At 38.1% G+C, this 72089-nt stretch overlaps 1 protein-coding gene across 1 annotated transcript; it reads left to right on the forward strand.

Annotated features, from left to right (window-relative positions):
- Positions 1-34261: 34261 nt before the first annotated feature.
- LOC148195851 (uncharacterized) lies at positions 34262-57146 on the forward strand. The gene is made up of 3 exons (XM_088095304.1): positions 34262-35316; positions 56817-56847; positions 57066-57146. Exons 1-3 carry the CDS (start codon positions 34262-34264, stop codon positions 57144-57146), a joined length of 1167 nt encoding a protein of 388 aa, XP_087951430.1.
- Positions 57147-72089: the final 14943 nt, after the last annotated feature.

Genomic DNA, 72089 nt, shown 5'->3' on the forward strand with positions numbered 1-72089 from the left:
TGTTCCATAGCTGAAGCTTCAGCTGCTCCAGCTCCACTAGCCTGTGCCTGATCCTCTTGACATCCCACCACAATATTGAATTCATCCATTGTCCACTTCCGGCTAGGGGGTGGATCATGCAACCCTATAATCATCTGTGCAGTGGCCACCTGTCCTCTATGCAATGCCTGCATCCTAGACTCCATTAGGGACATATACATATCCCTCATCTGAAAAGGTTGTGCATCATGAGGTTGTTCTTATGCTGGTGGTGGTACCCTCTTATGAACTCTAGGAGGATGTGGTGGTGGCACCTACTAGGCCGCCTCATCCACCAGGTAGTACTGGCAAATGTATCAAGTAATAATAAATGGTAAGACCAAGTATTGTTTCTCAAGAGACTCAAGGCTTAAACAGTTATGTGATTTCTTGATTAAATTATACATGTAAACGAAATCATCGTATTTAGATTGCGGAAAATAAACATGAATGCAAGTGTTGATCAATTCACTAGTGCAGCGAGGGGCTTTTACCGCGGTTGATTTTCACTATACGTCGCGGTTCTTGAACCGCGGCATATTCAGCCGCGGTAGTAAGTCAGACACTTTATGCCGCGGTTCGAACCGCGGTATATAGGCTGCGGAATATGCCGCGGTTGTCTAGGGAACCGCTGCCTAAATTCATTTTTTTTTAAAAAAAAAATTAAAAAAAAAAATTAAAAAATGCACTATATGCCGCGGTTGAACCGCGGCATATAGGCCGACGAGTATGCCGCGGTTAGTGTCAAAACCGCGGCCATATGTCTCGGTTTTAAAAAAAAACGAAGCACTATATGCCGCGGTTGTGGTTAGAACCGCGACATATTCCCCTGCAGTTTTTTAAAATTGCAGGTCTGTTTTTGTGATATCCACTACCACAAAAACAGACCTGCATATAAAAACATTTACAGAAATTCAATTTCAACATAACAAACACATGTTCAAATGTATTTCAACATCAAATAAAGTAGAGAGTCTAAGAAAATTCTATCTAATCAAATGCATTGTTTAAATCTAAATCTAAGAGCTATTGTATAATCTAACTATATACTTCGCAGCAGCGTTCCTAATGAATAGTAGTGACTTCTCAGGAACTGGTGTAGTAGTCTTGAATCTCTGCAAAAGACAATTCATTTTAATTAGTGTATATGAATTCAACATTTGTTAAAAAATCAAAATTTGTTAAAGTTAAATATTACCGTTTCCCAGCTTCTTGTGATGTGAGAACGAACAATATGGGTCATCCAATACATTACATAGTATCCACACTCATATGACCCATTTTGTCTGTTACACTACAATATATCATCACAGTTGATAATAGTTAGTGAATAACATTTGTTATAAAACAATTATAACAAAGTATGACTTTAGCATATGTCAAACCTGGAGAGAAATCCAAGCAATCTTTCTACTCTTAACAATTGATCTCCCGTCCATCATCATACTTGCTGGAATAGAACTGTATATAAAAAAATGTTTTAGCATTCAGTTATATAACAAAGAAAGTCCAAACATTGAGGTTCTTACCAATCAATTGCTTGTCTGAGTTGTGTGGGAGGAGGCCTGTGCAATGAGCAGAACCACAAAGCATAGTTGTCTTGCACAGACATAACAAGAAGTTGCCAATGGCGCCTGAAATTCATAATAACGTAACTATTAAATATTAAAATCACATATGGAACATTATTATGTTAACAAAGTTCACTTACCCGGATATATAAGGCAAAAAGTATATTTTCTTGCCCCTTCGAAAACTGCTTATCATTCTCATGTTGATATGATCAAAATCATTTGATTCATGAATGTCTTGGGGATCAATGAATCCATAATCATCAGAACGCCCCAACTTATTAGTGACCCCAGACATATACCTGAAATCAAAAATTAACTTTGATATAAGGATACTTGATATATAAATCAATTTTATATATAAATAATTGGTCATAGACTTACATCGTCCATAGTTGAATAATTGAAATATTCAACTCTTGTGTTCCCGACGCAAGCTCACGGACATCTTGGCTATTAAGGTATATTGGGACCTCAGAGCCATGCCCAAATACATTAGCATCATACTGAACCTCCAAAGGCTTATCATCAAGGATGTCAGCAAGTAGATGCAATGAAGAAAGAGGGTCATCCTCAGATAGAGGAATCTTCTGTTGTTCCTGCGTCTGTTGTTACATGAAAAGATAAGATAAGTTTTGACATCAAAAACCTTTAAAATTGAGAAGTGTAAAGAAGAATTTCATACCGAGGGGTCAGAAACTGGTTTAACCAAAAATTTAGGCCAAGTGATAAACGACTTATATGCTTGTTCCACAGTGAAAATCTCTTCCGTGGACAGTGGAACCGAGGCATCTGGCATGATCATTTCATCCACTGAGACCTTCACCCCATCCTCTAATAGTTGCATACCATGACATACAGTCGCTGACCTAAACTCTGTTCCACGAGCTACCAGCACCATCTCATCTTCTTCTAAAATGTATAGCAGACATGGACTACCATCGTCCATGTCATCCTCTGGGATGGCTGATGCGGAACAACTTCCTTTGGCGCTTCTCCCTGTCAGAGTAAATGTTAGATTATACAAGAGATAGAAATAATTGCACATAAATGTTTATTAAGTTTACCTGTGGGAGGGGGAGGGACCACATGTTCCTCTATAGGAGACTGCATCGGGCGCATGCTCTGAAACTGCTCCTGGTAGAGCATCTGGAATTCAGCCCTCACCTCGGCCCTGATCTCCTGCATAAGGTCTTGTCGGACCTTTTTTGTGATCTCTTCTGTCATCCTTTGTGTATCGCTGTACGAATATGAAGGCTGACGAGAAGAGCTCCCAAAATAATCCGTAATGCCTACTCCAGGACCTGCAGCACGTACACGTCCAGGGTGCTCAGGTCGTCCAATTGCAGCAGCAAGAATATCCTGGCGACCCTCTGGAGTGAATTGGCCTTGGGAGCTCTGCTCAACCAAGGCGTCCTGTAACATTACAAAACACCATTATTCTTTAAATAGTTTAATGTAGTATGTATAATGACAATATTTATTATTTTAGGAACAGTGATAACTTACAATTTTTTCAGAAATCTCTCGTGCAGTGTCGGAAGAGTAGGTGCCCGATGGTCGCATACGGGCCAACTTCCATTTCTCATGTCTAGACGGTGGAGAAGGAGGCTGAGGAGGGCTACCACTCTGAGATGGTGGTATAGCATCTGCCTTTTGCTTGAGGATTTTCTCCTCAAGCTTCCTATACCCACCACGAGATAATAGGTGGGGGTTTTTGTTCTTAGCACTTGTTCCTTGTGCTTTGCTTCTAATTGCCTGTCACATACACATTAATTAATGAGTTCATATGATATATATTTGTTAATGAGGAATTGAATAATATGAACTACACTAACCTGCCATTCCTCTGACATCCGACTCTCTTTAAAAACCCGCCAAGTCTCCTCATCAATGGACTTATATGCATTACATGGAGTTTTATGTTTAAGGTGTCCAAAGATGTACCTTGATGTCAACTTGCTTTTAAAGTTTCTGAAATTTTCTGCAACAGTTGACAAACACTTATTTCTAAGTGTTGGGACATTTGGAATGTCAAATGTCATCTGAAAAAAACATAATAAAGTTGTATTAGTACAAAATTATCAATATAAACAAATTATAATTCAAATGCTATTAACTAACTTACCAATATATCTTGCCAAATAATGTTCCGATCACCCTCGGACACATGATCAAAAGATGGAATGAGAATGCTAATCTTATCACGTGCCACTACTCCAAGGTATGATCGGAAGTCATCTGCATGGGGGCCAGTTGCCACACCCGTGGTGACATTCACATTCACCGGAGTTCTTTCACCACTATTTTTCCTGATTAATAGTTGTTTCATCCTAGTGGGTCCTCTAGTGGATCTGGGTGGGGGAGCCTCATCCCCTGAAGAATGTGGATGATCAGCCATATATCTGTCAAAATAAATAACAACATTAAATTTTCTTTCAAGACTTATGTAATATCATATAAATTAACAAAACATGTAATAGTATCCAAATTGAAAATTCATACATAAAGATATGGATTCATCATATGTATATTCCCTCATCATGATCTGACCGAATTGCATGTACATCATCGTCAACTACAGATTGGTCATCCAACTTTGTTGTAGTTTGAAATGAATGGTTGTCAGCAATATCAATATTAATTAGATTGTCTTCGTTAACTTCAATTTGTTTTTTGCCTTGAAGAGCAACATACCAATGGTCAAACGAAGGATCTTTGACATAAAAAACTTGAGATGGTTGATGTACCATGATAAACGGTTCGTCTCGATAACCCACCTTGCGAAAATCAACCAGTGTCATACCCGAGTCATCTATTTTCACACCACTCTTATTGTCAAACCACTTACACTTGAACAATGGAACGGAAAACTTGGTGTAATCAACCTCCCATATCTCTTCTATTATACCATAATATCTCATTGATCCAAGTACAGGAGATTGATCTTTTGATGTGGAAAATTGAAGTGACTCAGCTTCTAAACTGACTCCACTATTTTGTACTGTGCTTTTATCATCCAAAGTCTTCGTATAGAATGTGCAATTATTGACTTCATAACCTGTACAACACACGACATCAAACTTCAAACCATTTGCAAGCCACAATAAAGTTTTAGAAGAATGTGGCTCTTTGTCAATTTCAGATTTGAACCAAGACATAAATGTTTTGTTATGCTCCATCAATTGCCATTTCTCTGATTGTCTTGGATTTTTATTCTTAACAATGGCTTTGTGTGCTTCCAAAAAAGGGATCACCTCATCTGTGTTGTTCAATATATAAAGATGCGCTTGCAACAATTCTTCGCGATCTTTTGTCACCACATTGACACCTCGGATGCTTTTACTTGTAGAAAATTTATTCAACCATGCTGTGCGAGGAACTCCTATTGGATTCGTTGATGTCATGTAATCTGAACAAAACTCGATACTTTCTTCAGCAATATACCTTTCAATCATCGAACCTTCAGGATGATATGGATTTTTAACGTACCCTTTCAAAATCTTCATATAACGCTCAATAGGATACATCCATCTTAAGTATACCGGTCCGCACAACTTGATTTCTCTAACCAAATGAACAAGTAAATGTACCATGATGTCAAAAAAAGATGGAGGGAAAAACATCTCTAGTTGACACAAGATGATAACAATCTCGCCTTGAAGTTCATCTAACTTTGTAGGATCGATGGCTTTACTACATATTGACGAGAAAAATGAACACAACCTGTTTATGGTGTGCCTAACATTTTTGGGCAAAATTCCACGAATAGCCACCGGTAACAACTGTTGCATTAAGACGTGACAATCGTGAGACTTCATGCCAACAAGCTTTAAGTCCTGCATTGACACTAAACTCTTCATATTTGAAGAGTATCCTTGTGGTACTTTGATACTCTTTAAACATACACAAAAACTTATCTTCTCTTGTCTAGACATTGTGTAACATGCAGGGGGCAAATAAGTACGTTTACCAATCTCCTTCGGTGCCAACTCTTCTCGGATATTCATGTCAACCAAATCCAAACGAGCATTCACTCCATCTTTTGTCTTTCCCTGAATGTTGAGTAATGTACCAATCAAGCTATCACACACATTCTTTTCTACATGCATCACATCTATGCAATGTCGAACATCTAACTTTGACCAATATGGAAGATCAAAGAATATTGATTTCTTCTTCCAAGGGGTCGTTACAGATGACTTCTTCGATGTTTTCCCAAATACATGATGTATTTTATTAACTTTTTGAAGAACTTCAAGGCCAGTAAGTGGATTTGGTGCTTCGTCACTCTCTTGATCTCCATTGAATTCTTTTTTTAACCTTCGATATGGATGATTACGTTTTAGAAATCTCCGATGACGCAGATACACCGTCTTTCTTCCATGTTTCAATTGATGAGCTGCAGTGTTTTCTTCACATATAGGACACGCTTTATGACCCTTGACACTGTATCCTGACAAATTACCATAAGCAGGAAAGTCATTAATGGTGCAAAATAACATTGCACGCATCATAAAAGTCTCTGAAGCGAATGCATCAAATATTTCAACCCCGTCAACCCACAAAACCTTCAAGTCTTCAACTAGTGGGCTTAGATAAACATCTATGTCATTTCCAGGCTGCTTTGGACCAGATATCATCATAGATAACATCATGTACTTCCTCTTCATGCACAATGCAGGAGATAAGTTGTAAATTATCAATATAACTGGCCAACAACTGTGATTGGTACTCAGATTACCAAATGGGTTCATTCCATCAGTGGCTAAACCAAGCCTAAGATTTCTACACTCTTTACCAAATTCGGGGAATTGTCGATCAATATTTTTCCATTGCTTTGAATCAGCTGGATGACGAAGCAGCCCGTCAATTTTTCTCTCATCTGCATGCCATCTAAGATTTTTAGCATCTTTGGGATTCGCAAACAAACGCTTAAGTCTGGGCACTATTGGAAGGTACCAAACTACTTTCAAAGCAGATCCATTTTTTTCTATCTGACCATTATCTTCACTATTGTTTTTTGACTTGTATCGTGATAAGCCACATTTTGGACACTTTGTCAAAAATTCAAACTCTTTCCTATACAAAATGCAGTCATTGGGACAAGCATGTATTCTTTTATACTCCATACCCATTGGACAAAGAATTTTCTTCGCATCATAATTACGAGTGGGCAGTGTATTTCCATCTGGCAACATTTCATTCAACAACGTCAATAGTTCTGTAAAACTCTTATCAGTCCATCCATTGCTCGCCTTCAAATTCATGAGCCTTAACACCGCTGGTAAACGTGTGAACTTAGTTGAACCGACATACAAAGGTGTTTCTGCATCAGTCGACATCGTCTCATACACATGAGCTTTGGCAAAATTTTCTGCTCCAACATCGCGGATCATGTCCTCCAATTTGTCTTCATCCGGTCGATCTTCTTCCATGGTGGAATCAGTAACATTTACACTTTGAGAGTCAGTGGGAAAATCCATTTCTTCGCCGTGCCAGATCCATGTTGTATAGCATCTTAGAAAACCATCACATATAAGATGTTCTCTAATTTGAGTTGCGTTCAACTTTCTCCCATTCAAACAGTTCACACAAGGACATCTAAACTTCACTTCATCATCAGTTCTCCCCTCATTACGTTGCGCAAATTGTATAAATTCCTCTACACCTCTCTCGTACTCAGCACTAATACGTGGTAAATTAATCCAATTTCGATCCATATTCCTAAATATTACATAAAAAGATAAGCTACTAAAAATCAAACTTCCAATTACATACAAGAACTACAACACACATTACCAAAACTATAGCAAAAACCATACCATACATTACCAAAACTATAACAATTTCATGCATTATCAAAATTAAAGCAAAAATTATACCATACATTACCAAAACTATAGAAACTTCATACATTACCAAAACTATAGCATTATGCAAAAACTAATGAAGAAATCACGTTAAAGATGCAAAAGGGCATAAATACCTGGAAGAGGAACGGCGAAAACGCTTGGTGCAACAAAAACCAAAACGCAGCAGAGATGGAATGTCTCGTTTTCAAACGATTTTGATCGGCTGAAATGTTTCAAACGCGTCACAAATGAGAAAGGAAACAATAATTTTGAGATTAAACGGTGCAGAAACGCGTACCTGAGATGACTCGGAGGAAGAAGAAAACGCGTTCCAGAGAGCTTGCGCGAAGACGACGACACTGTTCCAAGTTTTGTTTTTTAACTCTGAACGGGGGAATCTACCGCGGTTCCCTACTTAACCGCGGTATAATAGGGGTATATGCCGCGGTTTAACCCCCAACCGCGGCATATACTGATTAAAAAAAATTATCCTAAATGGCATTTTTGAAATTATTTTCAAACTATATGTCGCGGTTCAGCGGGCAACCGCGGTATATACCTCGAAATATTTCAAATTAATATTAAATTAATTTCAGATGGGAGAATATGCCGCGGTTGCTCGTAGAACCGCGGCATATACCCCTGTAACGTGCTCAACACAACTGTCTCCCCAACTGCCTTCTGGGGAATTTCAGAAGTTACAGGGGGTATATGTCGCGGTTCTCTGTGCAACCGCGGCATATACGCCCTGTAACTTCTGAAATTCTCTGACTGGCAGAGAAGTTGAGACGTTACAGGGGGTATATGCCGCGGTTGCCCAGAGAACCGCGGCATATACCCCCTGTAACTTTTCAAATTCTCTGACCCAGTCAGCACCTGCAATAAATTGGCAGGGTATATGCCGCGGTTGTTCAGAGAACCGCGGCATATACTCTGTTATTTAATTTTTTATTCATACGTGGCGTCAAAGGCAATGGTTCACTGGAGTATATGCCGCGGTTTGGAGCAGAACCGCGGCATATATGTTCGATTTATTTACAAAACTGCCACTGCGCACCATTATGCTGCGGTTTTCGTTGAACCGTGGCATAATGTGCGCTGTAAAAACCCAATTTTTTACTAGTGATTGGATTGAAAGAGCAAAAGTGATTGATATAAAATATAGAATGATGATGTTGTTGGGTGATGAGTCAATATTTTCTTGACTTCACTTAGTTTATTGTACCGGATTTAATTCGGGAAGTGTGCTTAATTGTCCAGTATTTTCCCATTTTTGCTAATTGTGCTTAATTTGACCAAAAATTCTTATTTTAATTAATTTGAATTATCTGAGACTAATTATTTACATTATTAATTGTAGGGAAATTTTGGATAACCTTTTGGGACTTCAAGAGAAATGCCACATCAATTATTTTTTAAGCTAAAATGAGAGGAGGTGTGAATTTCATTTTTGGGGTGCTTCAAATGGAAAAGGAGGTATGCACAAAGAAAAAGGTAGCAACACACCCGACCCAGGGAAATTAATTGGAGTGATGCTGGAATCAGGAGGGCAAATTCATTTTAGAAGAAAGTAGATGCACATGCGCTGAAGTGGTGTCACGGCTGGACGCATATGAGGAAGTGCTGATTTCATTTGTTTTTAATCATGATGGTCCAGCAGAGGCAGCAGCAACACAACCCACCCTTGGAAGGACGTCCAGGAGATGACACGGCCCATGGCAATTAGGACAGCAGCGGGTGGTGTCCAAAGAAGAAGCCTTCAAGCAGAAGCAGTAGCACAAGGTGGGCTCCTTCACATCCAGCTTGGGAGGTGTCACGGCCTGCCATCAGCACGTAGGAGAGGAGTCACCTTGCTTCAAAAAGAAAATCCAGTAAGCAAACGCCGAGAAGGAGGCTACAGAAGGAGGAGGCCTTCAGAGGGTGTCCTACAAAGGTGGGACTCCTCGGTCCAACAAGCTACAGGCAGCAGCAACACGTCAGGCCCATGAGGAGCATCTACCAAACGCAGCAATAGCGGGTGGTGTCAAAGAGAAGCAGCTGGTCTAGTAGGGGCGTTCCAGCAGAAGCTTGAGGAGCTCACGGACAGCCCAGCTTCAGGACGGTCCAGCTGCCAGCAAAGAAAGGGGTAGAGACCCGTGGAGCTGGGAGGTTGTCACGGTAGAGTAGTGAGCAACCGCCACCCATGGGAGATTTATTTTGGCTTAAGGGGATGTAGCGCACGGAGGGGGGCGGTGCTGGACGGGAGAAGAGGAGCCGCTACCCTCACGGTTCTTTGGCATTTTTTTTATTCTAGTTTTCATTCTATCAATTAAATAGCAGCATTGTCCCATCACGGTGATTGCTTAAGTATGGAAAGTGCATTCCATTTTGTAAGCAGTTGACACGTTCCACGGAGAGGGGATTTAATTTCATCTTTTGGCTTGCTTTTAAAGAAAAAAAGGAGAGACATTGATTTATTTGTGTGGAGAATGTAGCCGTCACTTTAGAAAGCGAAAGTGCACGGAAATGAGAAGAAGGGTGTGCACGGTGACATGTTGGAACGCTGCACGCTGATTCATAGTGTGTGTGCACATGGCTGATTTCATTTAGCAAAGGAGAATTCACATCCAAGCATATAAGAAAGGGTTGTTATGTCTAGGAAGCGGAGAGATCATTTAGGATGGAGAAAACGTGTGCACGCTGTGGACGGTGCTTTATTATTGGTGGCGCATATTTGTTTTTGTTGGGAAGAACACGCTGCCACGGCTTGTGAGAGGGCACACGTGAAGTAATTCTGGAACGCTGCTAAGGGGAGATAGTGATTGATTTTATTCGAGCACACGGGTGAAATTTTTATTCAATTGGAATAGGCATTCGGTTATGTCCAAGGAGGGAAAGAAAGTTCCAAAGGTTTTCTCTTTACATTGTGTTGATGCTTGAACCAGTGGTGATTTTGTTTTATAATTTCCATGCTTTATTCCAATGTGCATTTAAGGTGTTAGCTCAATATTGCAATTTAATTTAAGAGCATTGAATGAGTTTTCTTATTTATTTATTGCATTGCACTTAGTTCACGGACTTTGCCATTGAATATTTTATTTTAGTATTTTCATTTAATTCAGTTGTAATGTTAACTTTAGTGACCAACCGTTTTAATTCTATATTTACATTTGTGTTTATATTCGTGTTTTAATTTAGTTCATTTGTATTCACAAACTCTTCACCATCCCTCCACAAAGTGTTCGACCTATTACCTGAACCACATTTGGTCCTTGAGAGACGACCTAGGAGTCACTTCCTAGCACTATACTGCATTCTTTAATGCACATCAAATTTGATGGGCCGCGACAGCGGCGTCAAATTTTGGCGCCGTTGCTGGGGACCAACGGTTCGGTCTTAGGTCTTTTGTTGTGTTAGTGTGTGTTGTGTTTTGTCTTGTGTTGTGAGTGTGATGTTCTGTTTTGTGTGTGCGTTATTGTGTGTGTGTCGCATGTTTAATTGTGTTGTTTTTGTTTGTTTCGTAATTTTTAGCATTTCCTTTTGATAACAGTTGAAAAACTGTTATTTTCATGATTAAAATTGACACTAAAAGCAACCTTTACACTTAGAAACTAGCTTGAAATCATGTTTTTCTTCATGTTTTTAGAAATAAGAGAGCTGGACAGGTTTATGCTTGATTTCAGTGTTTTTGTGTAGGTTTTAAGGTGAATTTGGTGAAAGAAGTGAAGAAGGAGAGAGATAAAATCAGAAAAGACAATAAAAAGTGCAAAAGGAGAAGCCGAAGTCACCGCTCAGCGGTAGTTTACCGCTGAGCGGCACTCAGGAGCTTGCGGGAGGTCCGCTGAGGGGCAAAATGGCCGCTGAGGGGAGAAAACAAGTCACGCACTCACCGTTGAGCGGTAGTTTACCGCTGAGCGGCACTCTGGAAGTCACGTGAGGTCCGCTGAGGGGCAAAATGGCCGCTGAGGGGAGAAAACAAGTCACGTACTCACCGCTGAGCGGTATTTTACCGCTGAGCGACACTTTAATGGGCTTGGACTTGACTTTTTGTAATTTACGAATGATATATAAGCTTTAGGGTTTCCTAGGGTTAGGCATCTCTGGCTGGAACGAAGCAAACACTCTCTCTTCCACCCCTTTGAAGGAGGATCTTGGATGCTGAGGCTTCCTCTTCACCTTTTTAGGGTTTATTCTTTCATTCTTTCATTGTAATTCATCTAGGTTCACCATGAATATGGTGAACTAAACTTTGTATGTTTGTTGGGGAATCAATGTAATCTTGTGAAACTCTCATATATGGAATCTGTTTTTACATCTTTTAATTAAGACTTATGCTTTCTTTCATCATTAGTTAGGGTTTTTCCTCTTTGCTTAATGCTTGCATTGTTTAACTCATTCGATGCATGATTATTGGTTTTGTCGATACGGGCACGTACGGGGAAGTCTAGATCCGGGGAATTTCTCCCAATTTTATATTGGTTGTCGTTAAGCTCCTGCACTTATGAACTGATCATTAGGAATGCTAGGAATTGTATGAACTCGTGATTAGGGAGAAGCCTTCTGGAAAGGTACATTAGAGAGTGGCATTAACAATGATGATTTGACTGTTGAATTCCTAAAAATATATGAGAGTGGATAAGATGAAATTGACCCCCAACAACATATTCATACATAAATTTCATTGAAAGTGTTTATCTTTTGCTTTTTGCCATTGATCAAAAACTTCATGCATACATGTTTATTTTCTGTCTTGCATATTAAACTCCAAATATTTCGTCTTTTAAGTCTTAACTAATCAGTAACCCACACAACTAAACTAGGCCGTGAGTCCTTTGGGAAGAACGATACATGGTCTTACCAAGTTTATTACTTGAACGATTCGGTCACACTTGCCGATTGAAAAACAAGTTTGTGACATCATAATTTGGTGTTCATAAATTTGTCCATCAAGTTTTTGGCGCCGTTGCCGGGGACTCGTGGTTTAACTGGTTAATTTGTGTGATTATTGATTATCTTTGACTTATTTTTTTATTTTATTTTTAAATTTCGAATTTTTATTTTATTTTTCTGTTTTTTATTTTCTGAATATTATATCTTCTTTTATATCTTTTTGTGCTAACCAAATCTTTTCTAGGGTTTTGTGTTCTTGTGTATGCAGGAGGCAATTCGAACTAGGAGCAAGAAAACAACAGAACCTCTGCTTGAAGGATTAGAAGACAGTAGACGGAGGAGAAGAATCAGAACATCTAGAGAACTTTTCCCTCCTCCGGAAACTCTGTTGCAACCATCACCACAAGGTTCTGACAATAGCATAGAAAATATGGAGAATAATAATATCAGAAGAACTCTTGCTGATTACACCAATGTAGCTGGACCTCAACACTTTAACAGCATAGCTAGACCTAGAGTCAATGCAGCCAATATGGAGGTCAAACCAGCACTGATCCAACTGGTGAAGAGTAATCAATTTAATGGGTTATCTCATGAAAGCCCATATGAGCACCTGACTACATTTAATGAAATTTGCAACACAGTGAAAATCAATGGGGTGCCAAACGAAGCAATCAAACTTAGTTTGTTTCCTTTCTCATTGGGAGGCAATGCTAAGCTTTGGTTGAACTCTTTTCCAGAAGGAAGTTTCACAGAGTGGGAAGCAGTGGTAACAAAGTTTTTGAACAAGTACTTTCCACAATCAAAGGTGACAAAAGGCAAGCAAGAGATATCTTCATTTAAGCAGGGCATGGAAGAATCACTGGGGCATGCATGGGATAGATACAAAAGTCTGCTAAGAAAAACACCCACGCATGGCTTCAAAGAAGAAGAAGTAGTCCTAACTTTTCTTGGAGGTCTTGGTTCACAAGCTAAGATGATGCTTCATGCCTCAGCAGGAGGAAACATTAAATGGAAAACTCCAGAGGAAGCAACTGAAATTATTGAAAATATGGCTACTAATGACAATGAACTCAACATTGAAAAAGGAGATTTTAGTCAGAAGGAGTTGTTACAATTAAATGAGGCTTTGCTTATTCAAAATAGAATTATCTCTCAACAGCTTGAAGAAGTAACTATGAAACTTTCTCAAATACCACAGGAAATACAACAGGTCTCAATGGTTCAAGTGCAACAACCAAAATGGCAGATGCAATTTACTCCAGTTGAGAAAACAACAAAGCTTGAAGAGACTTTCCAAAGATTCTTGAAGACGAATGCGTCTTATTGTCATAATGTGGATGTTGCATTTAAAAAAATGGAGGTTTATGTTGAGAGAATAGTTGACGAGATGAAACATGATAATCTTGGAAAGGAGTGTAAAACTGTTGTGACTAGAAGTGGTAGAGTGTTAGAGGAGAGACAAAAAGAAAGAGAAGAGAAAGAAAATGAGAGTGAGAGTGAAAAAGAAACATGTGAGTGGAAAGAAAGAGTTGAGAGAGAGAAAAAGGAAAAAGAAGAAGAGGAGAGGAGAGAAAAAGAAGAGAGAGAAGAGAGAGAGGAGAGACAGAAAGAAAAAGAGTATGAAAAGCCACTTCCTTATCCAAAGAGTTATTCAAGGAAGGAGAAAGAAAAGCAGTTGGAAAGATTCATGGAATTGTTTAAGAAGTTGGAGATCACTATACCATTCTCTGAAGCATTGCAACAGATGCCAGCATATGCGAAATTTTTGAAGGAACTCCTCACAAAGAAACACAAGTATATTGAGAAGGAAACTATCAATATACAGGGCAACTGCAGTGCAGTCATACAGAAACTACCTCCTAAACTTAAAGATCCAGGAAGCTTCACTATTCCATGCACCATAGGAGATGTGAAAGTTGGAAGAGCATTGATTGATTTGGGAGCTAGCATTAATCTAATGCCGCTATCCATGTGCAGAACAATTCAGGGGCTGGAAATTAAACCAACCAGAATGGCTCTTCAATTGGCGGACAGGTCTCTTAAGTATCCATATGGAGTGGTTGAAGATGTTCTAGTGAAGGTTGACAAATTTGTATTCCCAGTGGATTTTATTGTGATGGAGATGGAAGGAACTAGTGATGTTCCTCTTATTCTTGGGAGACCTTTTATGAAGACTGCTAGAGTTTTGATTGATGTAGAGAATGGTAAGCTTAAATTGAGAGTTGACGATGCAGAAGTCACTTTTGACGTATCCAAGGCCATGACATATCCAAATGATGACAAAGCATGTTTTCAATTTGATGAACTTGACGAAGTTTGTATGGTGCAAGAAAGGATGGTGCGAAATATTTCTCCATTGGAAAAAACTCTCATTGATGCATGTGAAGATTTAGATGAAGAAGAAGAGAAATTGATTGATGAATGTCTGATGGACTTGGAAACATTGAAAAAGAGTCCAGAGGAAGATCCAATATTTGAAATAATTGATAAGGAAGAAACAGTCAAAACACAGACACCAGAATTAAAAAGATTGCCATCACATCTGAAATATGTGTTTCTAGAAGAAGATGGAACAAAGCCAGTCATCATCAATAACTCTTTATCTCTACAAGAAGAAGAGCAATTGATAGAAATTCTGAAAGCCAACAAAGAAGCAATTGGGTGGTCAATATCAGATCTCAAAGGTATTAGCCCAACTTACTGCATGCACAAAATTTTTATGGAAGAAGATTATAAACCAAGTGCTCAACCACAGAGAAGGTTAAATCCTGTTATGAAGGAGGTTGTCAGAAAAGAAGTGTTGAAACTGTTAGAAGCTGGTATCATCTATCCAATCTCTGACAGTGAATGGGTGAGTCCAGTACAGGTGGTTCCAAAGAAAGGTGGGATGACAGTAATTTATAATGATAAGAATGAACTTATTCCTACTCGGACAGTTACTGGTTGGCGTATGTGCATTGATTATAGGAAGCTGAATAAAGCTACTAGGAAAGATCATTTTCCTCTTCCTTTCATGGATCAGATGCTAGAAAGGTTATCAGGGCAGGCTTTCTATTGTTTTCTAGATGGATATTCTGGATATAATCAAATTGTGGTGGATCCAAAAGACCAGGAGAAGACGGCTTTTACTTGTCCTTTTGGTATCTTTGCGTATAGAAAGATGCCTTTTGGATTATGTAATGCTCCAGCTACGTTTCAGAGGTGCATGCAGGCAATTTTTGCGGATCTTTTAGAAAAATGCATTGAAGTATTCATGGATGATTTCTCAGTTTTTGGAAATTCTTTCCAAAGATGTTTGGCTAATTTGAACACTGTCCTCAAAAGATGTGTTCAGACAAATCTTGTTTTGAATTGGGAAAAATGTCATTTCATGGTAACTGAAGGAATTGTATTGGGGCATAAAATCTCTGCTAAAGGAATTGAGGTAGACAAAGCTAAAGTAGAAGTCATTTAGAAACTACCTCCACCAACAAATGTAAAGGGGATTAGAAGTTTTCTTGGTCATGCTGGGTTTTATAGAAGATTCATCAAGGATTTCTCAAAAATTGCTAAACCATTGAGTAATCTTTTGATGAAGGATGCACCTTTTGTGATGAATGAAGATTGTTTGAAAGCTTTTGACACATTGAAGAAGAAGTTAGTGTCAGCTCCAGTAATTGTAGCACCAGATTGGAATCAAAACTTTGAATTAATGTGTGATGCAAGTGATTATGCAATAGGAGTTGTCCTTGGCCAACGGAAAGAACAAAAGTTTCATCCAATTTATTATGCTAGCAAGGTTCTGAATGATGCTCAATTGAATTATGCTACAACCGAGAAAGAATTTCTTGCTATTGTGTATGCTCTAGAGAAATTTAGACCTTATCTTATTGGGTCCAAGGTAACTGTCTATACAGATCATGCAGCTACCAAATATTTGTTGACAAAACCAGATTCTAAGCCACGTCTGATTAGATGGGTTTTACTATTGCAAGAATTTGATGTAGACATCCGTGATAAGAAAGGAAGTGAAAACTTAATTGCTGATCATTTGTCACGGTTAGTCAATAATGAAGTCACTAGCAAGGAGTCTGAAATCTGGGAATCTTTTTCAGATGAATCACTCATGTATATTCAGCAGAGACCCTGGTTTGCTGATATGGCTAATTTCAAAGCTGCAAGGGTCATGCCGGAAGACTTAACTTGGCAACAAAGAAAGAAATTTTTGCATGATGCCAAGCAGTTTGTTTGGGATGATCCTTATTTGTTCAAAATTGGAGCAGATAATCTTCTGAGGATATGTGTTACAAATGAAGAAGCAGAAGGAATTCTCTGGCATTGTCATGATTCACCTTATGGAGGACATTTTAATGGAGAAAGAACAGCAGCAAAAGTCCTTCAATCAGGATTTTATTGGCCAACTTTGTTTAAAGATGCTCATAATCATGCTAAAAATTGTGACAAATGTCAAAGAGCAGGGACAATCACTAAACGTCATGAGATGCCTTTACAAGGTATTTTAGAGGTTGAGGTTTTTGATTGTTGGGGTATTGACTTTGTTGGACCCTTCCCTCCATCTTTCAACAATGAATATATTCTGGTAGTAGTGGATTATGTGAGTAAATGGGTGGAAGCATTAGCTTGTCCTAAAAATGATGCTAGCACGGTAATTAAATTCCTGAAGAGGCAGATATTCTCACGTTTTGGCACTCCAAGAGTGTTGATCAGTGATGGAGGATCTCATTTTTGCAATTATCAGCTAGAGAAAGTACTCAAACACTATGGAGTAAAACATAAAGTAGCTGCACCTTATCATCCACAAACCAATGGACAAGCTGAGGTATCTAACAGGGAGATAAAACGGATCCTGGAAAAAACAGTGACTTCATCAAGAAAGGATTGGTCTCTCAAATTGGATGATGCTCTTTGGGCTTATAGGACAGCAATGAAGACGTCTATGGGATTATCACCATTTCAATTAGTCTATGGGAAAGCATGCCATTTGCCTGTAGAATTGGAGCATAAAGCATTATGGGCTTTGAAATTCTTGAATTTCGATCCTTATGAAACTAAATGCACACGCAGACGGCAGATTTTGGAGCTTGAAGAAATGCGATTACATGCATATGATTCATCCAAGGCTTACAAAGAAAAAATTAAATTTTATCATGACAGAAAGTTGGTGAACAGAGTTTTCAATCCAGGACAACAGGTATTATTGTTCAATTCAAGATTGAAGATATTTCCTGGGAAGCTAAAGTCAAAATGGTCAGGACCATATGTGATAAAAGAAGTGCATCCGCATGGAGCAATTGAAATATTTAATCCAGTTGCTGCTGATCCACAAAGAAGTTGGGTGGTGAATGGTCAACGTCTCAAACCTTATCTAGGGGGAGAGGTGCAACAATTTTCCACAATGATGTTGTTGGTTGATCCTTGAAAGTTTGGGTTAGGCTCGTGACGTTAAACAAGCGCTCACTGGGAGGCAACCCAGTGTTTTGTAAGTATTTTCTGTTTTTAGATTAGGGTTTGATGTACTTTATTTGAAACCTGGTTTGTTATGATGGTTTGCTATTAACTGTGATTTTGTGATAAGTAATTCTGAATGATGCTTATGATTGATTGATGTTGAGATGATGTGTACATTAAAATGCTTATACAGGTGATTCACAAGCTTTGTGAACAAATGCATGATATCATGATTGTGATTGTGAAATTAAGCAGGATGTGTATGTCAAATGTGAATGAGCTTATATGTGAGGTTTTGAGCTCCAGAGTTGTTATTGTTGAATGTTATTACTTTGAAAGCATGAATGGTTTTGCCCAGGTTTTCTATGATTGAATCAATTGCTTGTTTTGCATCATGTGATCAAGGCCATTTGTTGAAAACCTTTTTATTGGCCAAATTCATAAAATTAGCCCACTAAAAGAGAACACTGTGTGTTCTATCCTTTGAACCCTTAGCCTTGAATATACACTGAAAACCTTTAGTTGAAAATCTTTACCTTGAGTTAAGAAGAAGATCTTGTGTGGTATTGTTAAATGTTCAAGTTTGGGGTTGTTGGGAAAACATGAAAAGCATTGAGCTAAGAGCTAAAAAGTAAGAATATGCAAAGAAAAAGAAAAGAAAAGAAAAAGAAGCAAAGCTCAATGCAAAGGCAAAAGAAAGTTGGGAAAGAATAAGATGATTGTGTTGTATGATTCTCTTAACTCAAGGGTTTTGTGATCTAGAAAAACCAATTTTCTTGTTAGCCCAGCCACGTTATAAGCCATAGAAAAGTCCTTGTGATGATGCATGCTTGTGAATGTTTTTGATTGTGGTAAAATGAAAGGCAAAGTTGATTCATGTGACATTGTGATAGCAGCAACACGGCCCAAAGCACACAGCAGCAGCCTTGTGTCCAGCCGAGAAGCGTTCCAGTAGCTTGGGAGTCAGCACGTTGGGCTTCATTTTCCAGCAGCCTCCATGGCCCAGCAGCAAGAATGGGAGGTGCACAACACAGCAATAAACGGACACACTCTTTTGGGCTGGAGCTGCAGGACCACGGAGGATGCTTTTTGCTGTGAATGAGGTGACCTAGTAACTAAAAACGGAGGGTGGAGCACTGTTACATGAGATGATCTTTCACTGAAAAGAAAAAAAAACACACGGACATTGGGAGATGGAAGGTTACGGCTGAATAGAGAGCTCCAAGCAGGAGATGGCACATTGAAGGCGCTAGTTTCGTTTTCAATTGAGAAGCACACGATGTTAGGGAAAAGCTCCACGTTAATTTAATTTTGCTGATTTACTCATTGCCCTTTTAAATTAGTTCATGCATTTTTTTTACTTTGAAGTTTTCAGTCTATCAATGAATGTGCAGCGTTGGTGTGCAAGGTGATTCATAAATGAAGTTTTGATTTTTATTCCAGCAACGAGAAATGAGTGCTTCTTTCTTTAGACAATAGCATCACGGTGATTGATTAAGTTTGAAAACTGCTTTCCATTTTGTCCAGCAGCTGCACATCCACGATAACTACATGGTGATGATTCATGGAGAAAGGGGTCTCTCGGGTTTTTTTTTTTTTTTCCAGCAGTAAGCACACAGTGATTTTAATTTGAGAAGTTCACACACTTTTTCTTGAAGTTTTATTCTAGTTGCATGGAGTTTCTTGTGCCTTTCACTTATTAGCATGTTGCATTTCTTTTTATTCCCGCTGCCATGATAATGTTTTCTAATTTATTTTCTTTGTACTTTTTCGTAGCACTTCATTTATTAGGTCTCATTTTCTTATTCCAATTCCTGCTGCTTGTGAAGTTGCTCTATGCATTAAATTGGTTAACGGAATCTTGCATTTAATTTCATTCCAAGCTGCAACGTGTTCTTCACTTTCTAGTTTAATCGTTGTAGTTAAATACAATACCATGTATTTCTTTATTATCTGCTGAATTTTAATTAGTTCGCACATCTCGTTGTACGACCGTTCGGTCTTCATGCTTTGCCGATTTATTTTAATGTTTTCAATTATGTTCGATCGTGTTTAATTCCTAGTTTTAATTTAGTTCTTTTGTAATCACAAAAACACTTTCAAACCCCCCACTACGTGTTTGATCTGAGACTGAACCAAAATTGGTCCTTGAGAGACGACCTAGGAGTCACTTCCTAGTACTATACTTATGCACAACTTTTGTTGGGAGGTGCGACCCTCTCATCAAAATGGCGCCGTTGCCGGGGACCAACGGTTCGGTCTTAGGTTTTTGTTGTGTTTGTGTGTGTTGTGTTTTGTCTTGTATTGTGATGTGATGTGATGTTCTGTTTTGTGTGTGCGTGTTGCATGTATAAATGTGTTGTGTTTTATTTGTTTCGTGATTTTTAGTATTCTTCTTTTTCCATGTCTACCTATTTTGATTTCGTGAATACTGCTTGTTTTGCTAGTGCCTCTGATTATGATTCTCCTTCTGCATGTTACTCTGTTTGTAATTCATATTCTGCTGATTTCTATGTTGAGAACAATATGACTCATCCTCTAATTTCTGAGAGTGCTCTTTGTGAGCCGGTTTCACTTAAGGAGGATGATCTTCATTGCGATCTCACCCCTGGACTGATACATTTGCTGCCTAAGTTTCATGGTTTTGCAGGAGAATGCCCACACAGACATTTGGAGGAGCTCCACATCATGTGCTCTTCAATGAAGCCTCCAGATGTCCCTCTTGATTACATTTTCTTGAGCGCATTTCCGCATTCATTACAAGGAGCAGCTAAGGATTGGAAAGACTCTCTTCCTCTGAGATCCGTTACCGATTGGGGATATCTTGAGCATCAGTTTCTGAGCAAATTTTCCCCTGTGCAATATGCTTACAGCAACGGTCTTGGATGGAATGACCCTACCTTGGGATGGTATGATGCTCCACAGCATCAATATCAAGAACCACCATTCCAGAGTACTTTTATGCCTCCACCAGTCCAGCAATACGAGAGTCAGCAGTATAGTGCTCCTGCCGAAATAGCTCCTCAGCCTTCTACTTCTGAGCCTACATTGAAGGAGTTGTTGGAGCAGATGACCATGCAGAACCTTCAGTTTCGGCAAGAGAACATGCAGTTCCAGCAAGAAATAGGAGCTGCCATTCAGAGTATGACTGATCAGATAGGGCAGATGGCCACTCAACTCACTGAGGAACAGTCTCAAGATTCAGAGTTACCATTTCAGACTGTTCAGATTCCAGATGATGATGATAGTGGCATCAACATAGAAGATGGGGAGAAGAGTCATGAACTTACTATTGTGCCATCTACTTTCCCATCATACTATGTCCCTACTCTTGCACCTGAGGAGAGTGATGAGTATTTTAAGGAGCAGGCAGAAATAAGCAGTAACCCTGAACCAGGTAGACCACCTTCATCTTCCCACACTTTTTCAATCTTCAAGGAAGAGGAGGTAAGCATACCTCAATTTGATTATGTTGATGATTATGTGGTTGAGAGGTATACTGATGATTATATTGTTGTTGAGTCTGATTTTAATTTCCCCTCTATGCATGATGAGAACCAATTTTTGCTGTCGCATCCGAATGTTTATTCTCCATGCATTGAACATGAATCTGAGTCTGCAGTTGATATTGCTTGTGATTTTGAAATTGATTCATGTTCTGAGGATGTATCTGAGGTTCAGTCTGATAAATTGGGATTGGGTGTTATACCTCTGCATGTCATTTCTTTGGAGCCACATTGCACTAACCATGTTGCAGGAGGTACACAGGAATTTGACCAACATGCACCCACAGTGGAAAATAAAGGTGCTAACACTGACAAAAGCTTCAAGATCAATAGGCACCAGCTGAACCTGCTCATCGACAATCTTTGCTTCTTAGATCCAGCTGTGGATGATATCTCCCTGCTAGATCAAATCTGGAGGATGAAGCAATTCTTCCTCAAAACTTCCTGGCTGGATCCAATGGCGGAAGACATCCCCCTGCAAGTCCAAAATTGGCAACTGCCACCATGATCAGGGGAGTTTTCTTTCTCTCTTCTCCCCTTTTCCTCACTTTTATTGCACTTTGTCGATATCTGATGATTGTTCTGATTGTTTGATCTGCTGATTGTGACACATTGAGGACACTGGGTAGTTTAAGTGTGGTCTATTGGGGGAGATTTTTATTTGTCTTTGTTAGTTTTTGTTTTCTTGGTTAAATTTTTTCTTTTCTAGGTTATTTTTGTCGTGTCTTGTGTACAGTTTTACATGTTTCTCTTGATTTCTGGACTTTGTTTAGGTTGTAGATGTGTCTTTCACTTCATTGATACTCTGATTTGTTTGAAATCCTTGCTTTTCTTTGCTTGGGAAGATGGTTATGATTTTTGAGAGTTGAATTGATTGTGACAGAATTACCCTGTGTGAGATTTGAGCCACTTTATGTTCTTTCTTGTGTGTGATATGTCTCTTGATTGCTTGCGCATATGCCTTGGCTTGACTCTTTTTGATGATTCTTGATTGATATGCATGTTTGGAAGTGATAAAGGCAATTTTGTTCTTGAGCCTCTCTAGCCAAATAAGCTTACCTTGTTTTGATCCTTTGATAACCCCTTTTGAGCCTATACTTTCCCCTATTTCTTTGTTTTGAAGCTCATACACTAGCCCTAAGTGAAAAACCATGATTACCTTAACCTTAGGGAATTTTGGAGCTTTGGAAGTGTTTTGGGAACAAGTGTGGTCTCTTAGGGGTTTCTGATGAGTTGGCTAGTTGGTTCCTCTTCTTGTTTTGTTTTGGTAAATATGTGTATCTTGTCTTTTACAGTTTTGTTTTGAAAAGAGAAGAAAAGAAAAGAGACAGGATGAAAAAAAAGAGAGCAGAAAAACAGTAAAGAAATGAAAAAAAATTGTGAATAATTGTGAATAATGGAGTCAAGAAGAGGACGGAAGTAGAGGTTGTGGGTGTGATTTGATTGTGTTTACACTTGTTCCCTATTGCTCCTCTATTTCTTTTGGTTTATAGCTTCTCATCCATATTATATCCTCCCTTGTCCTTGGCCCCATTACAACCATGAAAAGACCTTTTGATTTGAACATGCATATGTTTTGAGTGTTGATATTAGAGGCTTGCCAAGTCTGTTGTTGTTTGCTTTCTTGAGTGCATTGAGTTGAAATTCTTCACCTTATACACTTGAGAGAAACACTGATAGTGCATCTGTGAGGTTTTGTTACTTTTGATTCACCTCTTGAACTGATTGATCATTTTGCCATGTTTTGAATTGCTTGGATGATTTCATGAGTATCTGCTTTCTTTGATTTTGTGTTGGATATTATCTACTTCCTTTCTTGGTCCAGATTCCTTGAGAACTGTGTAATTCTGTTTCTGTCATTGTTAATCTTTGTTTTGTGTTTGCTGAATTGTGTCACTTCCCTGGATGTCCTCTGAACTATTCCTTGATTTGCGTCTTGATTTTGCCCAGGAGTGCAAAAGACTAAGTGTGGTCTATTTTGATGAACCAATATTTTCCTCACTTCACTTAGTTTAATGTGCTAGAATTAGTCGGGGAATTATGCTTAAACGTCCGGTATTTTCCTGTTTTTCCTAATTGTGCTTAATTTGATCGGAAATTCTTATTTTAACTAATTTGAATTATCTGAGCTTATTATTTTGCATTATTAATTATGGGAAAATTTTGGATAACTTTTTGGGACATTAGAAAGCTAAATGAGAAATGGAAATTGAGCCAATGCATCTTAGCCATTTTTATTTTCGCTGGCTGCCGCGTGAATGTTGTGTCAACTTGTGTGTCTTCGTTTGAGTTCAATTCGTATCCGGTTTCCATGCAATTTTTTTTCATAGTTTCGTCTGGATGTCTATTTTAACGTATAGTTTTTACTTTGTTCAAATTCGTTCTGTGCTGTTCCCAGTATTTATTTTACTCTCATATGTCAGTCTAGTAATTACTGTTTGAGTGATTTCTAATCTGTTGCATTGTTTGCTTGCTGTTTAGTAATTGTGGTGGCTGGAATTGATCATTGGACAGTGCTAAAACCTCCCAACACTCTTAAACAAGGAATCCAACAGCTTGGGAGGCACTCACGGCCTCCACATCTCATAATTGTGCTTTAAGAGGAAAAAGTGCAAGCTGCCACATTGGAGAATTTTTCTTTGGAAAATTAAATGTGTGAGTCCGTGAAGCTGGAAGGAATGAGGGGGCCACCACTCACATTATTTTACATTGGCTTAGTAAAGCTCACGGGAAGGAGGTAGCAGGCAGGAGAGGAAATTCATTCTTTTGGCTTAGGAAAAAGTGTAGCTGATTTAATTTGGAGAAGCTTAAAGGGGTGTGACGGCTGGAAGAAGTGAAGACGCTGATCCACTTTTCTTTTTGGAAGCACACGTTTATTCCAGCAGCACTTTTGGAGCATCCAGCACGTGAATGAAAGGGGCTTCATTTAGTGAAAAGAAAGAAACCACATGGGCCCATAGAAGACAACACGGAGAGGTGCACACACAGATTAAGAGGTGCACGGCCGGGACACGCTGGCAGCAGGCTGAAGTAAGCTTCATCACGGCCCAAAGGAGTCCAGCAAGCCTTCAATTCCAGATCCAGCAGCGAGAAGTGGAGTGGCTTTCATTCGGAGATGTTCTTCTAGCAGCAGCAACACGGCCCAAAGCACACAGCAGCAGCCTTGTGTCCAGCCGAGAAGCGTTCCAGTAGCTTGGGAGTCAGCACGTTGGGCTTCATTTTCCAGCAGCCTCCATGGCCCAGCAGCAAGAATGGGAGGTGCACAACACAGCAATAAACGAACACACTCTTTTGGGCTGGAGCTGCAGGACCACGGAGGATGCTTTTTGCTGTGAATGAGGTGACCTAGTAACTAAAAACGGAGGGGGGAGCACTGTTACATGAGATGATCTTTCACTGAAAAGAAAAAAAAACACACGGACATTGGGAGATGGAAGGTTACGGCTGAATAGAGAGCTCCAAGCAGGAGATGGCACATTGAAGGCGCTAGTTTCGTTTTCAATTGAGAAGCACACGATGTTAGGGAAAAGCTCCACGTTAATTTAATTTTGCTGATTTACTCATTGCCCTTTTAAATTAGTTCATGCATTTTTTTTACTTTGAAGTTTTCAGTCTATCAATGAATGTGCAGCGTTGGTGTGCAAGGTGATTCATAAATGAAGTTTTGATTTTTATTCCAGCAACGAGAAATGAGTGCTTCTTTCTTTAGACAATAGCATCACGGTGATTGATTAAGTTTGAAAACTGCTTTCCATTTCGTCCAGCAGCTGCACATCCACGATAACTACATGGTGATGATTCATGGAGAAAGGGGTCTCTCGGGTTTTTTTATTCCAGCAGTAAGCACACAGTGATTTTAATTTGAGAAGTTCACACACTTTTTCTTGAAGTTTTATTCTAGTTGCATGGAGTTTCTTGTGCCTTTCACTTATTAGCATGTTGCATTTCTTTTTATTCCCGCTGCCATGATAATGTTTTCTAATTTATTTTCTTTGTACTTTTTCGTAGCACTTCATTTATTAGGTCTCATTTTCTTATTCCAATTCCTGCTGCTTGTGAAGTTGCTCTATGCATTAAATTGGTTAACGGAATCTTGCATTTAATTTCATTCCAAGCTGCAACGTGTTCTTCACTTTCTAGTTTAATCGTTGTAGTTAAATACAATACCATGTATTTCTTTATTATCTGCTGAATTTTAATTAGTTCGCACATCTCGTTGTACGACCGTTCGGTCTTCATGCTTTGCCGATTTATTTTAATGTTTTCAATTATGTTCGATCGTGTTTAATTCCTAGTTTTAATTTAGTTCTTTTGTAATCACAAAAACACTTTCAAACCCCCCCACTACGTGTTTGATCTGAGACTGAACCAAAATTGGTCGTTGAGAGACGACCTAGGAGTCACTTCCTAGTACTATACTTATGCACAACTTTTGTTGGGAGGTGCGACCCTCTCATCAAAATGGCGCCGTTGCCGGGGACCAACGGTTCGGTCTTAGGTTTTTGTTGTGTTTGTGTGTGTTGTGTTTTGTCTTGTATTGTGATGTGATGTGATGTTCTGTTTTGTGTGTGCGTGTTGCATGTATAAATGTGTTGTGTTTTATTTGTTTCGTGATTTTTAGTATTCTTCTTTTTCCATGTCTACCTATTTTGATTTCGTGAATACTGCTTGTTTTGCTAGTGCCTCTGATTATGATTCTCCTTCTGCATGTTACTCTGTTTGTAATTCATATTCTGCTGATTTCTATGTTGAGAACAATATGACTCATCCTCTAATTTCTGAGAGTGCTCTTTGTGAGCCGGTTTCACTTAAGGAGGATGATCTTCATTGCGATCTCACCCCTGGACTGATACATTTGCTGCCTAAGTTTCATGGTTTTGCAGGAGAATGCCCACACAGACATTTGGAGGAGCTCCACATCATGTGCTCTTCAATGAAGCCTCCAGATGTCCCTCTTGATTACATTTTCTTGAGCGCATTTCCGCATTCATTACAAGGAGCAGCTAAGGATTGGAAAGACTCTCTTCCTCTGAGATCCGTTACCGATTGGGGATATCTTGAGCATCAGTTTCTGAGCAAATTTTCCCCTGTGCAATATGCTTACAGCAATGGTCTTAGATGGAATGACCCTACCTTGGGATGGTATGATGCTCCACAGCATCAATATCAAGAACCACCATTCCAGAGTACTTTTATGCCTCCACCAGTCCAGCAATACGAGAGTCAGCAGTATAGTGCTCCTGCCGAAATAGCTCCTCAGCCTTCTACTTCTGAGCCTACATTGAAGGAGTTGTTGGAGCAGATGACCATGCAGAACCTTCAGTTTCGGCAAGAGAACATGCAGTTCCAGCAAGAAATAGGAGCTGCCATTCAGAGTATGACTGATCAGATAGGGCAGATGGCCACTCAACTCACTGAGGAACAGTCTCAAGATTCAGAGTTACCATTTCAGACTGTTCAGATTCCAGATGATGATGATAGTGGCATCAACATAGAAGATGGGGAGAAGAGTCATGAACTTACTATTGTGCCATCTACTTTCCCATCATACTATGTCCCTACTCTTGCACCTGAGGAGAGTGATGAGTATTTTAAGGAGCAGGCAGAAATAAGCAGTAACCCTGAACCAGGTAGACCACCTTCATCTTCCCACACTTTTGCAATCTTCAAGGAAGAGGAGGTAAGCATACCTCAATTTGATTATGTTGATGATTATGTGGTTGAGAGGTATACTGATGATTATATTGTTGTTGAGTCTGATTTTAATTTCCCCTCTATGCATGATGAGAACCAATTTTTGCTGTCGCATCCGAATGTTTATTCTCCATGCATTGAACATGAATCTGAGTCTGCAGTTGATATTGCTTGTGATTTTGAAATTGATTCATGTTCTGAGGATGTATCTGAGGTTCAGTCTGATAAATTGGGATTGGGTGTTATACCTCTGCATGTCATTTCTTTGGAGCCACATTGCACTAACCATGTTGCAGGAGGTACACAGGAATTTGACCAACATGCACCCACAGTGGAAAATAAAGGTGCTAACACTGACAAAAGCTTCAAGATCAATAGGCACCAGCTGAACCTGCTCATCGACAATCTTTGCTTCTTAGATCCAGCTGTGGATGATATCTCCCTGCTAGATCAAATCTGGAGGATGAAGCAATTCTTCCTCAAAACTTCCTGGCTGGATCCAATGGCGGAAGACATCCCCCTGCAAGTCCAAAATTGGCAACTGCCACCATGATCAGGGGAGTTTTCTTTCTCTCTTCTCCCCTTTTCCTCACTTTTATTGCACTTTGTCGATATCTGATGACTGTTCTGATTGTTTGATCTGCTGATTGTGACACATTGAGGACACTGGGTAGTTTAAGTGTGGTCTATTGGGGGAGATTTTTATTTGTCTTTGTTAGTTTTTGTTTTCTTGGTTAAATTTTTTCTTTTCTAGGTTATTTTTGTCGTGTCTTGTGTACAGTTTTACATGTTTCTCTTGATTTCTGGACTTTGTTTAGGTTGTAGATGTGTCTTTCACTTCATTGATACTCTGATTTGTTTGAAATCCTTGCTTTTCTTTGCTTGGGAAGATGGTTATGATTTTTGAGAGTTGAATTGATTGTGACAGAATTACCCTGTGTGAGATTTGAGCCACTTTATGTTCTTTCTTGTGTGTGATATGTCTCTTGATTGCTTGCGCATATGCCTTGGCTTGACTCTTTTTGATGATTCTTGATTGATATGCATGTTTGGAAGTGATAAAGGCAATTTTGTTCTTGAGCCTCTCTAGCCAAATAAGCTTACCTTGTTTTGATCCTTTGATAACCCCTTTTGAGCCTATACTTTCCCCTATTTCTTTGTTTTGAAGCTCATACACTAGCCCTAAGTGAAAAACCATGATTACCTTAACCTTAGGGAATTTTGGAGCTTTGGAAGTGTTTTGGGAACAAGTGTGGTCTCTTAGGGGTTTCTGATGAGTTGGCTAGTTGGTTCCTCTTCTTGTTTTGTTTTGGTAAATATGTGTATCTTGTCTTTTACAGTTTTGTTTTGAAAAGAGAAGAAAAGAAAAGAGACAGGATGAAAAAAAAGAGAGCAGAAAAACAGTAAAAAAATGAAAAAAAATTGTGAATAATTGTGAATAATGGAGTCAAGAAGAGGACGGAAGTAGAGGTTGTGGGTGTGATTTGATTGTGTTTACACTTGTTCCCTATTGCTCCTCTATTTCTTTTGGTTTATAGCTTCTCATCCATATTATATCCTCCCTTGTCCTTGGCCCCATTACAACCATGAAAAGACCTTTTGATTTGAACATGCATATGTTTTGAGTGTTGATATTAGAGGCTTGCCAAGTCTGTTGTTGTTTGCTTTCTTGAGTGCATTGAGTTGAAATTCTTCACCTTATACACTTGAGAGAAACACTGATAGTGCATCTGTGAGGTTTTGTTACTTTTGATTCACCTCTTGAACTGATTGATCATTTTGCCATGTTTTGAATTGCTTGGATGATTTCATGAGTATCTGCTTTCTTTGATTTTGTGTTGGATATTATCTACTTCCTTTCTTGGTCCAGATTCCTTGAGAACTGTGTAATTCTGTTTCTGTCATTGTTAATCTTTGTTTTGTGTTTGCTGAATTGTGTCACTTCCCTGGATGTCCTCTGAACTATTCCTTGATTTGCGTCTTGATTTTGCCCAGGAGTGCAAAAGACTAAGTGTGGTCTATTTTGATGAACCAATATTTTCCTCACTTCACTTAGTTTAATGTGCTAGAATTAGTCGGGGAATTATGCTTAAACGTCCGGTATTTTCCTGTTTTTCCTAATTGTGCTTAATTTGATCGGAAATTCTTATTTTAACTAATTTGAATTATCTGAGCTTATTATTTTGCATTATTAATTATGGGAAAATTTTGGATAACTTTTTGGGACATTAGAAAGCTAAATGAGAAATGGAAATTGAGCCAATGCATCTTAGCCATTTTTATTTTCGCTGGCTGCCGCGTGAATGTTGTGTCAACTTGTGTGTCTTCGTTTGAGTTCAATTCGTATCCGTTTTCCATGCAATTTTTTTTCATAGTTTCGTCTGGATGTCTATTTTAACGTATAGTTTTTACTTTGTTCAAATTCGTTCTGTGCTGTTCCCAGTATTTATTTTACTCTCATATGTCAGTCCAGTAATTACTGTTTGAGTGATTTCTAATCTGTTGCATTGTTTGCTTGCTGTTTAGTAATTGTGGTGGCTGGAATTGATCATTGGACAGTGCTAAAACCTCCCAACACTCTTAAACAAGGAATCCAACAGCTTGGGAGGCACTCACGGCCTCCACATCTCATAATTGTGCTTTAAGAGGAAAAAGTGCAAGCTGCCACATTGGAGAATTTTTCTTTGGAAAATTAAATGTGTGAGTCCGTGAAGCTGGAAGGAATGAGGGGGCCACCACTCACATTATTTTACATTGGCTTAGTAAAGCTCACGGGAAGGAGGTAGCAGGCAGGAGAGGAAATTCAATCTTTTGGCTTAGGAAAAAGTGTAGCTGATTTAATTTGGAGAAGCTTAAAGGGGTGTGACGGCTGGAAGAAGTGAAGACGCTGATCCACTTTTCTTTTTGGAAGCACACGTTTATTCCAGCAGCACTTTTGGAGCATCCAGCACGTGAATGAAAGGGGCTTCATTTAGTGAAAAGAAAGAAACCACATGGGCCCATAGAAGACAACACGGAGAGGTGCACACACAGATTAAGAGGTGCACGGCCGGGACACGCTGGCAGCAGGCTGAAGTAAGCTTCATCACGGCCCAAAGGAGTCCAGCAAGCCTTCAATTCCAGATCCAGCAGCGAGAAGTGGAGTGGCTTTCATTCGGAGATGTTCTTCCAGCAGCAGCAACACGGCCCAAAGCACACAGCAGCAGCCTTGTGTCCAACCGAGAAGCGTTCCAGTAGCTTGGGAGTCAGCACGTTGGGCTTCATTTTCCAGTAGCCTCCATGGCCCAGCAGTAAGAATGGGAGGTGCACAACACAGCAATAAACGGACACACTCTTTTGGGCTGGAGCTGCAGGACCACGGAGGATGCTTTTTGCTGTGAATGAGGTGACCTAGTAACTAAAAACGGAGGGGGGAGCACTGTTACATGAGATGATCTTTCACTGAAAAGAAAAAAAAACACACGGACATTGGGAGATGGAAGGTTACGGCTGAATAGAGAGCTCCAAGCAGGAGATGGCACATTGAAGGCGCTAGTTTCGTTTTCAATTGAGAAGCACACGATGTTAGGGAAAAGCTCCACGTTAATTTAATTTTGCTGATTTACTCATTGCCCTTTTAAATTAGTTCATGCATTTTTTTTTACTTTGAAGTTTTCAGTCTATCAATGAATGTGCAGCGTTGGTGTGCAAGGTGATTCATAAATGAAGTTTTGATTTTTATTCCAGCAACGAGAAATGAGTGCTTCTTTCTTTAGACAATAGCATCACGGTGATTGATTAAGTTTGAAAACTGCTTTCCATTTCGTCCAGCAGCTGCACATCCACGAGAACTACATGGTGATGATTCATGGAGAAAGGGGTCTCTCGGGTTTTTTTTTTTCCAGCAGTAAGCACACAGTGATTTTAATTTGAGAAGTTCACACACTTTTTCTTGAAGTTTTATTCTAGTTGCATGGAGTTTCTTGTGCCTTTCACTTATTAGCATGTTGCATTTCTTTTTATTCCCGCAGCCATGATAATGTTTTCTAATTTATTTTCTTTGTACTTTTTCGTAGCACTTCATTTATTAGGTCTCATTTTCTTATTCCAATTCCTGCTGCTTGTGAAGTTGCTCTATGCATTAAATTGGTTAACGGAATCTTGCATTTAATTTCATTCCAAGCTGCAACGTGTTCTTCACTTTCTAGTTTAATCGTTGTAGTTAAATACAATACCATGTATTTCTTTATTATCTGCTGAATTTTAATTAGTTCGCACATCTCGTTGTACGACCGTTCGGTCTTCATGCTTTGCCGATTTATTTTAATGTTTTCAATTATGTTCGATCGTGTTTAATTCCTAGTTTTAATTTAGTTCTTTTGTAATCACAAAAACACTTTCAAACCCCCCCACTACGTGTTTGATCTGAGACTGAACCAAAATTGGTCCTTGAGAGACGACCTAGGAGTCACTTCCTAGTACTATACTTATGCACAACTTTTGTTGGGAGGTGCGACCCTCTCATCACTACTTCATCATGTGGTATTCAGAGCCTAGGTTCTGCATCACGCTCCAGCTGAGTAAAATTTTCCTTCATTCTACACTGTCAATACATTTTCCTTCGTGTTTTTGCCTCTGTGTGCACTGTTTCATTACTTTCTCCAATTCCAGTAGTTCTCATTACATCGTTTCTTTGTTCCAGCTTTTACTTGATTTATTTCCATCATTTTAATCGGTTCAATCTTTGTCTTGAGTATTTTAATTTTGCAATCTTATTTAGTCATGTCCAGTCATGTGCATTTGTTGTAATTTTGTCAAAATTCTGAGTAAGTTTGGTGCCTGGGTGAATCTGCATATCTGGAATGGTTTTTCAATAGATGCACATCACAAAAGCAATGATGGATGAGCTCAGTGCATCTTGAATTCCATCACAGTGCAGTTCCAGTTAACGCAGAATTCAAATCTGTTTTGAATTTGATTTAAAATTTGTTTTCTGAAATGCACCGTGTGAAATTAAATCTGGCGATGTTTGAGTTGCTGTAATGTGATGTGTGCATACCATATGAACAATGAATTGTCCAAGACAATCAATCTGGTTGCACCATTCTGTAGAATCCATAACTCATTCAAGCAGCTTGACCGAACTGCACCTCTCTTTGATTGTTGTTTCTGATTTATTTTTTTGTTTTTGAATCTGTTCAGTTTAGAAATCCCCGTTGGACATCTTTTCAGTCAGTCCTAGCATATTGTTCAACTTTCAATCACTGTCCTAGAGTCATAAAAGTTGTTTTCAGCTCAATTTGAATCTTTTGTGAAAATTTGGTTGGTGAATTGGACCAATTTTGGTGTTAAAGAGCAACTCATACAGTGAAATTTTGAGTTACAAGTGTTTAGCCTCGGCTGGCAGCTTATACAAGTTCCATTTGATAAAACAAAGTTGCTCAAGTCATAAAATTAAGTGTTCAAGCTTGTTTGTGCAAAATTGTTATCAAAACCACCAAATTTTCAACACTTTTCTGAAAACAAGTTGCTCTTTTCTGCATAAATGTTTGTTGGTTTGGTACATCTATAATTGCGTGAGAATTGGTAGCAAAAGATTGATCAAATTGCCTTAAAAGAAATCTCAAATGTAAAGAAAGAAAATGAGAACAAGCACTCTTAAAAAGCTGATCAAAACAAGTGCCAATTCTGAATTACCAATTATGTACCAGTATCAGAATTTCTCTTAGGCATTTCATCGAACAATTTTGCCTATTTTGAAACTGAGCTCGATTTAGCTGTATATGCAACTTGTATTCGTTTATTTGCTTTTTAAATGTACTCTAGAGCCTTTCCTAAGATCATTTTGAGTGCCACCCGTTATTGCTAACCTTTAATTGCTTGATTTGAATTGTTTGAAAATTCTGCACATAAGCTGTTTGATAAAATCACAGTTGTGCATTCTAGTTCTGCAATTTTCTGGCAGTAGCAGAGTTGTTTCTTTTCTACACTCGAAACTGATTGATGGTGGTTCTTTTGAGCTCTTTGTTGGGTGCATAAGTATCTCAGGTGGTCCTACAACACTGGTAGCATCTTAGGCAGTGGATTGGAGCAAGGAAAGATCAACTTTGGAGTTCATTTTTGGTGCCGCAGAACCACATTCTTCACTGGTCTGCATCAAACTGGTTGCTGCAACAGCAGCATAATTCACTTGGTAGTTGTGAGATTAGTGTGAATCAACCAAATTCACTTCCTTTGAGAGAAGCCAGAGCTGCATACCACTTTTACTTACTATTCTCTTGTTGTTTCATCTCTATTGTTTTGCAAAATACTTGTAATTGGCCATTAAGTAAGTGATTTGGAAGAATTCACAAGTGTTCTTCCATCACTTGCAAACTTTGCTTTTAATTGTTCATATAAAATTGGTAGACAGTGAGTGTGATTTGGAAGAATTCACAAGTGATTAGGAGATCTCACTTCTTTCAATTTTTGCAAGCGCATAGGCCAAGTCTTAGAAGTCCGCATTTAGGGTCTAGTTTTTTTTTTTTTGAGTTTGAGTGTGTTTTTAAACATTTAATGAATCTAGAGGTAATTTTGATTTAAAGAATTTTAGTAAGTAACTAAGGATATATTTGGCAAGGCAAGACTTGGTATTTAAGCAACCTATACGGTTCACCTCTCTTACCTGGAATATTACCCTCAAGTGAAAACTTTTATTCTTTATTTCAAGAAAACTTTTAATTTCATTACAATGTCTGGAAGACAATCCCCTAGAATTAGTGACACATCCAAAGATGAATTTTCGTTCCAAACTCTAGTCAATCAACTCAATGAGATTGAGAGAAAAATAAGTCAAGAAAAAGTCCAAAGAGAGCTACATAGTGCCATGGTTGAAAATGAGTTGAAACTTTTGAGAAAGGAACAAGTCCAAAATAGGGAGAGAAGTTATAGTGGAGAGTCCCAATATGAACAAGAGGCCTTAAGAGTAGGAGAATATTATCATCAACCCTCTTCATCAAGAAGACACAGGAGGGAATTTGAAAATCCTCCTCCTCCTAAGGAAGTTAATGTGGTATTGCCTCATTTTCATGGAAAAGATAATGTTGAGGCTTACCTAGATTGGGAAATGAAGGTAGAGCAAATTTTTGCTTGCCATCAAGTAGGAGAAGAAAGAAAATTCTCTCTTGCTACCTTAAGTTTTCAAGGGTATGCAATATACTGGTGGACTGCTACAGTCCAAGAGAGACTAAGACAACGACTTCCTCCAATAAAATATTGGAATGAGCTTACAAATGCCCTTCGAAAAAGGCAGATACCCTCCTACTACAAAAGAGAACTCATGGATAATCTCCAAAGATTGCAACAACAGTCTATGTTTGTTGAAGAATACAGACAAAAGATGGAGCTATACATGATGAGGGCAAGAATAATAGAGGGCGAGGAAACTACCTTGGCCAGATTTTTGAGTGGGTTGAATCTTGATATCAGGGATAGGGTTGAACTACTACCTTATAGAGATTTGAATGATCTTGTTCAAATGTGTATAAAGGTAGAACAAAAAAATTTGAGAAAAGCTTCTGTTAAAAGATTTCAATCCCCCTTTGAACAGAAGATTGTAAAAGAAAAAGAACCCCTCAAACCTCTAGCCAATATAGTTGAAAAACCCAAACATGAATCCTCTTCACACACTCGCACCAGTGAGATCAAGTGTTTTAAATGTTTGGGTAGGGGTCACATAGCTGCTCAATGTCCTACCAAAAGAACAATCATTTTAAGAGGTAGTGACACATATAGCAGTGAAAGTGAAACCCCTAGTGAAAGTGAGAATGAGCAAGAAAGAGGTAATGAAGAGAAAGTATATCCTTGTGAGGGTCCACTTCTCATGGTGAGGAGGGTGCTTAATAGTCAACCAAGTCTAGAACACTTATCACAAAGAGAGAACATCTTTCACACAAGATGTCAAATTGCAGAAAAATATTGTTCTCTCATTATTGATAGTGGATCTTGCTGTAACTGTTGTAGCACAAGGATGGTTGAAAAACTGAATCTTAATGAGATACCCCATCCAAAACCTTACAAACTTCATTGGCTAAATCAAGATGGGGATATAACAGTCAAGAATCAAGTTAAATTGGCAATCTCCATAGGAAACTTCAAAGATGATGTTATTTGTGATGTAGTTCCTATGGAAGCTTGCCATGTACTATTAGGAAGACCATGGCAATTTGATAATGACACTACACACCATGGTCTCACCAATACCATAACTGTGCACAAAAATGATAAGAAATTTGTGTTTCATCCTCTGTCACCTAACCAGGTGGCCAAAGATCAAATACAAATGAAGCTCAACAAGGAGCAAGAAAAAGAAGAAATAGAGAGAAGAAAAAGAGAGCAAGAGGAAAGAAAAGACGAAGAGAAAAGAGAACAAGACAGAAGAGAGCAAGAGGAAAGAAAAGAAGAGAAAAGACAGTACGAGAAAAAAGAGCAAAGAGAAGAGAAAAGAAGGAAAGAAGGGAGAATAGAACCTCTGTCCCCACTCCTCATAGAACCAAGACTCTTAAGGGGAGGTTTTTTATCCTTTAATTTTTTATATCTCCTTAAGTTTTCAAAATTCTACTTTTCTTTCCAAGAATTTACCACTCCATCTTTAAGAATGTTACAACTTGAAAAATGTGACAATTCACTTGAGTTATTGTTACCTTTGTGGTTACAACTAACTCAAGACAAAAATACAATTTCAAAAGAAGTAAGGTTTCTATATTGTATCGAAATTAAAATTTTCAAAACTAGGAAATCTTCTTCTAAACATATTTTTTTATATATCTTATTGGGTCAAATAAAGCTAAATCGAGCTATGTTTGATGATTATGGCAGATTCATATTTGACCCGGGAGGAACTTTGATGGATCCTACAAAAAATAAGTCCTCACAAAGACAAACCAACAGATTTGAGGACAAATCCCTTTCCAAGAGGGAGGGGATGATGACTTGGGCCCAAGCCCATCAAATAATTAAGGTCAAATACTAGAAGCTAGCCAAGGAAAGCATAATTGCAGGCCATCAAGGTGCACCCAGTGCAAGGTCTAGGAGTGCTTAGCCCATCTTCACTTTAAAGCACGTGTATATGGTGCTCATTCTAGATCTTTAGCACCCACCTTATGCTTGTACACGTGGCATTAGATCCACATTTGTAGGAATCTTTTAGCACCATTGATACCAACATAGGAGCTGAATTCCTTCTATAATTCACTCCTAGATCTCCTTTGTAATCACTTTTGAGAATATTGATTTTTACTCTGCTGAAGCATTTGCAGCACCTAAAACTCTATCCAAAAGTCATCCTAATGAGCTTCCCTTCTCCATCTAGCTTCCTTCCAGTGGAAGGCCGCCTGAGCTAGCTCTCCACCTTCCAAACAGCTCTGCAACCATTACTTACACCACAGACTTTCAACCTGCATTTCCGCTGCCATCTTTGGAATTCATGTTCCGCTGTGTCAACCTATCACTCTTGCTGGAGCTACTTCATCACCTATGTCCCTACTGATGGAATCCTATTTGACGTAGTCCTCCTTTTGTATTTCATAGCTTAGCTCCTAAGGAGCATGGGTTACTATAAATACCGAACTCCTCTCTTGTAGTAGCACTTTTGAGAATAATGAATTAAACTTTCTGTAGAGATAACTCCAGAATTTAATTCCCTTGAAAGTCAAGGCCAGGGAATCCCAAAGGATCTCCTCTAGCCACCTTCCATCTCACTCTATCATTCTCTCATTTTCCATTAGCAGATTCTCTCTCCTATGTAGCATCCATCTTCGTCACTCTCACCAATTACTAGCTTCCTCGTGGCTTGCGTCAAGTCTACTGCCACGCGTTTTCCATCAGCATAGCTTCCATATCCTCATTTCGCGTCCTCACTACGTTTTCTCTCCCGAAAGCTCTTCAACCACAAACCTCATCCTCATCATCGTTGAACCTTCACCGTGGTGACTCTCATCACCAATCAGGTTCTTCGCTTCATCCATTCGAGCCTCTTCATCGAACATCATTACGATCCTAGGGTTTCTTCCGCCTCTAGGTTATTTCTTAGATTTCCTTCAGTTCCATCGGTTAGATCTTCTTCTCCACCGATTAAATCCTCCCTTACCTTCAACCCTAGAGTTTTCACCGATTTAAACCTCCAAACCTAGGGTTCTTAGTTCTTTTGTTGTTTCCGCTGTTTCATTTGCTTCCTCTACTTCTTTCCGCTGCGCCTCAATGTCAAGGATGCCTCGAGGAGTCCAAATCTCTCAAGTTTCGTCTTCTCCTCGGAGTGTCGCCTATCACCTACTCTTGCACATGAGGAGATTGATAAAGATTTTAGGACCAGGCAGGTAGGAGCAACACCTTTGAGCCAGGTAGACCACTTTCATCTTCCACCACTTTTCCAATCTTTAGGGAAGTGGAGGTAAACATACCTCAAATTGATTATTCTGTTGATGATTGTGTTATTCACGATTATGCTGTTGATAGGTATGTTGATGATTATATTGTTGATGAGTCTGTTCTTAATTCTCCCTCTTTTCATGATGAGAACCACTTTTTGTTATCACATCTGAATGTTTATTCTCCATGCACTAAACATGAATCTGAGTCTGTTGTTGATATTGCTTCTAAATTTGAACTTGATTCATGTTCTGAGGGTATATATGAGGTTCAGCCTATTACACTGGGATTGGGTGTTATACCCCTGCATGTCATTTCTTTGGAACCACATTGCACTAACATTATTGCAGGAGGTACACATGAATTTGAGCAACATGCACCCACAATGGAAGACAAAGGTGCTTACATACACAACAGTTTGAAGATCAATAGGCACCAGCTGAACCCGCTCATCAACAATCACTTCTTAGATCCACAAAGTTCTGACATAGCACTAAGGAGATGGAGAATAATAATGCCAGAAGAACTCTTGCAGATTACACTAATATAGCTGGACCTCAGCATTTCAATAGCATAGCAAGACCAAGAGTCAATGCAGCTAATATGGAGGTGAAACCGGCATTAATCCAACTGGTGAAGAGTAATCAATTTAATGGGTTGTCTCACGAAAGCCCATATGAGCACCTCACAACTTTTAATGAGATCTGCAACACGATGAAAATAAATGGGGTGCCGGACGAAGCAATCAAACTTAGCTTGTTTCCATTCTCATTAGGAGGCAACGCTAAGCTTTGGTTGAATTCTTTTCCAGAAGGAAGCTTTACAGAGTGGGAAGTAGTGGTGACAAAGTTCCTAAACAAATACTTTCCACAATCAAAGGTAAATAAAGGAAAGCAAGAGATATCATCATTCAGGCAAGGCATGGAGGAATCACTGGGTCATGCATGGGACAGATATAAAAGCTTATTAAGAAAGACTCCCACGCATGGATTTGACGAAGTGGAAGTAGTCCTAATCTTCCTTGGAGGTCTTGGTTCCCAAACCAAGATGATGCTTGACGCCTCAGCAGGAGGAAATATCAAATGGAAAACTCCAAAGGAAGCTACAGAAATCATTGACAATATGGCTACTAGTGATAATGAGCTCAACAGTGAAAGAGGAGCTCCTATACAACAAAAAGGAGTTCTACAGTTACAAACCAATGATGCCTTGCTAGCACAGAACAAGATACTAACTCAACAACTGGAGACTCTTACAAAAACACTTGCACAACTACCAAAAGAGTTAAAGACTGTTGCACAAGTTCAATCACAGTTGTGTGAATTATGTAGGGGTGACCATCTCAATGGTCAATGCACCTTTCCAGCAGAAGCCTTAGAGGATGTTAACTTCATGGCCAATCAATACCGTCAGGGGAATTTTAATCAAGGGTGGAAACCACACCCAAGCATTGGTCAAGGACAAAGTGGGCAAGCTGGACAAACTGGGAATTTAACAAGCAACAGCAACAACCAACCTTATGGCAACAGATTTCTATACTTAATGAAAGATCAATAAGGATGGAAGAAACTCTTCATCAGTTCATACAGAAAATTGAGTCTACTCAAAAGAGCACTGAAGCTGCTATTAAGAATTTGGAGATTCAAATGGGTCAGATTACCAAGCAGTTGGAAGAGAGGCCAGACAAAAATTTTGGGGCTAATACTGAGGTTAACCCCAGGGAAGAATGTAAAGTGTTGGAGAGTACAAATGATGAGACAGTTGAGTTAGAAAATGAGAGACAGAAAAAGAAGAGAGAGAAAAGAGAGAAAAAGAAAAACAAGAGAAAAGAGAAAGGAGAGAGAAGAGAGATAAAGAGTAAAGATATTTTTCCTTTTCCAATAAATCAAGAGAAACAATTTGATTTTACAGAATTATTCAAGATGGTGGACAATGATGTACCTTGGAAGGAGATATTACAACAAATTGCAGTTTATACTAAACTTGAGGAAGAAGTCTCTACAAAGAAAAGACGTAGAGATGATGATACAAAGAAGTATAAAGCTGTTAAAAATGAGCCATTCCCTCCAAAAGCAAAAGATCTAGGAGGCTTTTCCATTCCATGCAAAATAGGGAAGAAAAGGATAAAAAAAGCTTTACTTGATTTAGGATCAAGTGTTAACTTGATACCTTATTCTTTATTGGAGTAGATTGGTGATGTTGAGGTGAAGCCTATAAAGGTTAACTTAGTAATGGCAGATGGATCCTCAAAGGAACCCTATGGAATAGCAGAGGATATTATAGTTTGTGTAGGCAAACTCCAGTTCTTGGTAGATTTTGTGGTGATAGAGATGGAGACTGAAAAGATACCCATTATTCTCGGAAGACCGTTTATGAAAACAGCCAAAGCCATCATTTATGTGAACGAAGGTATAGTGGTGCTCCAAGACCGAGAAGAGAGAGTTGTTGTAGATGTCTTCAAAGAAGAGAGGCAGATGCAGGAGGAAGAATCTAGTCATAAAGCTGCATATCAAGATGTACTCATGACTAGCCCTGAAGATGAAAAGGCCAAGGTTAAAGGTAAACATTGTTTGTTGTTTCAGGTACAGGAAAAAGAAAATATTGGAAGAGGAAGAAAAGTTCCTGATGACTGGATGAAAGAACGACTCCAACTTGGTACACCTGTGAGATTCAAAAACAAGTTGGGGGTTGTGAAAGGCTACAAAGAAAAGGAGATGATAGAAAAGTAATGGTTTAAGAATGTTTAAAGAATAAATAAGAAACTTAAAAATAGTTATGATGAAATAGGCTAATTCCACTGCTTTTCCAAGATAGATTCGTCATATGTTATTCACAGATAATTGTTCAATTGATTATTATTCAAGTTTCAAATTAATTAAAGTACATTCTTAATTAATTTGAGGGCGATCATTCATTTAACCAAAGTAAATTCTCAATCAAATGCAAAACATTTCTAGATTATGCACAATAAATTCAACCAAAGTACATTCTCAATCAACTTTTATTGTGTTTAATCATGTTTATTCTTAAATCTCCTAACTAAATTAAAAGCTAATCAATCAAAGTAAATTCTCAATTGATTATAGTTGAAATTATTACTAATCAACCAAAGTACATTCTCAATTGATAGTAAAAACCATTTAATCATATGAAAGTTCCTAAATTAAATCAAAGTAAATTCTCAATTAAACCTAGAAACCCTAGAACTCATATAATCAATATGCATGTAGATTCAAACACATTATGATGCAAAAATCTTTACTTTTAACAAGATAGAGAGATGAAAGACATAGAGAAAGAACAAGTTAAATCAATAATCAAAAGAAACAATCGTATTACATCAATCTAACCTCAGAATCGATAATGGAATTACAACAGAATAGCCCTAGATGCTTAGCTCTCCATGAATGAAGTTGAATACAAGATGAAAGAAAAATGAGAGGAGTATGAGAGAATGAAAATATGAAGTGAAGTCCCCCCTTCTGCCTCCCTTGGGTCTCTTTATATAGGCTTGATTGGGCTTGGACTCTTAATAGTTTGTTGATAAGATATTTTCTGTTGATATATTATATCTTTCAAATATTCATTAGATTAAATCAGTTTTAAAGAATATTTGATAGATATTAACTTAATTATCTTATATCCTATATCTTCCAAATAACTAAAAGATTTAGATAATGATAAAAATATTTGGAAGATATTTTCTGTTGATATTCCCAAATTAAATTCAACAACTGAATTTTATCTTTAAGATTTTCTGACTTTCCAAAATTGCACAAATACCCTGAAATTTCCTCTATCTGCACTTTAGCCCCTTTTAAATTTTCCAAATAAAATTTGATTTTGGGCCTTGAATTGCCACTTGGACCAATAAAACTTATATTTTCAGCTGCACAAATAAACATTAGAACATCCAAGAATAATTTATGCACTAAAACTCACTTTTTACGTCTCTTTATTTCCCAAATTCACTTAAAATTAATCATTTAAGCACAATTATCCCATCAAAAATTTGAATTTTAAAGCATAAAAATGGGCATAAATATGCACTCATCAGCAAACACTCACTTTTCCACCCCTTGGAGGAAGATCTTGGATGCTCAGGCTACCTACTCATCTTTCTAGGGTTCCATCTTTCATTCTTTCATTATTGTTCATTTAGTTTCACCATGAATATGGTGAACTAAACCTTGTATTGTTGTTGGGGAATCAATGTAATCTTGTGAAACTCTCATATATGTAATTTGTGCTTCAACATCTTATTTTAAGATACATGCTTTCTTTCATCATTAGTTAGGGTTTTTCCTCTTTGCTTAAAGCATGCATTGTTTAACTCATTCAATGCCATGATTATTTATTTTGTCGATATGGGAACGTACGTGGAAATCTAGATCCGGGGAAAATCTCCCAATAGCATATTACCTAGACATAGGAATATGAGGGTTGGTTGTCGTTAAGCTTCTGCGCTTCAGAATTAATTATTACGAATGCTAGGAATTGTATGAACTCGTAATTAAGGATAGGCCTTCTTGCAAGATGATTTAGAGAGTGACATTAACATTGATGAAAAGAATGATGAATTCCTAAAAGTATATGAGAGTGGATAAGATGAAATTGACAACCCCAAAAACATACTCATCCATCTAATTCATTAAAGTGTTTGTATTCCTCTTTTCCATTGATCAAATTCATGCATACATGTTTAATTATTGTCTTTTGCATTTAAAACCTACAATCAATTGTTCACAAGTCTTAAATAATCAACAAATCATATAGCTAACTAGGCCGTGAGTCCTTTGGGAGAACGATACTTGGTCTTACCGAGTTTTATTACTTGATACGATTCGGTCACACTTGCCGAGGGTTAAACAAGTTTTTGGCACCGTTTTTCGGTGTTCATAAATTTGTCATCAGCTATATGCCTCGGTTGGACCCAAACCATGCGATAGCTTAAGTATACTGCTTCGGTTCTTAACGTTAACCGGTGCCAATACTAGCAGAAAATAAAAATAATAAAGGTTTAATACCCAATTTTGTCCTCAGTTTGGTTGGCAAATCTCAATTTAGTCCCTCGTTACAAAAGTGTTTGAAATAGGTTCATACTTTTAAATTTTTTATTCAAATTAGTCTTTTCCGTTAAATATAACCAAATGAAGTTAATGGAATGATGATGTGGAAGAATGCAATGATAACGTGTTATTCTTATATTATATGCACAGTGACGTGTTAGAAGTTAAACTGGATATTAAAGATTAAGTATTTGAAATTGGAGAAAAATCGATTTAGGGCATTTTCTATTCCGCTAATCACATATGTCTCCCCCACCTCCACAAATTCCAAACTCATTCATCACTCCACATACAAATACTTCATCACCTCCGTTCACCCAAACCCCAAACTCACATAGCACCTCCATAGCCACCAATCAAAGTTGTAGACTGCCCATAGTGTCGGGGAATAGAGCTCATAGCATCGGAGAACTTCACTTCCTTCGTTGTCATAGAGGCGCTGGGGAGTGCCCTCACCAACAAGTACTCCGAGGGTATGCCCGGCAACTGCTACTACGGTGTGATGGACAAATTTGTAAGCACCAAAATATGATGTCACAAACTTGTTTCACAATCGGCAAGTATGACCGAATCGTTCAAGTAATAAAACTTGGTAAGACCAAGTATCGTTCTTCCCAAAGGACTCACGGCCTAGTTTAGTTATGTGATTTCTTGATTAGCTAAGACTTAAGAAAACAATGATTGAAATTTTAATATGCAAGACGAAAATAAACATGTATGCATGAATTGATCAATGGCAAAGACATAAGATAAACACTTTCAATGAATTAAATGAATGAATATGTTGTTGGGGGTCAATTTCATCTCATCCACTCTCATATATTTTAGGAATTCCTCTTTCAAATCATCATTGTTAATGCCACTCTCTAATGTACCATTCTAGATGGCTTCTCCCTAATCAAATAGTTCATACAATTCCTAGCATTCCTAATGATTAGTTCATGAGTGCAGGAGCTTAAGGCAACCAATATAATGTTGTCAGTAAAATATTGGGAGAAATTCCCCGGATCTAGATTTCCCCGTACGTGTCCGTATCAACAAAACCAATAATCATGCATTAGAATGAGTTAAACAATGCAAGCATTGAGCAAAGAGGAAAAACCCTAACTAATGATGAAAAGAAAGCATATGTCTTAATTCAAAGATGTATTCAACAAATCCATATATGAGAGCTTCAAGAGATTACATTGATTCCCCAACAAACATACAAGGTTTAGTTCACCATATTCATGGTGAACCTAGATGAATAACAATGAAAGTATGAAAGAATAAACCCAATAAAGGTGAAGAGGTAGCCTGAGCATCCAAGATCCTCCTTCAAAGGGGTGAAAGAGAGAGTGTTTGCCTCGTTTCTGCCAAAGATCTCTAACTAAAGGACGTGCAAGCCCTTATATACTAATCTAGAGTTACAAAAGATTACAAAAGCCCAAGCCCAAAAAGTGCCGCTCAGCGCCATTTACCGCTCAGCGGTGGTTACGCGTCTTCTTTCTTCCCCTCAGCGGCCATTTGCCCCTCAGCGGTTCCAACGCCACCTCTTGAGTGCCGCTCAGCGGTAGTTTGCCGCTGAGCGGTGCCTTCGACTTCTCTTTTTGCACTCTTTCTTGTCTTTTCTAATGTCCTCTCTCTCATTCTTCACTTCTTTCACCAAATTCACCTCAAAACCTGCACAAAAACACTCAAATCAAGCATAAACCTGTCCAGCTCTCTTATTTCTGAAAATATAAACAAAATGCATGATTTCAAGCTAGTTTCTAAGTCTAAAGGTTGCTTTTAGTATCACTTTTAAGCATGAAAATAACAGTTTTTCAACTGTTATCACAACCCCAAACTTAGAACTTTGCTTGTCCTCAAGCAAACAAAATGTAACTCCATCTCCAACCAATTCATATGATGGTTCACTCATTCAAAATCCTCTTTTCAAGATAAGTAATAACTTCACTCAAACTTATGACCAAGAGTTAATTCAAGATGTGCACATGCTTTAGTGTTCACAAAGTCATTTAAATTCCAACAAATGCTATTTTTCATGAATGATCAATCAATTAAGCATGGATGTTCATGTGCTTATGGAATATTTCCTCACTAGGTAAAGTGTTTCACTCAACACACAAGTGTATAAGAGGTAAAGTGTTTCACTCATTCACTCCACTATCACAATGTCACATGAATCAACTTTGCCTTTCATTTAACCACAATCAAATACATTCACAAGCATGCATCATCACAAGGACTTTTCAATGGCTTATAATGTGGCTGGGCTAACAAGAAAATTGGTTTTTCTGGATCACAAAATCCTTGAGTTAAGAGAATCATAACAACACAATCTTCTTATTCATTCCCAACTTTCTTTTGCCTTTGCTTTTGCATTTGCATTGAGCTTTGCTTCTTTTTCTTTTCTTTTCTTTGCATATTCTTACTTTTTAGCTCTTAGCTCAATGCTTTTTCCTTTTTCATGTTTCCCCAATAACCCCAAACTTGAACATTTAACAATACCACACAAGATCTTCTACTTAACTCAAGGTAAAGATTTTCAATCAAGGGTGTTCAGTGTATATTTAAGGCTAAGGGTTCAAAGGATAGAACACAACGTGTTCTCTTTTAGAAGGCTAACTTTATGAATTTGGCCAATAAAAAGGGTTTCAAAAACACGGCCTTTGATCATATGATGCAAAACAAGCAATTGATTCAATCATAGAAAACCTGGGCAAAGTCATTCATGCTTTCAAAGTAATAGCATTCAACAATAACAACTCTGGAGCTCAAAACCTCACATATAAGCTCATTCACATTTGACATGCACATCCTGCTTAATTTCACAATCACAATCATGATATTATGCATTTGTTCACAAAGCTTGTGAATCACCTGTATAAGCATTTTAATGTGCACATCATTTCAACATCAATTAATCATAAGCATCATTCAGCATTACTTATCACACAATCACAGTTAATAGCAAACCATCACAAGAAACCAGGTTTCAAATAGAGTACATCAAACCCTAATCTAAAAACAAAAACAAATAAGTTCAGAAAACTTAAACCACAAAAGCATAATCATATGATAGCATTCATCAGTAAATGCTATCTCAGCTCCTCATCAGTCCGAGCTCTCTGTATCTTCCTCTTCCTCTTCATCATCATCTTCATCAAATGCTTCCTCCTCCTCTGCTTCATCTTCCTCCATATCTCTGGCTGAAGCTTCAGCTGCTCCAGCTCCTCCATATACTGGTTCTTCTGGCCAAGCTACCACATTATGGAATTCATCCATAGTCCACCTGTGTGCTGGAGGGGTATCATACATCCCCACTATCATCTCAGCCGTGGCCACCTGCCCTCTGTGGATGGACTGCAACTGAGCACCTATAAGAGACATATACATGTCCCTCATCTGGAATGGTTCTGCCTCATGAGTATCAGTAGAAGTCCTGCTCTGTGCTGGCCTTCTCTCTCTACGAGCCTGGCGTGGTGGCACTGGCTGGGCTGCCTCCTCACCTCCACAGTACTGTCTGTAATAGGCCTCATCTATAGCTTTTCTTGGCCTCTCAAATGGTGGAACAGAAGTGTCCACCCCAGCTAGCTTGCAAAGGTGAGTGATCAAAGAAGGATGTCCCAGTGGTGCTTTGTTGTTTGAGGTGTTAGCACACACACTAATCTCATCAGCTATCACCTGCCCAATATTAACATTCAAGTTTCTGATAACACAGTAGATGAAGAGTGCCCTGCTGAGAGTAATATCTGACACATGTGAACATGGCTGAATGTTGGCATGAGAAAATGCCATCCAATACTTTGCAAGAGGAGTCAAATCTGTCCTCCTAATATTAACCACTGAGCCAGATCTATTCCTTTGGAAGTGTCCTCCAGGTATGCACAATACTCTCTCAACATCCTCAAAGTCAGCACCTTCCTCCATGCTAAGAGCAAACTGGCATTGCTCACCAGCCCACACAGTATCCAGAAAGTTATTGATGGAGTCAGGATCATACCTGATAACATGGCCTCTAACATAGCCCAAATAATTCTCAGCTGGATAATCACCAATCTTCTTTGCATTGGTGTAAAATTCTTTCACCACAGCTATGTTGGCAGGTGATGGATAAGTGGCTAGCTTCCCCCAATCATTCCCTAACACTTGCTCTCCAAATTGAGGAGCAAAGTTAGGTATCATTCCAACCTTTCTCTCCATTAGAAGTCTCCTGTCCTGAACCACCCTAAAGTGCTTCTCATGTTTCCTAGAGAGGAACCTGCCATTATGGGGCTGCTCTGGTTCCTTTTCCTTTCTCTTGGTTGCCATGGTTTTCAATCTCTTTCCTGAAGAGGATGCCATTCCTGCATTCAAACATAAATCCAAAACCACAGAACATGATGTTAATCATTAGTAAACACAAAACAAAACTCCTTTTGAAGCTAAACCACCGCTGAGGGCCAGAATTTCCCCTCAGCGCCACCAGTGCCACATTCCAACACGCAAAAATCAGAAAAAACCAAATCTGGCAGAGTGCCGCTCAGCGGTAATTTACCCCTCAGCGGTAACTCTGCAGATTTTTGAAAAATCAGTTTTAAAGCTTCCCTAACTCCACCCAAATGCAATTTTCAGTTTTCCAGTTCATAATCATGCAGTTTAATCGGTTCAAACATCAAATATATCATCAAATCATGCATAGAAATCAAAACCCCTAAATATTCATGCTTTGACAATCACATTCAAATTCAAGAACCCTAGAATGAACAAAATGCATTTTACTTACTTGGGTGGAGATGCTAGATGATATGAGAATGCTCTCTTCCAACCCCAAACTTTGATGACACACTAGTATAAAAGTGAGTGGAAGAGAAATCTTCTAAAGAGGGAAGAGTAGAAAGATGTGGAAAACCTAGGAGAAGAGGTGTGGAAGTGTTTATGCAGAGAAGAACTTGAAAGAGTGTAAAAACGCGCAGCTTAGGGTTTAAAATTACCCCAATGGGCTCGGGTTCCGCTAAGGGGAACTTAAGCCCATCTGCGTTAGTACCGCTCAGCGGTAAATGCCGCTCAGCGGCACTTTCGTGATGTGCCCTTCTCCTTCTTTTCTTGACCTACGTGCCTTCCTAGCATACCCCTCATAGGTTCCCTGCAATTCAATGTTAAAAATGCTTATGCAAATCCTAAAAATAAACAAACAGAAAAATAATCAATCAACTGGGTTGCCTCCCAGGTAGCGCTTGTTTAACGTCACGAGCCTGACCCAAAATCCACCAACACCCATCAGTAGGTGTTTCAAACTTACCAGCACTCATCAGTAGGTGCAAAATCTTCTCACCAACACCCATCAGTAGGTGTTACAAACTTAGTATCCTTCAGTAGATACTTAACCACCTAGCATCCTTCAGTAGATGCTAAATCCAACAAACTAAATACAAAAATAAGGTTCACAAATTAAAAATTACAAAACCAAAATAAAATCAAAAGTTCTTAAATCAACTGGGTTGCCTCCCAGCAAGCGCTCTTTTAACGTCATTAGCTTGACCCAAGCTCAAGTTCCTTCTTCTTTTTCTTCTTCTTCCTACTGAACTTCTTCAGAAATTTGATCAAACCAGGAACCTGTTGCAGTGTCTCAATCATAGGAACTTTAATCTCCAATTTCTTGAAGATTTCCATGAAGCACTTAAATTTCTTTTCCTTCCTATGATTCTTCTTTAGATGAGGATGTGATTTTTCATGTGATTTCTTCTTCTTTCCTCTCATCTTCTTTTTCTTCCTTTTTCTCTCCCTAAATTTTCTCTTTTTCTCTTCTTTTATTTTTTTCTTCCTTTCTCTTTTTCTCCTCAACTTCTTTATCTTCACACAAATTTTCTTTATCTCTTCTCTCTCAACCAATTCTTTTTCTTTTTCTTCATCTTTATCTTTCTCACTCAACTCTTCTTTCTCTTTTCTCTCTACCCTTTCCTCATCTCCCTCTAATTTTTCCTCATCAAGAATCTTGTCACTTTCAGTGATAATGACTTGCCCTTCCTCCTTAAGGTTAACATCAGTATTAACATCATCATTTAATATCTGACTAATGTGACGAAGTTGCATCTCCATTCTTTTACATGATTCTTCAATGCTTTTCTGAGTAGAGTCAGAATTTTTCAAAAATCGTTGAAGGGTGTCCTCCAACCTATCCAAACTTCCTGATAGAAAGGGTTGTTGCTGCCATTGTTGTTGTGGTTGGTTCTCAAATTGTCCAGCAGCTTGCCAAAATTGGCTTTGATCCATGCTTGAGTGAGGTTCCCACCATTGGTTGAGATTACTTTGGTAGAATTGAGTGCCCCTATAGTTAAACTCTTGACCAAATTGCATTCTGCAGACATTAGGCACAAAACCCTAAAAACAATTGTTAGCACAAAAAGATATAGAAGAAAATAAAGATTGAAAAGATATAAGAAGATAAAAGATTTAGAAGATAGAATCAAATAAAATAGAATAAAACCTAATCTAAAAAAATAAAATCTAATCTAAAAGATAAAATAAAATAAAATCTAACCTAACCTAAAAGATAGAATAAGAATAAAATAAAATCTAACCTAAAAAGATAAAAAGATAAAATCTAATAAAATAAAATAAAATCTAATCTAAAAAGATAAAATAAAATCAAATAAAAACCGAAAAATAAAAAACAGAAAATAAAAACAGAAAACAGAAAAACAGAAAACAGAAAAATTAAAATAAAATCAAATAAAATACAAACTGAAAAATATAAACAGAAAAATAAAATAAAATAAAAATTCGAAATTTAAAATAAAATAAAAAAAATAAGTCAAAGATAATCAATAATCACACAAATTAACCAGTTAAACCACGAGTCCCCGGCAACGGCGCCAAAAACTTGATGGACAAATTTGTAAGCACCAAAATATGATGTCACAAACTTGTTTCACAATCGGCAAGTATGACCGAATCGTTCAAGTAATAAAACTTGGTAAGACCAAGTATCGTTCTTCCCAAAGGACTCACGGCCTAGTTTAGTTATGTGATTTCTTGATTAGCTAAGACTTAAGAAAACAATGATTGAAATTTTAATATGCAAGACGAAAATAAACATGTATGCATGAATTGATCAATGGCAAAGACATAAGATAAACACTTTCAATGAATTAAATGAATGAATATGTTGTTGGGGGTCAATTTCATCTCATCCACTCTCATATATTTTAGGAATTCCTCTTTCAAATCATCATTGTTAATGCCACTCTCTAATGTACCATTCTAGATGGCTTCTCCCTAATCAAATAGTTCATACAATTCCTAGCATTCCTAATGATTAGTTCATGAGTGCAGGAGCTTAAGGCAACCAATATAATGTTGTCAGTAAAATATTGGGAGAAATTCCCCGGATCTAGATTTCCCCGTACGTGTCCGTATCAACAAAACCAATAATCATGCATTAGAATGAGTTAAACAATGCAAGCATTGAGCAAAGAGGAAAAACCCTAACTAATGATGAAAAGAAAGCATATGTCTTAATTCAAAGATGTATTCAACAAATCCATATATGAGAGCTTCAAGAGATTACATTGATTCCCCAACAAACATACAAGGTTTAGTTCACCATATTCATGGTGAACCTAGATGAATAACAATGAAAGTATGAAAGAATAAACCCAATAAAGGTGAAGAGGTAGCCTGAGCATCCAAGATCCTCCTTCAAAGGGGTGAAAGAGAGAGTGTTTGCCTCGTTTCTGCCAAAGATCTCTAACTAAAGGACGTGCAAGCCCTTATATACTAATCTAGAGTTACAAAAGATTACAAAAGCCCAAGCCCAAAAAGTGCCGCTCAGCGCCATTTACCGCTCAGCGGTGGTTACGCGTCTTCTTTCTTCCCCTCAGCGGCCATTTGCCCCTCAGCGGTTCCAACGCCACCTCTTGAGTGCCGCTCAGCGGTAGTTTGCCGCTGAGCGGTGCCTTCGACTTCTCTTTTTGCACTCTTTCTTGTCTTTTCTAATGTCCTCTCTCTCATTCTTCACTTCTTTCACCAAATTCACCTCAAAACCTGCACAAAAACACTCAAATCAAGCATAAACCTGTCCAGCTCTCTTATTTCTGAAAATATAAACAAAATGCATGATTTCAAGCTAGTTTCTAAGTCTAAAGGTTGCTTTTAGTATCACTTTTAAGCATGAAAATAACAGTTTTTCAACTGTTATCACGGTGGCAACGAGTTCATCGATCAAATTGAGAACCTGTGCTGTTCCCGCGCCCTCGAGGCCTTCCATCTTGATCCCTCCTGGTGGGGCGTCAACGTCCAACCCTACTCTGGTTCTCCGGCCAACTTCGCCGCCTAAACTGTTGTGCTCCAGCCCCACGACCGCATCATGGGTTTGGATCTCCCCTCCGGCGGCCACCTCACCCACGGCTACTACACTTTCGGTGGGAAGAAGATCTGTCTAGGTTAAAAGTTGAAAGGGAAAGTTGAAAGAGAAGGTTCAGAATTTTTCTAGGTTTGGATTTGGAAGGGGAAGCTGAAAGAGAAGGTTCCCAAATTGGAAAGTGAATCAAAGACAAAATTTGGTTGCCCCATCTTCCCAAGACAAATTCAGTGAACGTCATGTAAGCGGGGGCGAACAGAGGCAGAGGCGAAAAGGTAGTGGGTGGTGGCTGCAGTGTGATGAAAGTGGGGCGAACGATGTTGTATTTGGAAGGGTGAGTAACAAACAATATAATTTTTCACAATTTAAAAATGACAATATCCAGCTCAACCTTTGACAACTTAACATGTCAACGCATACAATATAAAAATAATATAAAAATAATATAAAAATGACACGTTACCACTGCATATGCCAGATAATCACTCTCTTAACTCCGTTTGGTTATATTTAACGGAAGGGACTAATTTGACTCAAAAATTTAAAAGTAAGAACTTATTTCAAACACTTTTGTAACGAGGGACTAAATTGAAATTTGCCAACGAAACTGGGGACAAAATTGGGTATTAAACAAAAAATAAAAAATATAATGGCTATATGCTTCGGTTGGATCCAAACGATGCGATAGCTTAAGCTTTCTGCCTCGATTCTACTGATAACCGAAGCAGTATTGCTGTCAATCAGGTGCTGTGCAGAGGAGTAGCGAAGGACGCAGAGGAGTAGCAGAGAAGTACGCTACGTGGCAACGTTTACGCCTCGGTTCTGACTGTAACCGAGGCAGTAAGTGATTTTCAAAAAGTTTTCAGCTGATTCGCATTAGAGCAGGGGCAACGTGGGAATGCTTTAGGCTTCAGTTCCGTCTGAACCGAGGCATATCTCCTTCCTCAAAACTACAATAATGCAACCGCGCTTTTATACGCTTCGGTTTCAATAAAACCGAGACGTATATAACCCGTTAAAAAGCCATTTTTTTACTAGTGAAAACTGGTTTCTGTATTTCAGGTTTGGTTGAATGAGCTAAACCGAATCAAATCTAAAAAAAAACACTAAAGGTAACGTCGAAGTATACACCATTTGAAGTTCAAAAATCGATAGTAACATCCCATACAGACAAATTCGACATTAACCTTACATCCATCCCCTTATACTTGACGTCAAATATTCCTTTAAATATAAATATTTATTCAAATATTACTCAAAAATTGACGTCCTCTTTGAACTTCGACGTGAACATTACGTCCATTATCTTCCGTATCGACGTTAACTTTACGTCACTTCCCTCGTCCATAAGACGACAAATATTACTATAAATATAAATATTTATTCAAATATTGAACGTCATTCTCTTTACTAACTGACGTAACCTCACGTCGTTGCACAATATCGACGTTAGGTTTACGTCAAATCTCGATCTACTCGACGTCAAATTGTCCTATTAACGTCGCTCGTGATATTCGACGTAAAATTTATGTCACTCGCTATGACGTCGGTCGCAAATTTGTCGTTAAAAACCAAAAATAACTAACGTAATACGCTATTTTTGCACTAGTGATAATTAAATAAATAATAGAAACAAAGCACAACAAATGTTTTTGACACATATTATTGTTGAAAAAATAAAAAACAAAAATAAATAACAAAACATATGGTTAGATCATTAAATAATAATGTCCATCCCTATTTTTAAAAATATTACCTGACTTTTACATGTTGCTCTATCATGTTCAAGCACACACTTTGTCTTCTATTCTATGCATGTTTTCTGTCCCTATCACCAAGCAACCATGTGCGAGGTTGCAAATTTAAGTAACTTGTCACTGGAAATGTTACATGATTTTTTTTTACCAGTAAAAGTTTATCTTGTAATTGAATGTAAGCACTTTGATAATATAAAACTTATATGAGTCTAGAAAATGAGTCCAACATATGAGTCTAGTAAACAAAGTTTGACAAATGAGTCTGGCAAACGAGTTCAGTAGACAAATCTAACAAATAAATTTGACAAACGAATCCAACAAACTAGTTAAGAAACGAGTTTAACAAATAAGTATATGAGACGAGATCGATAGACAATTCTATCAATGTCCAATATGAGTTTGACACACGAGTCCAACTGACAAATCCAATAGACAAGTCTAGCGGACAAGTTCAACAAATAAATCCACCAGATGAATTCGAGAGATGAATCCACCAAACAAGTCCACGAAATATTTAAAAAAATTTTAAAATAAATTAATTTTCATTAGATAGTATATAAATAATAGGTTTTATCATTCTAGCGATCCTCGTTTGTGTTGGAAATCGCAGATCGGTCCCTTAATTTTTTTTTTGTTTCAATTGGGTCTTTATTTTTGAAAAATTGACACAATCAAGTCCTTATCGTTAGTTTTGTACTAACACCGTTAAAGTGGGTGTCACATGTCAATTTCTGTTTTTTTTTTTTAATTTTTTAAATATTTTTTTAAATATATTTTTAAATATTTTTATTTTACTTTTTTATATATTTTTTTTTTAAAATTAAAATTTTTGTTACATGTGAAACTAACATTGTGCCATGTGGAAACGACAGCGTGACGTGACATGACAATATTACGTGTCATTGTCATGCCACATGTCATTGCATTAGTCTCAATTTGATCCTGTATTCTTATTTTTTTTCAAGTTAGTCCTATTTTTTTTAAATATTAAACAATTTTGTCCGTCTCTAAATTCAAAGAAAATTTAACTTGTATATAAATATTATACAAATATTTTTATTAAAATTGATATTTTTATTTTATATTTTCAACAAATTAGAAAAAAATTCGTGGAGAAAATTATTTAAGCTTTAGTTTTTCTAGTGGGGTTTCATGTAGGCATGTAAAGGATTGGTTGATAGGATTTGAATAAAATCATTGTTCAATTCAATAAAAAACTTAAGTTGGGTAAAGTTTATGTAGTTTTGTGATTCATATTAATTGATTATTAATAAAATTGGATTGCATTAGTAAATCCAGTCACGTCTTTTGAATATTTTTATTAAAATTTGTAATTTTTTACCTCTTTTAAATTTTTTAAAAGATAAAATATATTGAGTAGTTTAATATTTTAAAAATGAAGTTAATTAAATATTTTTAACAAGATTAAGTTTATTTATTATTTTCTTCACATAATTTACTCTAATTTTTTAATATATTTAACAAAAATATCAATTTTAATAAAATTATTTTTATACATTTATATACAAATTAAAATTCGTTTGAATTTAGGAAGGAAAAAAATTGTTTAATTTTTTAAAAAAAATTAGGACTAAACTAAGACCATAAAAATACAGAGTCAAAATTGAGACTAATGGAATGACACACATGAAACTGCCACTATCATGTCACACTAACATTACCACATGGCACAATGTAAGTATGACACGTCACAACTTTTTTTATTTAAAAAATTTAAAAATCAAAACAATTAAAAAGATATTTTAAAAATTAAAAAGAATCAAAAGACTTTAACGGTGTTAATACACTAAGAACAAGGACCTGATTGCGCCTATTTTTAAAAATTAAAACTCTAATTGAAAAAAAAAATGGGAACTTCTTAAATGATTAAACTTAAATAAGAAAATATTATTATTTAATTTGATAATTTAAAATACTTATATTCAATTTTAATAACATTTTTTAAAATTTAAATTTATAATAATAATAACAAAATGCATTCAATTAAGTGTACATATATGTATCATGTTCATTGTAAGGACCTGAAAAATGGGCCAAGAGTAGTTGGCCTTATGATGAGGTAGTCAGGCCCGTAAAACTAAGGACATCATGACTTAGATGGGACCTTTCAAAATCTGAGTTCATTAGCCAACTTTCCATTTTCTTTCTAGAACTCTTATTTTCCCTAACCTTGTTATGCCTTCTGTCTACCATTCCCTCACATTCAGCCATTGCATGTTGTATTGAGCTATTTGGAATTGATTTGGATGGGTTTTAATTGCTATAATTAACCAATTGGAAGTGATTTAAGTGTGCAATCTAGTATATTTTTGGTTGGATAGAAATTTGGAGTTTTGTGGTTTTTAGGTCACCTTGAGAGGAAGTGAGGTAGTGATTTTCGGCATTTGAGGTCTAAAGCGCAACTGGGTTGTTGGGGTAGTCTTAGCTAGTGTATTGTGACTTGTTTCAGTCACTAAATTGATCAAAATAGGTGCAAAGCAGTAGGATTGAGTTTTGGATCCCTAAGTTGTGAAAATTAGTGTTTTAGAGTTAAAATTGACTTTTAATCACTTTAGAATGGTAGTAGGAATGTTTAGAATCATTTAGATAAGTTTACTTAAGTATAAAACAAGAATTAAGGGTGTTAGAAGTTAGTAAAAAGGGTTAGAAATGGTCAAGTTGGGTTCTGTTCGCAATTATGCAGAATACTGTAGAATTATGCAGAACGCTGCAGTTGACCGTTCGGTCTTGTGCTGCTCTCGGTCATAACTGGGTTGGTCTCTTTTGAGTCTTACCAGTTCATGACCGTTCGTTCTCTTAAGTAGCGTTCGGTCTTAGGTTGCTTTCAGTCTCTTAAGTAGCGTTCAGTCTCTCAGGTAGCGTTCAGTCTCTTAAGTAGCGTTTGGTCTCTCAGGTAGCGTTCGGTCTCTTAACTAGCGTTCGGTCTCTCAGGTAGTGTTCAGTATCTTAAGTAGCACTCGGTCTCTCAGGTAGCGTTCGGTCTCTTAACTAGCGTTCGGTCTCTCAGGTAGCGTTCGGTCTCTAAAGTAGCGTTCGGTCTCTCAGTAGCGTTCAGTCTCTTAAGTAGCGTTCGGTCTCTTAGGTAGCGTTCGGTTTCTTAAGTAGCGTGCATTCGTAGGTAGTGTTCGGTCTCTTAAGTAGCGTTCGTCTCTCAGGTAGCGTTCGGTCTTAGGTAGCGTTCGGTCTTGCTATTGCTCGGTCTTAGGTAGCGTTCGGTCTCTCTTAGTGAGCGGTCCTTAATAGTGTTCGATCACTTCTTCAGTCTTACCTTTTATGGATTCTTCGGTCCTGTCTTTGGGAAGAGAGATACCGTTCGGTCTCCACCATTCACAGGGTGTGCGGTCTTGCTCATTATGTGTTGATGTTTTCTATTCGGCCTATATTCCTATTTAATCCAGTATGCTATTTTACTTAATTGTTCCAGTTGCTTTAAGGGCTTATGTGTGCATTATCATGTTTGTGTTAAAGTGGAAAGTATTAGTATTGGACGTAATTCCATGATCCTCGAGGAGGGATACATGGTGGTGCCCTTTCAGTGTTTTTAGAATGATTTGCATGGTAGCTCAGTCTTGGGGGTTTTCCTAATGCTCCAATGGTCTTTCATTCTCAAGTAGAGAGGATTGATCCATGTGGTAAGGAGTAGCAGGAGGTCTTAGTCTTTGGTGCTTCTAGTACGGCCCAAGGTGAGTGATAACGAACTAACCTCGTGAGTGTGGTAGGGCGAAACCCATTGGCAATGGCTTTGTAAAGTAGTAGAAGCCACCACGAATGCATAACCCGCCATAGCTCGGTAGTCATTCTAAGTCTGGACGAGTCAAGTTTAAGTGCCACAAGTCATGTTTGTCTAGTATAGTATATCTCTGTCTTTACCTGCATGTTGTCTATGACTGTTATAACATGATTTTTATATCTAGCTCACCCTTGCTTGTGTGTTTGTGTTTGCTTGGGTATGCTTTCTTTTGCAATGATCATCCACTTGGATGTGAGCAAAGATGGATGAGGTGCCTCTGGAGCAGGCTTTGGAGAAAGATGATGTCGCTACTTAGTCTCCTTAGGATTCTCTTAGTATTTCTTGTATTTTGAATTATTGTTTAGTTGTTGAGGATTTCCCTGTGATTCCTGTCCTTTTGAAATACTCTATTTGCGTTTAAGTTTTAAATTATGACTCATTCTGGGATGACTGTAAGCTTAACTACCTTATTCACAGTCTACTCTAACTGTCCTCTTTTATTTAAATGTGGACTCACTATATTATATGTTTCTATATAATCTGGGATGTTACATTTATGGTATCAGAGCAGTTTTTGTCCTTAGAAAATCCTGTAGGGTATGTGTGTGCCTTGATTATGCTTGTGTACTCTTAGTCATGATTAAGTTGGTTGTCTTTGTTATTTGAGTTGGACTGATGGTCTTTACTCTCTGTGTGAACAGAAGATGGCACTTAGGCTTCCTTCTCCTCCCCCATAGGCCGATCCGTCTGAATCTAACCAGATGTTAGAGACTATGCTTCAGGTGCTGCAACAGTAGAATGTTGCACTGATTCAGCAAAACACAATAGCCTTGCAGAATCTGGAAGCTGCAAGAGTGTCTACTGAGAACGCCAGAGCATCGGCTGATACCACTTAGAGGCAGTTCATGGATATGATGGCTAGTGGTAGGACCGCTGTAGGCGCGTCTTCATCTGCAGGCGCGTCTTCATCTGCAGGTCTGGTCCCAGAATGGAGCTTGGAAAGCTTTCTTCAACACCATCCAGCTAGGTTTGATGGGAAGTGTAGTCCGGATGAAGCTGATCATTGGTTCCGGGACATGGAGAGAATCTATGAAGCCAAGAGATGTCCTGATGAGAACAAATTGGCTTACACTCAGTATTTGTTGAGTGGAGAAGTTGGTCACTAGTGGAGTGATAACAGTTGAAAAACTGTTATTTTTATGATTAAAATTGACACTAAAAGCAACCTTTACACTTAGAAACTAGCTTGAAATCATGCTTTTCTTTATATTTTTGGAAATAAGAGAGCTGGACAGGTTTATGCTTGATTTCAGTGTTTTTGTGCAGGTTTTAAGGTGAATTTGGTGAAAGAAGTGAAGAAGGAGAGAGATGAAATCAGAAAAAACAATAAAAAGTGCAAAAGGAGAAGCCGAAGTCACCGCTCAGCGGCAGTTTACCGCTGAGCGGCACTCAGAAGCTTGCGGGAGGTCCGCTGAGGGGCAAAATGGCCGCTGAGGGGAGAAAACAAGTCACGCACTCACCGCTGAGCGGCACTTTAATGGGCTTGGATTTGACTTTTTTGTAATTTACGAATGATATATAAGCTTTAGGGTTTCCTAGGGTTAGGCATCTCTGGCTGGAACGAAGAAAACACTCTCTCTTCCACCCCTTTGAAGGAGGATCTTGGATGCTGAGGCTTCCTCTTCACCTTTTTAGGGTTTATTCTTTCATTCGTTCATTGTAATTCATCTAGGTTCACCATGAATATGGTGAACTAAACTCTGTATGTTTGTTGGGGAATCAATGTAATCTTATGAAACTCTCATATATGGAATCTGTTTTTACATCTTTTAATTAAGACTTATGCTTTCTTTCATCATTAGTTAGGGTTTTTCCTCTTTGCTTAATGCTTGCATTGTTTAACTCATTCGATGCATGATTATTGGTTTTGTCGATACGGGCACGTACGGGGAAGTCTAGATCCGGGGAATTTCTCCCAATTTTATATTGGTTGTCGTTAAGCTCCTGCACTTATGAACTGATCATTAGGAATGCTAGGAATTGTATGAACTCGTGATTAGGGAGAAGCCTTCTAGAAAGGTACATTAGAGAGTGGCATTAACAATGATGATTTGATTGTTGAATTCCTAAAATATATGAGAGTGGATAAGATGAAATTGACCCCCAACAACATATCCATACATAAATTTCATTGAAAGTGTTTATCTTTTGCTTTTTGCCATTGATCAAATTTCATGCATACATATTTATTTTCTGTCTTGCATTTTAAACCCCAATTAATGCGTTTGTAAGTCTTAGTTAATTAAGAAATCACATAACTAAACTAGGCCGTGAGTCCTTTGGGAAGAACGATACTTGGTCTAACTAAGTTTATTACTTGAACGATTCGGTCATACTTGCCGATTGAAAACAAGTTTGTGACATCATATTTTGGTGTTCATAAATTTGTCCATCAAGTTTTTGGCGCCGCTGCCGAGGACTCGTGGTTTAACTGGTTAATTTGTGTGATTATTGATTATCTTTGACTTATTTTTTTTATTTTATTTTTAGATTTCGAATTTTTATTTTATTTTTCTGTTTTTTATTTTTTTTTATTATTTTCTGAATATTATATCTTCTCTTATATCTTTTTGTGCTAACCAAATCTTTTCTAGGGTTTTGTGTTCTTGTGTATGCAGGAGGCAATTCGAACTAGGAGCAAGAAAACAACAGAACCTCTGCTTGAAGGATTAGAAGACAGTAGACGAAGGAGAAGAATCAGAACATCTAGAGAACTTTTCCCTCCTCCGGAAACTCTGTTGCAACCATCACCACAAGGTTCTGACAATAGCACAGAAAATATGGAGAATAATAATATCAGAAGAACTCTTGTTGATTACACCAACATAGCTGGACCTCAACACTTTAACAGCATAGCTAGACCTAGAGTCAATGCAGCCAATATGGAGGTCAAACCAGCACTCATCCAACTGGTGAAGAGTAATCAATTTAATGGGTTATCTCATGAAAGCCCATATGAGCACCTTACTACATTTAATGAAATTTGCAACACAGTGAAAATCAATGGGGTGCCAGACGAAGCAATCAAACTTAGTTTGTTTCCTTTCTCATTGGGAGGCAATGCTAAGCTTTGGTTGAACTGTTTTCCAGAAGGAAGTTTCACAGAGTGGGAAGCAGTGGTAACAAAGTTTTTGAACAAGTACTTTCCACAATCAAAGGTGACAAAAGGCAAGCAAGAGATATCTTCATTTAAGTAGGGCATGGAAGAATCACTGGGGCATGCATGGGATAGATACAAAAGTCTGCTAAGAAAAACACCCACGCATGGCTTTGAAGAACAGGAAGTAGTCTTAACTTTCCTTGGAGGGCTTGGTTCACAAACCAAGATGATGCTTGATGCCTCAGCAGGAGGCAATATTAAATGGAAAACTCCAGAGGAAGCTATAGAAATCATTGACAACATGGCTACTAGTGATAATGAGCTCAACAGTGAAAGAGGAGCTCCTATGCAACAAAAAGAGGTTCTCCAATTACAGACACATGATGTCTTGCTAGCTCAAAATAAAATTCTAACTCAACAGCTGGAGACGCTGACTAAAACTCTTGCGCAATTACCTAAAGAGTTGAAAACTGCTGCACAGGTACAAACCCAGTTGTGCGAATTATGTGGAGGTGATCATATCAATGGTCAATGTGCTTTTCCAGTGGAAGCCTTGGAGGATGTTAATTTCATGGCTAATCAATTTCCATACCGTCAAGGGAATTAAAATCAAGGGTGGAAACCACATCCAAGCATTGGTCAAGGACAAACTGGGCAAGCAAATCAATATAATAAGCAGCAGCAGCAACCAACCTTTTGCCAACAGTTATCTATGCTTAATGAAAAATCAACAAGGTTGGAAGAAACTCTTCAGCAATTCATACAGAAAACCGAATCTTCTCAAAAGAGCACTGAAGCTGCTATAAAGAATTTGGAGATTCAAATGGGTCAGATTACCAAGCAATTGGAAGAAAGGCCAAATAGAAATTTTGGGGCTAATACTGAGGTTAACCCTAGAGAAGAGTGCAAAGTGGTAAAGAGTGTGAATGAAGAGATAATTGAGTTAGAAGAAGGAGAAACAGAAGAAAGAAGAGAAATAGAGAGCAAAAACAATTTTCCTTTTCCAATAAATCAAGAGAAACAAATGGATTTCACAGAATTATTCAGAATGGTGGATAATAAAGCACCTTGGGAACATATTTTACAGAAAATTGCAGTTTACACAAAATCTGATGAAGAAATTTCTACAAAGAAGAGACGTAGAGATGATGAGGCAAAAGAGTGTATAATTGTTAAGAAAGAGTCATTCCCTCCTAAAGCGTCAGATCCAGGCAGTTTTTCTATCCCTTGTACTATAGGGAAGAAAAAGGTAAAGAAAGCTCTCCTTGATTTAGGTTCAAGTGTTAACTTGATACCTTATTCTTTACTGGAGCAAATCGGCAATGTTAAAATGAAACATGCAAAGATTAAAATAGTAATGGCCGATGGATCTTCAAAGGAGCCATGTGGGATTGTAGAGGACATTATAGTTTGTGTTGGCAAACTTCAGTTCTTGGCAGACTTTGTGGTTATGAAGATGGAGACTGAGAAGATACCTATCATACTTGGAAGACCGTTTATGAAAACGGTCAGGGCTATCATAGATGTAAATGAAGGTATAGTGGTGCTCCAGGATAGAGAGGAGAGAGTGGTGGTAGATGTTTTCAAAGATGAGATGCAAGCAAAGGAGGAAGAGGCTAGTTATAAAGCTGCATTTCGAGATGCACCCATGACTAGCCGTAAAGAAAAAAATCTTGAGGTTTCAGGTAACCATTGTTTGTTGTTTCAGGTACCCCATGATGGACAAATTTATGAACACCAAATTATGATGTCACAAACTTGTTTTCAATCGGCAAGTATGACCGAATCGTTCAAGTAATAAAACTTGGTAAGACCAAGTATCGTTCTTCCCAAAGGACTCACGGCCTAGTTTAGTTATGTGATTTCTTAATTAACTAAGACTTACAAACGAATTAATTGGGGTTTAAAATGCAAGACAGAAAATAAACATGTATGCATGAATTGTGATCAATGGCAAAAAGCAAAAGATAAACACTTTCAATGAAATTTATGTATGGATATGTTGTTGGGGTTCAATTTCATCTTATCCACTCTCATATATTTTAGGAATTCAACGATCAAATCACCATCGTTAATGCCACTCTCTAATGTACCTTTCCAGAAGGCTTCTCCCTAATCACGAGTTCATACAATTCCTAGCATTCCTAATGATTAGTTCATAAGTACAGGAGCTTAACGACAACCAATATAAAATTGGGAGAAATTCCCCAGATCTAGACTTCCCCGTACGTTCCCGTATCGACAAAACCAATAATCATGCATCGAATGAGTTAAACCATGCAAGCATTAAACAAAGAGGAAAAACCCTAACTAATGATGAAAGAAAGCATAAGTCTTAATTAAAAGATGTAAAAACAGATTCCATATATGAGAGTTTCACAAGACTACATTGATTCCCCAACAAACATAAAGAGGTTAGTTCACCATATTCATGGTGAACCTAGATGAATTACAATGAAAGAATGAAAGAATAAACCCTAAAAAGGTGAAGCGGAAGCCTCAGCATCCAAGATCCTCCTTCAAAGGGGTGGTAGAGAGAGTGTTTGCCTCGTTCCAGCCAGAGATACCTAACCCTAGGAAACCCTAAAGCTTATGTATCATTCGTAAATTACAAAAAGTCAAGTCCAAGCCCATTAAAGTGCCGCTCAGCGGTAAACTACCGCTCAGCGGTGATTGCGTGACTTGTTTTCTCCCCTCAGCGGCCATTTTGCCCCTCAGCGGATCTCCCGTGACTTCCAGAGTACCGCTTGATGGACAAATTTGTAAGCACCAAAATATGATGTCACAAACTTGTTTCACAATCGGCAAGTATGACCGAATCGTTCAAGTAATAAAACTTGGTAAGACCAAGTATCGTTCTTCCCAAAGGACTCACGGCCTAGTTTAGTTATGTGATTTCTTGATTAGCTAAGACTTAAGAAAACAATGATTGAAATTTTAATATGCAAGACGAAAATAAACATGTATGCATGAATTGATCAATGGCAAAGACATAAGATAAACACTTTCAATGGATTAAATGAATGAATATGTTGTTGGGGGTCAATTTCATCTCATCCACTCTCATATATTTTAGGAATTCCTCTTTCAAATCATCATTGTTAATGCCACTCTCTAATGTACCATTCTAGATGGCTTCTCCCTAATCAAATAGTTCATACAATTCCTAGCATTCCTAATGATTAGTTCATGAGTGCAGGAGCTTAAGGCAACCAATATAATGTTGTCAGTAAAATATTGGGAGAAATTCCCCGGATCTAGATTTCCCCGTACGTGTCCGTATCAACAAAACCAATAATCATGCATTAGAATGAGTTAAACAATGCAAGCATTGAGCAAAGAGGAAAAACCCTAACTAATGATGAAAAGAAAGCATATGTCTTAATTCAAAGATGTATTCAACACATCCATATATGAGAGCTTCAAGAGATTACATTGATTCCCCAACAAACATACAAGGTTTAGTTCACCATATTCATGGTGAACCTAGATGAATAACAATGAAAGTATGAAAGAATAAACCCAATAAAGGTGAAGAGGTAGCCTGAGCATCCAAGATCCTCCTTCAAAGGGGTGAAAGAGAGAGTGTTTGCCTCGTTTCTGCCAAAGATCCCTAACTAAAGGACGTGCAAGCCCTTATATACTAATCTAGAGTTACAAAAGATTACAAAAGCCCAAGCCCAAAAAGTGCCGCTCAGCGCCATTTACCGCTCAGCGGTGGTTACGCGTCTTCTTTCTTCCCCTCAGCGGCCATTTGCCCCTCAGCGGTTCCAACGCCACCTCTTGAGTGCCGCTCAGCGGTAGTTTGCCGCTGAGCGGTGCCTTCGACTTCTCCTTTTTGCACTCTTTCTTGTCTTTTCTAATGTCCTCTCTCTTATTCTTCACTTCTTTCACCAAATTCACCTCAAAACCTGCACAAAAACACTTAAATCAAGCATAAACCTGTCCAGCTCTCTTATTTCTGAAAATATAAACAAAATGCATGATTTCAAGCTAGTTTCTAAGTCTAAAGGTTGCTTTTAGTATCACTTTTAAGCATGAAAATAACAGTTTTTCAACTGTTATCACAACCCCAAACTTAGAACTTTGCTTGTCCTCAAGCAAACAAAATGTAACTCCATCTCCAACCAATTCATATGATGGTTCACTCATTCAAAATCCTCTTTTCAAGATAAGTAATAACTTCACTCAAACTTATGACCAAGAGTTAATTCAAGATGTGCACATGCTTTAGTGTTCACAAAGTCATTTAAATTCCAACAAATGCTATTTTTCATGAATGATCAATCAATTAAGCATGGATGTTCATGTGCTTATGGAATATTTCCTCACTAGGTAAAGTGTTTCACTCAACACACAAGTGTATAAGAGGTAAAGTGTTTCACTCATTCACTCCACTATCACAATGTCACATGAATCAACTTTGCCTTTCATTTAACCACAATCAAATACATTCACAAGCATGCATCATCACAAGGACTTTTCAATGGCTTATAATGTGGCTGGGCTAACAAGAAAATTGGTTTTTCTGGATCACAAAATCCTTGAGTTAAGAGAGTCATAACAACACAATCTTCTTATTCATTCCCAACTCTCTTTTGCTTTTGCTTTTGCATTTGCATTGAGCTTTGCTTCTTTTTCTTTTCTTTTCTTTGCATATTCTTACTTTTTAGCTCTTAGCTCAATGCTTTTTCCTTTTTCATGTTTCCCCAATAACCCCAAACTTGAACATTTAACCATACCACACAAGATCTTCTACTTAACTCAAGGTAAAGATTTTCAATCAAGGGTGTTCAGTGTATATTTAAGGCTAAGGGTTCAAAGGATAGAACACAACGTGTTCTCTTTTAGAAGGCTAACTTTATGAATTTGGCCAATAAAAAGGGTTTCAAAAACACGGCCTTTGATCATATGATGCAAAACAAGCAATTGATTGAATCATAGAAAACCTGGGCAAAGTCATTCATGCTTTCAAAGTAATAGCATTCAACAATAACCACTCTGGAGCTCAAAACCTCACATATAAGCTCATTCACATTTGACATGCACATCCTGCTTAATTTCACAATCACAATCATGATATTATGCATTTGTTCACAAAGCTTGTGAATCACCTGTATAAGCATTTTAATGTGCACATCATCTCAACATCAATCAATCATAAGCATCATTCAGCATTACTTATCACACAATCACAGTTAATAGCAAACCATCATAACAAACCAGGTGTTCAATAGAGTACATCAAACCCTAATCTAAAAACAAAAACAAATAAGTTCAGAAAACTTAAACCACAAAAGCATAATCATATGATAGCATTCATCAGTAAATGCTATCTCAGCTCCTCATCAGTCCGAGCTCTCTGTATCTTCCTCTTCCTCTTCATCATCATCTTCATCAAATGCATCCTCCTCCTCAGCTTCATCTTCTTCCATATCTCTAGCTGAAGCTTCAGCTGCTCCAGCTCCTTCTCCATGTACTGGTTCTTCTGGCCAAGCTACCACATTATGAAATTCATCCATAGTCCACCTGTGTGCTGGAGGGGTATCATACATCCCCACTATCATCTCAGCCGTGGCCACCTGCCCTCTGTGGATGGACTGCAACTGAGCACCTATAAGAGACATAAACATATCCCTCATCTGGAATGGTTCTGCCTCATGAGTATCAGCAGAAGTCCTGCTCTGTGCTGGCCTTCTCTCTCTACGAGCCTGGCGTGGTGGCACTGGCTGGGCTGCCTCCTCACCTCCACAGTACTGTCTGTAATAGGCCTCATCTATAGCTTTTCTTGGCCTCTCAAATGGTGGAACAGAAGTGTCCACCCCAGCTAGCTTGCAAAGGTGAGTGATCAAAGAAGGATGTCCCAGTGGTGCTTTGTTGTTTGAGGTGTTAGCACACACACTAATCTCATCAGCTATCACCTGCCCAATATTAACATTCAAGTTTCTGATAACACAGTAGATGAAGAGTGCCCTGCTGAGAGTAATATCTGACACATGTGAACATGGCTGAATGTTGGCATGAGAAAATGCCATCCAATACTTTGCAAGAGGAGTCAAATCTGTCCTCCTAATATTAACCACTGAGCCAGATCTATTCCTTTGGAAGTGTCCTCCAGGTATGCACAATACTCTCTCAACATCCTCAAAGTCAGCACCTTCCTCCATGCTAAGAGCAAACTGGCATTGCTCACCAGCCCACACAGTATCCAGAAAGTTATTGATGGAGTCAGGATCATACCTGATAACATGGCCTCTAACATAGCCCAAATAATTCTCAGCTGGATAATCACCAATCTTCTTTGCATTGGTGTAAAATTCTTTCACCACAGCTATGTTGGCAGGTGATGGATAAGTGGCTAGCTTCCCCCAATCATTCCCTAACACTTGCTCTCCGAATTGAGGAGCAAAGTTAGGTATCATTCCAACCTTTCTCTCCATTAGAAGTCTCCTGTCCTGAACCACCCTAAAGTGCTTCTCATGTTTCCTAGAGAGGAACCTGCCATTATGGGGCTGCTCTGGTTCCTTTTCCTTTCTCTTGGTTGCCATGGTTTTCAATCTCTTTCCTGAAGAGGATGCCATTCCTGCATTCAAACATAAATCCAAAACCACAGAACATGATGTTAATCATTAGTAAACACAAAACAAAACTCCTTTTGAAGCTAAACCACCGCTGAGGGCCAGAATTTCCCCTCAGCGCCACCAGTGCCACATCCAAACACGCAACAAACCAGAAAAAACCAATCTGGCAGAGTGCCGCTCAGCGGTAAATGCCGCTCAGCGGTGATCTGCAGATTTTTGCAAATCTCTTTTTAAAACTGTCCTAACTCCACCCAAATGAAATTTTCAGTTTTCCAGTTCAAAATCAAGCAGTTTAATCGGTTCAAACATCTAATATATCATCAAATTATGCATAGAAACTAAAACCCCTAAATATTCATGCTTTGACAATCACATTCAAATTCAAGAACCCTAGAATGAACAAAATGCATTTTACTTACTTGGGTGGAGATGCTAAATGATATGAGAATGCTTCCAAACTAGAATACTCTCTTCCAACCCCAAACTTTGATGGCACACTAGTGAAAAAGTGAGTGAAAGAGAGATTTTCTAAAGAGGGAAGAGTGAAAAGATGTAGAAAACCTAAGAGAAGAGTATGTGGGAGTGTTTGTGCAGAGAAGGACTTGAAAGACTGTAAAAACGCGCAGCTTAAGGTTTAAAAACACCCCAATGGGCTCGGGTTCCGCTAAGGGGAACTTAAGCCCATCTGCGATAGTACCGCTCAGCGGTAATTGCCGCTCAGCGGCACTTTCGTGATGTGCCATTCTCCTTCTTTTCTTGACCTACGTGCCTTCCTAGCATACCCCTCATAGGTTCCCTGCAATTCAATGTTAAAAATGCTTATGCAAATCCTAAAAATAAACAAACAGAAAACAATCAATCAACTGGGTTGCCTCCCAGGTAGCGCTTGTTTAACGTCACGAGCCTGACCCAAAATCCACCAACACCCATCAGTAGGTGTTTCAAACTTACCAGCACCCATCAGTAGGTGCAAAATCTTCTCACCAACACCCATCAGTAGGTGTTACAAACTTAGTATCCTTCAGTAGATACTTAATCACCTAGCATCCTTCAGTAGATGCTAGATCCAACAAAATAATGTCCAGAATAATGTTCACAAATTATAAATTACAAAACCAAATCAAAAGTTTGTAAATCCACTGGGTTGCCTCCCAGCAAGCGCTTCTTTAACGTCACTAGCTTGACCCAGTAAAGCTCATGTTCCTTCTTCCTTTTCTTCTTTCTACTGAACTTCTTCAGAAATTTGATCAAACCAGGAACCTGTTGCAATGTCTCAATCATAGGAACTTTAATCTCCAATTTCTTGAAGATTTCCATAAAGCACTTAAATTTCTTTTCCTTCCTATGATTCTTCTTTAGATGAGGATGTGATTTTTCATGTGATTTCTTCTTCTTTCCTCTCATCTTCTTTTTCTTCCTTTTTCTCTCCCTAAATTTTCTCTTTTTCTCTTCTTTTATTTTTTTCTTCCTTTCTCTTTTTCTCCTCAACTTCTTTATCTTCACACAAATTTTCTTTCTCTCTTTTCTCTCAACCAATTCTTTTTCTTTTTCTTCATCTTTATCTTTCTCACTCAACTCTTCTTTCTCTTTTCTCTCTACCCTTTCCTCATCTCCCTCTAATTTTTCCTCATCAAGAATCTTGTCACTTTCAGTGATAATGACTTGCCCTTCCTCCTTAAGGTTAACATCAGTATTAACATCATCATTTAATATCTGACTAATGTGACGAAGTTGCATCTCCATTCTTTTACATGATTCTTCAATGCTTTTCTGAGTAGAGTCGGAATTTTTCAAAAATCGTTGAAGGGTGTCCTCCAACCTATCCAAACTTCCTGATAGAAAGGGTTGTTGCTGCCATTGTTGTTGTGGTTGGTTCTCAAATTGTCCAGCAGCTTGCCAAAATTGGCTTTGATCCATGCTTGAGTGAGGTTCCCACCATTGGTTGAGATTACTTTGGTAGAATTGAGTGCCCCTATAATTAAACTCTTGACCAAATTGCATTCTGCAGACATTAGGCACAAAACCCTAAAAACAATTGTTAGCACAAAAAGATAGAGAAAAGAAAATAAAGATTGAAAAGATATAAGAAGATAAGAGATTTAGAAGATAGAATCAAATAAAATAAAATAAAACCTAATCTAAAAAATAAAATCTAATCTAAAAGATAAAATAAAATAAAATCTAACCTAACCTAAAAGATAGAATAAGAATAAAATAAAATCTAACCTAAAAAGATAAAAAGATAAAATCTAATAAAATAAAATAAAATCTAATCTAAAAAAATAAAAATAAAATCTAACCTAAAAAAAAAAAAAAAATCTAATCTAATCTAACCTAAAATAAAATCAAATCAAATAAAAACCGAAAAATAAAAAACAGAAAATAAAAATAGAAAACAGAAAAACAGAAAACAGAAAAATAAAATAAAATCAAATAAAATACAAACTGAAAAATATAAACAGAAAAATAAAATAAAATTAAAAAAATTCGAAATTTAAATTAAAAATAAAAAAATAAGTCAAAGATAATCAATAATCACACAAATTAACCAGTTAAACCACGAGTCCCCGGCAACGGCGCCAAAAACTTGATGGACAAATTTGTAAGCACCAAAATATGATGTCACAAACTTGTTTCACAATCGGCAAGTATGACCGAATCGTTCAAGTAATAAAACTTGGTAAGACCAAGTATCGTTCTTCCCAAAGGACTCACGGCCTAGTTTAGTTATGTGATTTCTTGATTAGCTAAGACTTAAGAAAACAATGATTGAAATTTTAATATGCAAGACGAAAATAAACATGTATGCATGAATTGATCAATGGCAAAGACATAAGATAAACACTTTCAATGGATTAAATGAATGAATATGTTGTTGGGGGTCAATTTCATCTCATCCACTCTCATATATTTTAGGAATTCCTCTTTCAAATCATCATTGTTAATGCCACTCTCTAATGTACCATTCTAGATGGCTTCTCCCTAATCAAATAGTTCATACAATTCCTAGCATTCCTAATGATTAGTTCATGAGTGCAGGAGCTTAAGGCAACCAATATAATGTTGTCAGTAAAATATTGGGAGAAATTCCCCGGATCTAGATTTCCCCGTACGTGTCCGTATCAACAAAACCAATAATCATGCATTAGAATGAGTTAAACAATGCAAGCATTGAGCAAAGAGGAAAAACCCTAACTAATGATGAAAAGAAAGCATATGTCTTAATTCAAAGATGTATTCAACAAATCCATATATGAGAGCTTCAAGAGATTACATTGATTCCCCAACAAACATACAAGGTTTAGTTCACCATATTCATGGTGAACCTAGATGAATAACAATGAAAGTATGAAAGAATAAACCCAATAAAGGTGAAGAGGTAGCCTGAGCATCCAAGATCCTCCTTCAAAGGGGTGAAAGAGAGAGTGTTTGCCTCGTTTCTGCCAAAGATCCCTAACTAAAGGACGTGCAAGCCCTTATATACTAATCTAGAGTTACAAAAGATTACAAAAGCCCAAGCCCAAAAAGTGCCGCTCAGCGCCATTTACCGCTCAGCGGTGGTTACGCGTCTTCTTTCTTCCCCTCAGCGGCCATTTGCCCCTCAGCGGTTCCAACGCCACCTCTTGAGTGCCGCTCAGCGGTAGTTTGCCGCTGAGCGGTGCCTTCGACTTCTCCTTTTTGCACTCTTTCTTGTCTTTTCTAATGTCCTCTCTCTTATTCTTCACTTCTTTCACCAAATTCACCTCAAAACCTGCACAAAAACACTTAAATCAAGCATAAACCTGTCCAGCTCTCTTATTTCTGAAAATATAAACAAAATGCATGATTTCAAGCTAGTTTCTAAGTCTAAAGGTTGCTTTTAGTATCACTTTTAAGCATGAAAATAACAGTTTTTCAACTGTTATCACCGCTCAGCGGTAAAATACCGCTCAGCGGTGAGTGCGTGACTTGTTTTCTCCCCTCAGCGGCCATTTTGCCCCTCAGCGGACCTCCCGCAAACTCCTGAGTGCCGCTCAGCGGTAAACTGCCGCTGAGCGGTGACTTCGGCTTCTCCTTTTGCACTTTTTATTGTCTTTTCTGATTTCATCTCTCTCCTTCTTCACTTCTTTTACCAAATTCACCTTAAAACCTGCACAAAAACACTGAAATCAAGCATAAACCTGTCCAGCTCTCTTATTTCCAAAAATATACAGAAAAGCATGATTTCAAGCTAGTTTCTAAGTGTAAAGGTTGCTTTTAGTGTCAATTTTAATCATGAAAATAACAGTTTTTCAACTGTTATCACCCCAGGAAGAAGAGATTGGAAGAGGAGAAGAAATTCCTAGAGACTGGAAGAAAAGAAGAGTCCAACTTGGCACACCTGTTAGAATCAAGAACAAGTTGTGGGTTGTGATGGGCTTTAAAGAGAAGGAGATGATAGAGATAGAGTCTCCATATTCTAGAAGAACCAAAACAGTTCAAAGGAAACAGCTGAGGAGTTGGTGGAATGACAACGTCAACTACAAAGAAGATGGAACTTGAACTTTATTGGGTCAAGCTAATGACATTAAAAGAGCGCTTGCTGGGAGGCAACCTAGTGAATTTAAAAACTTTTGATTTGGTTTTGTAATTTGTAATTTGTGAACATTATTTTTGTATTTATTTTGTTGGATATAGCATCTACTGAAAGATGCTAGGTGGTTAAGTATCTACCGAAGGATACAATGGCTATAACACCTACTGATGGGTGTTGGTGGATTTTGGGTCAGGCTCGTGACGTTAAACAAGCGCTACCTGGGAGGCAACCCAGTTGATTGAATATTTCTGTTTGTTTATTGTAGTTAGGGTTTGCATAAGCATTTTGAACATTGAATTGCAGGGAACCAGTGAGGGGCACATATGGGAGGCACGTAGGTTAAGAAAAGAAGGAGAAGAGCACTTCACGAAAGTGCCGCTGAGCGGTACTTTACCGCTGAGCGGTACTCTCGCAGAATAGGGTTTTAGTTCCCGTTAGCGGGACCCGAGCCCATTAGGGTATTTTTAAACCCTAAGCTGCGCATTCTTTCACACTTTCAGACTTTTCTTTGCACAAACACTCCCACATACCTTCTCCAAGGTTTTCCACATCTTTTCACTCTTCCCTCTTAAGAAAATTTCTCTTCCATTCACTTTTTCACTAGTGTGCCATCAAAGTTTGGGGTTGGAAGAGAACATTCTAGCTTGGAAGCATTCTCATTGCATCTAGTATCTCCACCCAAGTAAGTAAAATGCATTTTGTTCATTCTAGGGTTTCTGATTTTGAATATGATTGTCAAAGCATGAAGATTTAGGGGTTTTGATTTCTTTGCATGATTTGATGATATATTTGATGTTTGAACCGATTAAACTGCATGATTATGAACTGGAAAACTGAAAATTGCATTTGGGTGGAGTTAGGAAAGCTTTAAAACAGGTTTTTCAAAAATCTGCAGAGTTACCGCTGAGGGGTAAACTGCCGCTGAGCGGCACTCTGCCAGATTTGATTTTTCTGGTTTTGTGTGATCTGGAATGTGGTACTGGTGGCGCTGAGGGGGAATTCTGGCCCTCAGCGGTGGTTTAGCTTCGAAAGGAGTTGTGTTCTGTGTTTTACTAATGATTAACATCATGTTCTGTGGTGTTGTTTGTGTTTTGAATGTGGGAATGGCATCCTCATCAGGAAAAAGATTGAAAACCATGGCAACCAAGAGAAAGGAAAAGGAACCAGAGCAACCCCAATCTAGCAGGTTCCTCTCTAGGAAACATGAGAAGCACTTTAAAGTGGTTCAGGACAGGAGACTGCTGATGGAGAGAAAGGTTGGAATGATACCTAACCTTGCTCCTCAATTTGGAGAGCAAGTTTTAGGGAATGACTGGGGAAAGCTAGCTACTTATCCTGCACCTGCCAACATAGCTGTGGTTAAGGAATTTTACACCAATGCAAAGAAGATTGGTGATTATCCAGCTGAGAATTATTTGGGCTATGTTAGAGGCCATGCTATCAGGTATGATCCTGATTCAATTAATAACTTTCTGGACACTGTATGGGCTGGTGAGCAGTGCCAGTTTGCTCTTTGCATGGAGGAAGGTGCTGATTATGAGGA

Source organism: Vigna umbellata, chromosome 7, assembly GCF_029865625.1.
Source record: "Vigna umbellata cultivar VRB3 chromosome 7, Vumbellata_1.0, whole genome shotgun sequence".
Classification (NCBI taxonomy): domain Eukaryota; kingdom Viridiplantae; phylum Streptophyta; class Magnoliopsida; order Fabales; family Fabaceae; genus Vigna; species Vigna umbellata.

Excerpts from the sequence above, each read along its gene's own strand:
- LOC148195851 (XM_088095304.1), top strand. The coding sequence starts at position 34,262 with ATGGATAATCTCCAAAGATTGCAACAACAGTCTATGTTTGTTGAAGAA. Across the intron at positions 35,317-56,816 it reads ATAGAGAGAAGAAAAAGAGA|AGCAGTTTTTGTCCTTAGAA; the intron begins GCAAGAGGAAAG and ends TTATGGTATCAG. Across the intron at positions 56,848-57,065 it reads TCCTTAGAAAATCCTGTAGG|CAAAACACAATAGCCTTGCA; the intron begins GTATGTGTGTGC and ends GCACTGATTCAG.